Here is a 72,089-nt window from a genome sequence, read left to right on the forward strand (position 1 = left end):
ACTTTGGTTTTTTATGCCTGGTTTTGTAAGGAAGTAGTTTTTAAGTGAGGTGAAAGTTGGAGGTACGCAAGACAAATCAGACTCCTGAAAGGGGTACAGTCATCTAGAAAGGTTGAGAGCCACTGGTTTACATGATGTGTTAGTCCACACCAGTAGGGGTGTAAATTTCAGTCCACACCAGTGTGTCGGTCCTGTGTGAGTGCTTCTGACACCCACTTAGAGTTCCCTAGTGCTGGTTGATGTTGTCCTGTTTGAAACAGGACTACATTAATGCACCAGTTAGTGTGTGAACACGCTGCTGCGGACTAGAACTTACACCCCTCTAGTGTGGACTAATGCACTGTGTAGACAAGCCCTTAGACCAGACAACAGTTGGATACAAACAGCAGAGTATGAGGAAACAATGTGACGATACTGGTGAGAGACAGGGTCTCTGCACACCGGCAGCCTAACCACGGTCATTTTTTGTTGTTGTTATCCTGGCAATGGAGTTTTGAGGAGGGATTTGAAGATGGATAATGGGGTTGTTTTATGGATGGTCAGGGGAACACCTCCCAAACAGGAGGGGCAGCAGGGGAGAAAGCACAAGCACAAGGTGATGCTTTCCTCAAGCATCACCGTCTTGTGCTTTCTCCCCTGCTGCCCCTCCTGCTTGGGAGGGGCAGCAAGGCTCCTTCAACAAGGGGGCGATGGAGGCTGGTATCACAGGCCAGTTGGAAGCAGGAGTTGACATCTTGATATGAGACGGGAGATAGGGTACAAAATGACTGTGGAGGGCCTTGAAGGGAAGACAAGCAGCCTATGTTTGAGGTGACAGAGACAGGGGAGGACACAAGCTACAGTTTATTAAAGCTATAACGTGTCTCGACTGTGTTGGGATTTGGACACATGCTTGCAAACGCATGTCCAAACACATCGTTTCTCAAGCCTAGATGAGGCCAAGCTGACAAACGGCAGTGGGCAGGGAAGCGGAGGGCAGCAAGAAGAAGACCATGCAGTGACATAGGATGACAACATATTTAATTCAATGGGGCCAAATCATTGGAAACCGTGTGGGGGCCAACTCCTCCACTGGTGTAAATCAGCACAGCTCTATGAAACTCAGTGGAGCGATGGACGATCGAGAATCTGGCCCCTTTGTTTTTATTGTCATTTTAAAAACTCCATGTCAAACCAGGACTCTCCCCTGGTCCATGCTTCCTCCACCTTCGCTCCCCATCCCCATCTCGGTGAGTGGGGGAAGAAGCAACCATGAGCTGTGGTTTGGTTAGAGCTCATAAAATAAGCTGGATGGGGCTGGATCAGTGCTCAAATGGGAGACCTCTGGGTGCTGCATGAAATAGTGGCTGACTCTTCTCTTGGAGTGAGTGCATCACCAGTACAGCAGGAGGGGGCGCTGTGCTGCTGGAGCCACTGCCTTTTGGGTGAGACATAAAAACAGCAAGGTCTGGACCACTTATGCTCATTCAAAATCCCATGGCAGTGTTTGGATGAGTATCACTGTTTATTATGGGTAGGGGAGCAGTGCCTAGTGGACCCCCACCGAGGTTAGGCTGTCACAGTGGTAGGGGCTGAAGGTACACGTAGCGAGATCCTGTCCCTGCTGCAAAGACCTTCCAATCTAAATAGATTAAACAGGCAACCCCCCATTTTACACCCAGGGGGCTGCAGCACAGAGAGATCTGGGGCTATATTTTAAAATGGCCTCCGCTCCCACAGTCAGGGCCAGATTTATGCAAGAGCTCAGCACTCACTTCAGGGACCAAAAGTTTCAGAAGAGCTCAGCACCCTGCCAGCTGGGTGGGTTCTGCCCAAGGAAATCAGTGGTAGAACGAGGCTCTGGACTCCACCTACCTGAGAGCCAGGCCCAGCCCATAACGACAAGACCATCCTTCCATGCCATACTAGCCTGGTACTGGCAGAGACAGATTCTGAGACATAGTGACGGGGCCCAGCGGAAAGCACAGTTTCCTGGAGGAATCATTTCTTACCACCCTCTTGCAAGCATCCTGCTGTATTGGTCCAAAATCACCATGACACTATTGAAAACTATAGTCTGTCTCGGACCAACCATCCCTGTAGAACACAGCCATACAACACACGGGCCAATTGCACTTCTAGCTTAAAAAAAGACAGGCAACTCGTCCATTCACCTGGGACACTTTCCAAACAGCTGTCCAAGCAAGTGGTTAAAAATGTTTCCTTTTCAGTTCCAAAAGGACTGAATTCCACAATGTGCTCCTCATGCTACAAGTATGTCTCATTCTCCACAGAGGTAGCCACCACCACTACTAAGATCTCAGGATGCCTTCGAGAGATCAACTCCTAGATGAAGAGCAGCTGGCTTGGACTCAGCCCAGCAACACTGAAACGATGCTGGTTGGAAGGGGGAAACGCCTTGATGAATTACCCAGGACTCTGCCCCTTTTGTCCATGGAAGGTGCACAGCCCCCATTAATTAAAGTAGTGCGAAGCATCCAAGTCCTCTCCGACTCCGCACTAAGCTTGGATGACCAGGTAACGTTGGTATGTAACAAATGCCTTCTTTTACATCCAGCTTGCTAGGGAGCTCTGCCCCTTCCTCCTGGACAAGGACCTGGCCACAGTGATTCCAGAATTTGTCACTTCCAGGCTGGATCACTGGAACTCATCGCATCTGAAGCTGAACATGAAGATCAGGGCAGTCCTTAGGATTTATGTAGCCCTACGCAGTGTTATTAAACTGGTGCCTCTATGCCTCTATGCCAGCGCATTTGGCTCTGTGAATACTGGTACCCCTATACTGCTCCTCTACGGGTGCCCCTTTGCCAGCACAATTGGTGCCCCTTTGCTGGCATATTTGGCTCTGTGAATATGGCCCCACCTTCTGCCTAGTAAGGAGACTGCAGCATGTGCTGGATGTGCGGGAGCCAACCTGCTCTTATCTGCTATCCTGGTGATAGGTGTAGATGCTGTGCGCTTACCAACTCCTTCCTCTCCCTCCCAGCGCTTCTGGAGTGCCACAAACAGCTGATTTGCAGCGTTCAAGCTCCGGGAGGGAGGGAGGGGGAGGAGCAGGGATGGGGAGCGTTTTGGAGAGGAGACGGGGGTGGAGCTGGGGCAGGGAGAGTCGCATTGGGGGAAGGGGTGGAGTGGGGGCAGGACCTGAAGCAGGGCCAGGTTCGAGCAGCTCCTGGCAAGATGAGAAGTTGGCATCTATGGTCCCAGTGGTACCCCAAATTTCTGGGGGCCCTACACAGCTCTTTATGCAGGGGGAGGGATAGCTCAGTGGTTTGAGCATTGGCCTCCTAAACCCAGGGTTGTGAGTTCAATCCTTTAGGGGGCCATTTGGGGATCTGGGGCAAAAAGCAGTACTTGGTCCTGCTAGAGAAGGCAGGGGGCTGGACTTGATGACCTTTCAGGGTCCCTTCCAGTTCTATGAGATATATATATCTCCATGTATTATATGCCTAATGATGACCCCAAGGAAGATAATGCCAAATTGTGGCTAGGTATTTCCTCTATGATCTAAGCCACTGAGAGCATATTAGGCTCATGCTCAAATGCCTCCACTGGCCCCCAGTCAGCTTCCGATGCCAGGTTAAGGCCTTGTGTGCAAGCGTCAAAGCAATCAATGGATCTAGCCCCAACTACATTAAAGGCTGAGTTTCAGTCTATGATGTACTGTGATGGCTGTGCTCCTTAGATTGCCAAGCCTGGGATAGAGCATGTGAGATTTGGGAGCAAAATATTTCTTTCAAGAGGACACAGCTCTGGAATCAACCTCTAGAGGAGACTGGGGGAACCAGAGCCTGGCCATCTTTGGGGAATGCTGCAAACTCTCCCCTTTGGCAGAACTTTTCCACCATCACAAGAAAGGCAGTCACAACATCGAGATCCCCTCTTCTGCCTGTCCGCTTCATCCCCCCAGATGCAACCCCTACCTACTAAATCAACCACAAGCGCAGCTTGTACCCTCTTAAAAGGGAGAAGAGCCTGAGATTCCATGAAGTCCACTGGAGAATTTGCTGTTGCCAGTGTATCTTATGGAAGAGACAATGGTGATGGTAAGTCCCATAAATAGGTACTGAAGCACAAGGAGACTAGTTCTCTGGACTTCAATGAGATCGCTCACCTGCGTAAAGTCATGTCAAAATAATTTGGTGGATTGGGGCCTCGATGACAGTCGTTGCCCAGCACGACCGATCAGTGTGAGACATTTGCTGGGTCACTACAAGGAGGAAGCCAGTAAAACTGGTTGTGTAATGAGCCTGCTGTGGAGGCAAATGGCTCTGATTTGCACAAATCTGCCAGCACCCAACTGTGATAACTTCAAATGCCTCTAGGTTTGGACCAATGATCTAACCTGAAAACCATCCTGCTGAGGGCTCATTGGGCGGTGTGTGGGACAGGCATCAGTTCATACTACTCAAACATTTCAGGGACTACAGGAATTCTTTATTTTCTTCTGGAACCTTTAGTTTTTAACCATTTATTTAAAAAGCTGTGGCTGTGCATTTAGCACTGGTGAAAGATACCCAGCCAACAGCCCTGCTCTTCTCTGTAGCCACAGAACAGGGTAGAGCATGGTCAGTGGTCCTGCCAGCGTCTTACACACTTTGCCTCACCAATGTGCAGCTCTCTTTCCATGTAATTATTGTTATTATTATTCGTAGATTCATAGATTCTAGGACTAGAAGGGACCTGAAGAGGTCATCGAGTCCAGTCCCCTGCCCTCATGGCAGGTCCAAATACTATCTAGACCATCCCTGATAGACATTTATCTAACCTACTCTTAAATATCTCCAGAGATGGAGATTCCACAACCTCCCTAGGCAATTTATTCCAGTGTTTAACCACTTTGACAGTTAGGAACTTTTTCCTAATGTCCAACCTAAATCTCCCTTGCTGCAGTTTAAGCCATTGCTTCTTTTTCTATCCTTAGAGGCTAAGGCAAACAAGTTTTCTCCCTCCTCCTCGTGACACCCTTTTAGATACCTGAAAACTGCTATCATGTCCCCTCTCAGTCTTCTGTTTTCCAGACTAAAGAAACCCAATTCTTTCAGCCTTCCTTCATAGGTCATGTTCTCTGGACCTTTAATCATTCTTGTTATTCTTCTTTGGACCGTCTCCAATTTCTCCACATCTTTCTTGAAGTGTGGTGCCCAGAACTGGACACAATACTCCAGTTGAGGCCTAACCAACACAGAGTAGAGTGGAAGAATGACTTCTCATGTCTTGCTCACAACACACCTGTTAATCATCCCAGAATCATGTTTGCCTTTTTTGGAACAGCATCACACTGTTGACTCATATTTAGCTTGTGGTCCACTATGACTCCTAGATCTCTTTCTGCCGTACTCCTTCCTAGACAGTCTCTTCCCATTCTGTATGTGTGAAATTGATTGTTCCTTTCTAAGTGGAGCATTTTGCATTTGTCTTTATTAAACTTCATCCGGTTTACCTCAGACCATTTCTCCAATTTGTATAGATCATTTTGAATTATGACCCTATCCTCCAAAGCAGTTGCAATCCCTCCCAGTTTGGTATCGTCTGCAAACTTAATAAGAGTACTTTCTATGCCAACATCTAAGTCGTTGATGAAGATATTGAACAGAGCCGGTCCCAAAACAGATCCCTGCGGAACCCCACTTGTTATACCTTTCCAGCAGGATTGAGAACCATTTATAACTACTCTCTGAGTATGGTCATCCAGCCAGTTATGCACCCATCTTATAGTAGCCCCATCTAAGTTGTACTTGCCTAGTTTATTGATAAGAATATCATGTGAGACTGTTTGTATTATGGTAGGGCCCCAGTTGAGCTCGGGGCCCCATGCACTGGCTCCAGTACAAACACACGGTAAGAGACAGTCCCTGCCCCAAGAACTTACAATCTAAATAGACTGGACAGACACAGAGAAGGAGGGGATTCAGAGGGGAAGTGACTCATCTAGGTCCTACAGCAGATTGGCGTAGCAAGGGAGAGCAGCTCCCCCCGCATACATATATGGGCGGGGAGTGGGCAGAACCTTGAGCCCCCTTGCCCCAAGGGTCCAGCCAGGGCAGAGAGGGAAGAAATCTGCACTCCCTTCCCGCTCTCGCCTCCCACCTGGAAACCAGGGATGAGCTTTCAACTCCCTCTGTCCGTCCTCAGGGCCTGGGGAAACATGCCCTTACTCAGAGGTAGTAGTCACTTCAGGATCTAGACCTCAGTTCCTAAGTGATATTTAAGTGATATTGGTTCCTCAGTTCCTAAGTGATATTTAAGCACATTGGTTTTGTGCTTCGCCAGTCAGTCCATGGGATATAAGAACGAAGTGAAGAGAAGAGAGAGCCCAGCTGTGATAGTGTGAACCTTGTTTTATTGTGTAATTGTGGAAGTGCACTTGTGCATCAAAGTCGTGAAATGGGCTAGAAATGCAATAAAAACAAGATATTCAAAAGTTTAACGAACGGGGAACGGGGGCCCCAAGATGCTTCTCAACTGGGGTGCCATTTGGTCTAGGGCCGGCCCTGTAAATAACCTTCCACAGCAATGGTACAAAACACAGCCTAGGACCATTATTATTGTTTATCGGCAGTAGTGCCAGCCACATGCCAGGCACTTGCCACACACTAAGGCAAGTTCCAAGCACTAACAAATTGCAGTTACTTGCAGTCTCTCACCACAGTGAGAGTTCAGCATGTAGGACAATTGCTGCAATAGTTTTTCTTATAAGGGTTGCCCGTAGGGGCACCTTTGCACTTCCCTCATCACAGGGACTAGAGGCGATATCTGGCTCACCGTGTCTGTTCCCCTGCTATCACAAGAAACCCTGTGATATAATCCGTCTTCAAACGAGTTAGGGTGTTTGCGCCCACTACTCCCTGCTCTCTATACACCCTGCGCCATCTTATCTAGATAACAAACACCATCGACAACAACTCCTTCGACTGAAAACTCTTTGCGGGCAGGGCCTGTCTTTTTTGTTGTGTTTGTACAGCGCGTGGCACAATGGGGCCTTGGTCCCTGGCTGGCATTCCTAGACACACATCCATGACAAATAATAAATAACAAACAGTAATAATAATCACCCTCCCCAAACACACGAGAGATGACGCTGGAGCTTTATTTCTTCCTTTTAACACGGATTTAATTTTTTTCCCTGTGTGCTAAACGGCAATTGTAAAAATAGAGTTTAGAGTGAGAAGCATGGGAAAGTCCAAACTCCTCTCTTCATTCCCATTAACGGGCCAGCCGTTCCCACAAATGAGAGATTTTCCTCCTCTTTGCGCTGGACAGGAATCTTTCGATTCAGGGCAGCCATGAAGGAGCTGGGGTGTGTGGGGGTGAATGGAAAAAAATACACCACACTAGTAGCCACAAAATTCTTCTCTGCTCCAGCTTCTCCTTTGAACTGGTTATGCTGCCCCCCCCCTTTAATAAGGAACAAATTTCCAGCACTCTATGGGAAAGTTTTAATGCAACATATTTCTAACGGGTCATTGTCAGTTCACACAAGATTTTTTTCCTTTCCCCTTTCTGCAAGAATGGAAGCAGGATGGGCGACACAGGAATAACTGGCTCTTTGGAAAGGCTGGGAGGGGTTGACTGTTTCTGGCACTGCTGGTGTGGAAATGGCATGTTGGGAAGTCAGGGGTTCCAAAGGCTGGCAACAGATATCCTGCAAGCTGGGGGAAATGCTCAGCTCTGCCAATGGCACTTGTTCCTGGCTGGTAACAGCCACCCTTCTGACCACAGAAGGCATGACTTTGCCACTCGTCTGGTATGCAAACTGTCTAGGAGGAGCTTGTGCCACTGCTGTGTGCTTATCAGGGACTGCAGGTCTCAAACCCTGGTCCGGAGGGCTCTTAGATACCGGTAAGTGCTAATCAACACTAACAGAGGATGCCAGTCCTGGGATCTGATTGGCAGAACTCTGGGTGGTCCCAGTTGGTTCCCTGCTTCCAGTTGAAACAAGCAGAGGAACAGAAAGTTTATCAGTGCAACTGCATTTCCCCTGCACTACCTGCTCCTACTGTCTGACTCTGGTCTCCTGGTAAAATGACCCCTGCCGGCCTCCTCACACGAGACTTTTGGTCTGCCCTGTCTTGGACTCTGATCTCCTGGTATCTGACTTGGCCTGCCTCCTGGCTCCCAGCTTATGCTCTGACCACTAGGTCAGACTGCCCATGTACTGGTTGTGAGCGTGTGACTAGACCAAGAGCCTTGGGGCCTGATCTCCCTCTCACTTGGACTGGAGTAACTCCACAAAGGTCAGTGAAGCTCTACTGGGTTAAGATTCATGTAGGTGACAGCAGACTTGAGCCTCTAGACTTCAGGACTGCTCAGTACTAAATTCCCTCCCCAAAATATTTCTCTTCAAAGATTTGCAAGGGACAGTAGGGATCACGAGAGCAAGGGGTTGAGAACACTGAGGATAGGGCTACACTGCAGTCAGAGGTGTGACAGCAACACTGGTTGGCATACCTGCACTAGCTCTAGGTAGCATGTCTAAAAATAGCTGTGAAGACGCGGCAGCCTGGACCTTGGCATGGACTAGCAATGAGAGTAGGTAGCCAGGGTTCTGTACTGCCAGTGCTGCTGTGTCTTCTCTGCTTTTTCAGCCATGCTAGCTAGATTATGCCAGCCCATGCTGAAATCACAGCTCCATTTCCAATGTATACAGACCTTCAGACTCAGGCATAGTGCAGTCAAGAGCCCTGCTCATGAACCTGTGTCCAGATCTTCAAAAGCCCAGATAGTCCAACCCTAAGCCTCCTTTTCCCCATCTCTGTCAATGCATCCTTATTCTCACCTACTGCACTCCATCCTGGATCCTCACCAAATGATAATGATTCATCACATCCCAACCTGCTGCAAGCCCTGCTATACCAGTCTTGTCCCCCTCCCAGATTTGCAACACCCTGTGTTATTCCAGTCTTGGGCGTCCGTGGAAAGGAAAGCTACCATGTGAAGACTGGGCCCCAAGCCAGGTGTGTGTGCTTAACCCACTGTGATACCTGTCCTTTTTTGTTTTATTTTTTGTTTCCCTCTCCTGAAGTGGTTCTGGCCAGTAGCTGTGCTTCCACAGGTAATTAGCTGCTTTGCTATCATTAGTCGGAGCCCAGGCTATCAACATGGACTTTTTGCACTGGATTTTTCTTGAATGACAGTTGGAAGCTCCATGGAAGAGGGGGGAAAAAAACCCATCTGATGGAATGAGGCTCTTGAAAGGCAATATTAGGGGAAGGTAATTGACTTCATATGTCCTATAGGCCACTTTTAGATCTCAAAGCGAGGTCAAGGGTGCTTGAGGCAGAGACAAGAGGCTGTTGTTGCTAACGTTCATTTCCCAATGGGATGTCAACCGCCTGTTGCACAGCCAGGACTGATGAGTCTTGAAAACTGAGAGAGGTGACTCATTGACTTTGCTTTAGTATCCATTTTTTATTTAGCAGCATTGTGCAATGGTTTGAATGATCGACATGAATATGCCCTGCTTCCCAGGGGTAGCACACATCAACAGTGGGCAAGACAGGTAGAGACCAAGTCAATTTAAATGTCAGATGGCCTTTCTTTTCTGGCTGTTTCTTGTGTGATGTACATTCTGAGCTCTTGGCTGCTCTTCAGGGTTTCCATTTATCCTGTCAGGTGGGCCCAGGGGTGCCAAATTATCCATGCTTCTCGTCCCTGGGGGGCTCGACATTTTCTTAGTCATCTCCCCTTTTAATCATCGGGGTAGCTTTGGCCTCCCCTGCTGAGACGACTAGCAATGGAGCTAGCTAGCAGAGTTGGTCGGGAATTTGTCAACAGAATAGCCAATATCCTGGAGGTTGGTGTGCTCAGTAAGGGTGGAGGAGACCCACATTCAAGTCTCTTGTCTGCATCAGGCAGAGGAGGTACCTGAAGTGGTTCTTCCATGTCTCCCTCCCCCACCTGGGCTATTATGGATGTGTACTCACTCGCTCTCAGAAATATTGAAACGTCTAAGGTTCATCCCAATGCAGGATGGGACAGTTTTCATGGAACTGGCAAACCATCTCCTGCCCAGCTCTGTTAGTAGGGCCCAAATGCTTAGATGCCGATTATCAAATGCTCAGCACCCAATGTGTTCCCAATCCGCTGAGCTATTTTAGAGTTTGATGTTGCTGCCCCTGACTGTGGAATCTGTGTGAGTTTGGGAAATCGGGCCTGTCATTTTGATGGCTATATCCAAGCCAACCTTGTTTGAAAATCTGGCTCTGGGTGCCTGTTGTGTGTGATGTGGAAAACCAACAAATGCTTTTTCACAGGCAGTCCTCAGAGGGTCCTGGGCTTTGGTCACTGCTGTACCGAAGCTCAAATTCAGCTACCTGTGAGCTAGCAGTGAAAGCCTTTGTATTCCACTACAGTGTTTTTACCATCACTTTGGCAACTTCAGCTGGGAAGGAATGACTGATTTTTTTTTCTTGAGACTTTCTGGGCCAGTTCCTCAGCCAGCATAAGTCATGTAGCTCTGGGTTTGGTGGAGCATTGCCTATCCATGCCAGCTGAGGAGCCAATCCTCTGTCAGGAGCACACAGTGCTTCCTTGTTGATGCACCATTTCTCTTTTCATTCTAAGAACAATGAGGATTTACCTTGCAGGGTTAGGACTCAAAGAGGAGATTGTTAGGAGAATGTAACAAGGGTAAAAACAAACCCCTTGCTCTGTAAAGCAACTAGCACAATTTTAGGTGGTATCAACACTAACAATACATCATTAATAACTTAATCTCCAGGTTCCATACAGCCCATGCCTCCCTCTGAGCTCCCAGGAGCCCAGGGAATTAACATGTCACTGAAACTGACAGCCCTCTTTCTGCAATGGCTGGGTTATACCTGCTCCTCAGTTCAAAGGACATATTCCCAGTACCCACCCAACCCAACGGCCGTCTCTCCCCTCCCAAGAGCTCCGTCTTATTTGCTCATCTCTTGTTTTCCTGGTCAAACCAGAGCAATCTGACGCCTGGAAATAACTCTCTCACCTTGCTTACCACTATGTTGCAGTTGCACCCAGTGGCTCCAGGCCCAGTTGTGCTACTCGCTGCACAAAGCGAGAGTAAAAGATGGTCCCTGCCCACTCGAGTTTACCATCAATACAAAAAAAATTTCCCCCCCGTCCATTTCTTCAACCGATCAGTTCATCCTCATGGGCCAGACTTCAGCCGATGTGAAAGGGCAGTGAAATTGATGGCATTGCATGCATTTACACCAGCTGAGGATCTGGCCCCAGGAGCCAAATGTATTGTTATTTATAGTGCAGTAGCACCTGAAAGGCACCCACGTGCCAGGCATCTAGTGAGAGACAATCCACTCCCCAAACAGCTCAGTCTAAATATACAAAGGATGGGAGGAGAAACAGAGGCACGTAGGCTTGCCCAAGGCCTCATGGCAGGGCCAGGACTAGAACCCAGGTCTCCTAATGCCCAGGTCAGTCGATCACACGCCCACTGTCATTTAATCCTTTGTATAGCTCCAGTGAAGTCATCCCAGGCATGAATCAGTCTCCAAGTCTTTGGCTCCAGCCTGCATTCACCAGAGATGAAAATAACCCATGACGATGAGGTAAGTTTCCAGCCTTAGATTCTTACAGGGCCGAGCTGGGAAGACTTTGTCTCTGTGTGGCCAAGGAATGGCTGCAGCCTCCCACCAGGGAGCCGAAGTGGAAGCCAGAAAAAGGATTGCTCTTTGGCAGCGTCGGACAGGCTCCGAGTTACAGTAGCACAAGGTCAGGGGGCAGTTCCTCCAAGAGCAGCTGGGGCCGGGGGTGTCCCTTCCCTACTTTTCCCAAGAGAAAGAACTTCCCTCCTGACCCAGTGGAAGAGGCCAGAACTGGGGATTGTTAAAATATCTCCAGAAAACCCTTAAGGGAATCCTAATCAAAGGGAAAGCTTGACACAGCCTCTTAGTGGCGTGAATGCCATCTAAGCAAACCCAGCTTGACCTGAGTCGGTCAATGACACTGGTCTTTCTCAGAAACCCGCAGTCCTAAAAAAGAACGAGCAGCTCTTTCCCCACCCTTGCTGGCCACCCTGTCTCAATTGAACAGCGAGCCAGAAATGACAATCAATCTTTCCACCTTCCAAGAAAACAAGACAGAGCCACCTAGCCCAAAACAATGGAGAAGGATGTCTTCAGCCACAATAGCTGGCTGTGGTTAACCTCAGAGGCTGTGGTCAAACCCAAGGAAATTACAGAAAACCCTTAAACAAATATGTTTTCTCCCCCGGGTACCCATAAATAGAAGCTAGTGCTCCTGGGTGGGGGGGGGAAGGGGAAGGGTAGTTAGTGTTTGTTCTTCTGTGGTTCGGTGTAGGCTAAACTGGAGATTAAGCTACGAAATCAAATGCAGCCAGAAGCAATGGAATTTGGAGCATAGACCCACACGGGCTGGGTGCAGACTTCAGCCAGCACTATAGGGCCCTGATCCCAGATTGGGGCCTCTAGTTGCCACTGCAATACAAATGGTAAATAGTGGGAATACCGACAACCTGAAGAACTGAGGTGAGAGTTTAGAAGAAACTGGGGCAAGGCACATGCCCATTTTGCCTCATTTCCAACCCTCTCGGGTGTCACGGGTTTGACCAAGTGGCTCCAACGCCAGCGTATTTAGGTTGTATGCCACTTGGGACAAAGCTCAGCGCTCCACAGCTGATGTAGGTGGGGTGGGGGCCGTCCCTGCACGATAGGGCATGTTCCCATTAGGGCAGCCTAAGTTACAGGACTGTTGGCATTGTCAGCTACTGCTGCCATGAGCAGTTTGAATTCCCCCCATCCCCGACTTTTCCATGGCACGGTGGGGATATAGGCAGCTGGCTGGTCAGGGAGGAGGAGCTCAGCCGGCAGTGTGCCATGGATACTCATGGCCTGCCATCCTCAGGAATTAGCCTGGTTGGTCCCACTGCAGTTAACATGGAGCTTATGGGCCTCTTTTGGAATGTGGTGTGGGTGGAGTGATGGAAATGGAAGACGACCGTAGCAGCCTTCTGGGTGCTATACGGTGGCAGCACTGAGAAGTTGGGGGCCCTGGAGGAGGAGCCTGTCCCAGCCCGATGAGAAGTGACAAAGGCGCATTGTCCATGGCTTCAGTGGCAGGCATGGATTTCAGGGACATGGAGGAATCAATAGCAGGACTTAGTGAGAGCGTGCAGACGGAGGAGGGAACGGCAGCGAGAGATAGTGCAAAGTTTGATAGTCTGGGTACCTAGGCTGTGGTGTATGGAAAACTGTATTAAAATCGTAAGCTCTTTTTCTTAATGCACAGGTGTTTCTTGGTCCTGCTTGCAGGCTAGGGGGCTCTGCAGGGAAGCATGTGGTCAGAGTCAGTTCAGCAGCCAGGCAGCCTAGAATAAGATTGGGTGAGTTGTGCCTCATGGCCTTAGGCAGAAGCCTGCTTTGTCTCTCTCTGTTTTTGGGTTCTTGTATGTTAAGTTTCTGGATTTGAAGTAATAAAGTAGTGTTAGATTTCAACCTTCCAGAAGGATACAAAAATGTAATACTCTATTTTATCTCTCTCTGGGTGTGTGTGCGCCAGAAACATAACACAGCCGCCCATGACGTGCTGGCTTGGCATTTGCATAGCGGCTCATGGTAGCTGTCCTTCCATTTCACGCTGCAGGGGTCTGGTGGGGAATCACACAAGCCACTGACTCGAACCTTAGCCAGCTCTTGTTCAGTTCGGTAAGCCACTGTGGTGATCAGTGTGGTTTAACTATGGTCCTTTGGCTCTGTTTCTTTCCAGGCTTAGTCTCTGGGACTGATTGTCCTACTTATGGTGGGATGGGACAGGAGGTCCATTGCTGTAAGATGCTGAGTGGGCTTTTTTGGGCTTCCTTTCCACACCCCACCCCTTCCAGTTTCTTCATACAGGTCTGCGTGATCAAAGCCAAATACTAGCATCTACAATGGCTGCTAACAACTGAGAGTGCCTCAGGTGCAGTGAGTTAACCTATCAGATCAACAGGAAACTATCAAAAGGAGGTCTGAGAGCCAGCTGGGGGTCACACTAAGGCCTTGGAGACACACTAAGGTATGTGTTTTATTCTGATTCTTTTCCCTATGTTGGGGAGGAGCTGGATAAATTAGTGGCCTTTATTCTTTCCCTAGTGGATGGGAGCACCTATGTTATTAATTGACATGCTGGCCTGCCTTTGACATGGTGTGAACCTGGAGTAACTTGCTGATGTCCACAGTTGCACCGGTTTTATCAAGAAACTGGGATTAGGATCTGGTCGGTCGTTACTTGGATTGCTCAAATGCATCTTGAAGCTCAGCTAAATCCTGCTAAGAACCCAGCTCAGCTTAACCCTATATCTCACTTCTTACTCACCAAGCTGCTTGTCTCTGAATCATCCAGCATTTGGCCTGGGCTCAAACTAAAACCGTGGTGGGTACCCAAGGCCACGTTAGTCTGGGCAAAAGCCAAGGTTCAGCTTTCTGACTCGGCTCCTGCTAAGGTGCAGAGGAGTGTGCGAGGGAGAGGCCTGGGGACATAGGGAGATGAATCAAGCCTTGCAGCTCTGTCCCTTGCAAAGGTAACATCGGGAATGTCTGGCCAAGGCTGAAAGGCCCGAAAGGGCGGGATCCTCTTCCCCAACGGGAGGGCATGCAGCTTGTAAGATTCCAGCCATGCTGATGTGAGTCCCTGCAATGCACATCTCAAGGAATCGCATCGCTGCCCCTTTCCCAAACCCCGAGGCTGGCCTTGTGCACAGGAAGGAGTTGGGGGTAGAAACGCATTGTTTCATTGGTCCCCCAGAAACGCTGCTCAGCCCAGTGTTTGAAGAGGTGGTAATGGAAGGCAGCCTGCAACCCTATTCTTCCTCACCCTCCACCACCTCACACGGAAATCTCCTACCCCTCTGCCTAGCCCAGGAGATCCATCCACCCCCGAGACCCCCTGGAAGTAGGCAGGAGAGACCCCCAGCAGCCTGCTAGATCCAGCCACCTCAAGAGCTAAAGAGGACTTGCTCCCCAACTGATTGTCACCAGGGGATCCAACGCACTGCCCTGCCCACCCTACCTAGACACAATTCTACATCGCTGCTGCTGTGAGGAAGCCCTGGGAGTTGCTGGGGGATGTTGGAAGCACGCTGGGCTGAGATGGGAGGTAGATTCAGCGGGGGGTGGGGAAGATCATGCAATGGATGGATGAACATTGGAAGGCTGGATCTGTTTGGAGGGGGAGACTATCAGATGGAGAAAGTTGCACTGGGCCTCCTGTCCCTTAAAGGCATTGCCCATCCAATAACCCCATGGTCTGTGGATCAGGCCAGGCCGGTGTCATGCTGAGATACTGCCACAGTGGCCATGCTAGCTCCAAGCATCTTGGAGAAGGAGCGTGGCTCCTTCACAGATGTTAAGGAAAAGGTGGCACATGAGAGGTGAGGGGACTGCCTCACTGGTGATGGTAGTTGGACCCAAGGCCTACATAACTAGTGCCAGGACTCCAGGGTGTGGGAGCTCACCAGCCTTGGCAGGAAGTGTTCCTCCTCTCTGTTGAGAAGATAGCCAAGGGTTTAGCACCATGGGGACAGTTGCAGTGGGGCAGCTGACTGGAGAGGCAGAGGTGCCCCTGAGAAGAGAAACACTATTTGGTCTAGAGCTTACTTTGTTTTCCTCCTACATGAGGAGCTGCTTCTGTGTCTTCTGGATGTCTGGCTTGTGTGTGGCTACTCAAGGCAGCATTGGCAACCTCAGAGTGGCTTCATAGGTGCTAGGCACTCTGGTGCACTGGTCTAGTACTAGGAAGCAGGGCCGGCTCCAGGCCCCAGCGCGCCAAGCGCGTGCTTGGGGCGGCATGCTGCGGGGGGTGCTCTGCCGGTTGCCGGGAGGGCGGCAGGCGGCTCCAGTGGACCTCCCGCAGGCATGCCTGCGGGAAGTCCACCGGAGCCGCAGGACTGGCTGACTGTCCGCAGAAATGCTTGCGGCAGGTCCACCGGAGCCGCGGGACCAGCTGCCCATCCGCAGAAACGCCTGCGGGAGGTCCACCGGAGCCGCGGGACCGGCAAGCGGCAGAGTGCCACCCGCGGCATGCCGCCGTGCTTGGGGCGGCGAAATGGCTAGAGCTGGCCCTGCTAGGAAGACCTGAGTTCTATTTTGCTCTGCCCCAATCCTTGGGTACATCAATTCCCCTCCACGGGCCTCTTTTCTCTTCCCACTCTTGATTGTGAGCTCTCTGTCTGTACAGCGTCTAGCACAATATGGTCCTGATCCAAGCAGGAGCCTCTCAGTGCTTGGTGGTAATGAGACAGGTGTTTTGACTGAAGCAGGGAACAACACTGTAGCCTGGCTATATTTGGGTGAAACACTCTTCTCTGCAGAGTAAGTCCCTGCTGATGCTCGGGTCTTGTGCTTTGCCTCTGCGCAGAGGTGACTACTCTTTCCTGGCAGTGGCCATTTCAGTGATAACCACCGGTAGCAGAGTGGTGCATGCAACCATAAATGCCTGCAGGGCTCATAAACATGGGGGCCGTGGCAGGCAGAGGTGTTTATGGCTGCGGGAGATGTTTATTGCTCTGTTACATCCTCTGCTCTTTACAGCAATTATTAATAAACAATGAAAAAAAGAGAAGTTGTATTTGATACATTTCTTTCCTCTTGACTCCCGTGTGCTTAGTTAATATGCTGGCAATGGGAGGTCAAGGTGCAAGAAGGCTAGACAGACTGAGCCAGGGAGAGGCAGGTGTCCAGCAGATAGGTGTATGGTAGAGAAGCGGGGTCCAGTGCTTGGAGCACCAGTCTCTGGGAATCAGAGCTGGTTTCTGTGACTCCTAGCCCTGTTCTTTGGGAGCTACTGATTCTGCCACCATGAGTGTCCTTATCCAAGTCACTTTCCCTCTGCCTGCCTCCCCGAGGGCCGTGAGGTTAATTTGTTAAGATGCGTAAAAAGACTCTGAAATCCACGGTGCTCTGGAAGGGGAGCAGGATTGGAAACGGCAGGATTCCTGGGTGACTTTGGAAGGCATAAGGAGTGTCGATGGCTGAGTCTAAGCTGTGATTTACCCAAGAGGGTTGGAAAGGAATAATCTTGCCATACAGCAGTACAGCAATATTGGCCATGCAAGCGCATAATTTCCAAGGCCAGAAGGTGTCACTGTGATCGTCTATCCTGATCCTGCACAACAGAAGTCGGAGAACTCTAGGCACTAACTAGCACTTTCTGTTTGAAACACTCAAGTACTGGACCATACCAGACGCAGGAGGGTGACCGATGGCCCTCAGGTCTGAGCCCCTATAAACTGCAGTATTGTTAGTCGTCCTTCTGCATTCTTCAGTAACCGGTCCAGGCTTCCTGTTGACATAGTTAAGAGCTAATAAACAGAAAGCAGGAGCAAAGATGGCTTTGGAGCTTAAGGCGTTGGACTGGGAATGGGACCATCTGCGGTCAGTTCCTGGCTCTGTCACAGCCTGCCTGGGTGATCTTGGGCAAGTCACTTCATCTTTCTTGGCCTCAGTTTCCCCCATCTGCAAAATGGGGTTGACAGCCCTGCCCTTGCAAGTGTGTCAGGTGCTCAAATGTTAGAGTGATGGGGTGAGCACGCTGGCAGAGTTTATCAGAAAACAATTCAGCATTTACTTTAATATTGGACCTGAGAAATATGCTGGATTGTATGGGTGTGTGTGTATTTTGTAGCTTCTGTTGTCCCTTACGTAGAGGTAGGCTGTGAGAACCCCTCTCCCTCCTGCTTGGTTTGAACACGGGTCCCATGCAACATAAAGCAAAGGCTCGAATTCACAGTATCACCTGCCCTGCTCTTCCTGGTTGAGATTAACGCTGCTAATGTTCCTAGAAGGCGACCGTTGGCACATGCCCGTGCCCAGTGCAGGCAGGAGCTATACGAGATACCAACAGGCTTAATCAGCATGACATGTTCCCTGAAACCTGTAAACTATCATAGGGTCAAAAGTTGAAGGGTTTCCTTGTTTGCCACCTACGCTCCCCTGTGGTGGTTAAACACAGTGGCTGTTCCAAAGGCAGAAATGCTCCTTAGAGCTGTGCACCAGGAGAGACAGGCTCTTCTGGGCTTCCTGGCCAGAATCCGACACTGGCAACCTGCACGGCTTTCCGGTTTACCAGCTCTGAAAGAAGGGAAAGACAGGTGACGTAATGTCTTAAGCTGTCCTCGGTTTCACAACGAACAGGATGTGTTTCCCTCTGAGTGAGTTACCAGGCATGCAGAGGGGAGATGACATTGCTTTGAATAGGGCTCAGCCACATATTCTTACTGAGCCAAGAATTTGTGGCTCCCACAGCAGAATGTGAACAACTCCCATGGACTTTGGGAGAAGCAAGCTCCCAAAGCCGTAGGCTTCAGCTTAACTTTGCAGCTTGGATCACTGCTGTTAGGTCTTGAGGAGCTTTTTGTGCATCTCAGAATGGAGCTACTACTGGGCTTTCTCTGGGTGTTGATGCAGGCTAGCTCTTCTGTGCAACTCTGAGTCCTCTTGCAAAGAGGGTACACAAGTGTCACACTGCAGGGTGCAGTGGTGAGTGAAAGCACAAGCACTGTGTGGATAAGGGTGTAACTCACAACCCGCCTCTGTGCATGAGGTTACTACAGCATCTGATGCACCATCTCCTTGCCCCAGGTTGTCGCTTCCACCTGCACAATGTGGAGTTAGAACTCTCCTCTATTGGAATGATAATCAGGTGTATGTGACTCCATACAATCCAAGGCGGTGGAGAACTGGGCACCTGCTATGTGAGTGAGCAGGTTAAAACAGTCTCCTGCCCATGCAAAGAGAACTGGCTTCGTTTAACATAGGTTGCCAATTCAGTGCAGTGTCTGCAGCTCCTTCCTTCTCCATCCTGTGTGTCAGTATCCTGGGTTAGCTAGGTAGGGGTGTGCGTGTGTGTGCGTGTAAATATACATGCTTCTCTTACTCTGAAGATCAGTACTAATTTCCTTTGGTTTCTTGGTACCTCTAAGTTCTCTAACTTCTCAATCAGTGGTGCAATAAATCTGTTTGATAGCTTCCCTAATAGCTTAGGAGGCACATGTCAATCTAGTTGACTGATATTTACACTCTCCTTACCTGCTCTGTATCACTGGTTGTTGCATAACTTCTTCACTTACCAACTGTACAACCTTTTAGCCAGGGGGAAGAACATTTGTAAAAAGGAGCTCACGATGTCCCCTATTTTGGGACTGGCATTAATTTTATTCATTGGCTCCAACCTTAATGAGCCTATTTCTGTCCACCACTACTTTCCTTCCTGATAAATGTAGAAAGTCCCTTCTTATCCCACCTTGTTCCTTTGCTTTTTAACAGCAAGGTAGCATGAGTTAGCCTCTTCCCTTCAAGCTTTATGCTTTGTATTCTGGTTTCCTTTTCTGTTTACAAGGCAAAGAGGCTCTTTAGTGGAAGCTAGAGATCTTTGAGCAGTGTCAGAGGGAGCCAGCCTGTCTGCTTCACATTCGTTGCACTTTTCTCTTTCAGAGCAATTGGATGCTATTAAATCTTAGTGGTGATGTCTTTTAGGATTCACCAACCTCCTTCTACGGTGGTGGATTTTAATAGACTCATAGACTTTAAGGCCAGAGGGGTTCATCGTGATCATCTAGTCCGAGCTCCTGCACATCACAGGCCACAGAACCTCACCCACTCACTCCTGAAATAGACCCCGAACCTCTGGCTGAGTCACTGAAGTCCTGCTCTTATTGCATCAGGCTCAGTTGATATCTTGGTCCCTCAACATCTGTTCTCTAATACTCTTGTACGGCGCCCTCTGTGAGCTCTGCCTTTGCTGTGGCGGCTGCATGGTCTAGTGGATAACACATGGGACTGGGAGTTAGACTTGACTTCTGTTTGTGCCTTGGTCATTGACTTGCTGTTTGACTTTAGGCAAGTCACTTCACTCCGTTTCCCCTCCCCTTTGTCTGTCTTTTCCATTGAGACTGCAAGCTCTTTGGGGCAGTGAGGGGCCCTCCACTCAGTTGGTGCGCCTGTGCGCTCCTGTGATACAAATAATAATTTGCTGAATTCAAGTAGCTTATGGCCACTGGTTCCAAGTTTCTTTATTCTCTCAGTCTGAATCAGCACCTCTTTACTGCCAAGAATGAGATCTTGGGTGGTGCTCCTACCTCTGCATAATTTAGGAACTTTGAATGGTCTAATCTACCCCTCAGTGTGCCCATCCCCATGGTATCTAGGCAACTGAGCCAAAGTCCTTGCAAGTCATTGGGTGTCTTTCCTCTGATGTCAGTGGGCTTTGGATCAGGCCTGAGTGCAAACAGATGCAACAGCGTGAGGACAGTTGCAAGTTTGGCTGTCTCTTACACTGTAGCCTCTCTCTAGGGCAAGGACTGTAAATGGCCTTGGGGACATGAGAAGAGATGGCTGTTAGTGACCTGCCACCAGATCAGGAATGGACACGGAGGACATAGTGTGTGACCCCATCTGGGGAGGGTTGTATCTTCTGAGGGATCTCTCTCTCTTTCCTGCACTCTGACAACACATGCCTAACGTGTTACGCCAATAAAGTCTCGTAAATGGACTTTAACTATGCCCAACATTTGGGTGCACAGGTGAAATATAAATATTTGTTCTCCAAGAGGCGTGGGGCTAGTTAAAAATCCCACACAAATGCTGGGTTAGAAGAGCAATGAGATTGCTGAGATGAGTCTGGAGGGATTAACTAGGACTACTTCATTTAAGAGGGGACATAAGAGTTATGCGAATCAATGGGTATGTCCAGACTACCCGCCGTATTGGCGGGTAGCGATTGATTTCTCAGGGATCGATATATCGCGTCTCATCTAGACGCGATATATCGATCCCCAAACGCACTCTCGTCGACTCCGGAACTCCACCAGCGCGAACGGAGGTAGCGGAGTCGACCGGGGGAGCCACGGATGTCGATCCCGCGCCGTGAGGATGAGGTAAATCGATCTAAGATACTTCAACTTCAGCTACGCTATTCATGTAGCTGAAGTTTCGTATCTTAGATCGATCCCACCCTCAGTGTAGACCAGCCCAATGAGTGGTACAGAGTCAAGGTCCCATCTACCCTCTTTTCATTAAAACATTCAATGAAATTCAAAAAGCTACAAGCTGAACAGTACGAGAAGATGCTCTTCTATACAATGCAGAATTAACTTAGCCAACTTGCTGCTACTATATTATTCAGACCAAGAGTTTAGTAGGATGTCAGTAAATATTGGGAATTTATAGAAATAATATCTTCTGTTGAATGCTACTTGGGATAAAAATGTAGTAAGAGATATCAGCTCATGTGCTTCAGCACATAAGACAACCAGTAACCGCCTATGGTTAGAAAGAATTTTATGCAAAACATGCATATGGTGTAACTTTTCCTTTACAGGGTTTCTTGCACTTTCTTCTGAAGCAGCTGATATGGGCTTGGTCTGATCGAGTAGGGCAATTTATAATAGTCCCAGGAGTTTCCCTAGGAATATCTTGTTCTCTGTTAAACTGGTCTCTAGCGAATACCCTCCGGCACATATTTGTATGTGCATCTGTGTATATGAACTGCATTGACTGTTGAGAGAGAGAGCCACGTATCTTGGCTGGCTGGCTGTAGGCCTGTCAGTGAAGTGTCTATTTGTACCTCACAATGACTCATTACCAGATCTTCCCCCAGATCTTATCTCAGCCCACATAAACTGCCTCCAGAGGGAATCTTGCCAGCAGGAAAATGCTGGAAAGGATGCAATGGAGTGGGCAGGTTCTGCCAAATGACCTGGGAATGCCCCAAAGTTAAACAGGCTTGGAACTGAGTCTGCATCTGGACTAGGGGGAGAATAATGTGAACTGCACAGCATCCGCTTTGGTGGGGTACGATGAGCTGAACTTGACTTCCAGCTTCAGCTTTTGGTGCCAGCTGCCAGGACTGCCAGTGTAAACAAATAGCGCAGTTGCCTAGGGAGGTTGTGGAATCTCCATCTCTGGAGATATTTAAGAGTAGGTTAGATAAATGTCTATTAGGGATGGTCTAGACAGTATTTGGTCCTGCCATGAGGGCAGGGGACTGGACTCGATGACCTCTCGAGGTCCCTTCCAGTCCTGGAGTCTATGAGTCTATGAGATGCTGCTTTTCAATAGACACTGGTAGATTCCTGCTCTTAGTTACACCCATTGTGGCCTTGGCGGCATCGAGAGCAAGGCAGACTGGGATCCATGGCCAGCTGCTTTCAGTGGGAAGGAGGAACCCTTCAGGAAAGGATTCTTACTCTGTGGGCTTGGTTGCTTTTCCAGAAAGAAAAGTTCTTGTTCAAGGCCATCGCCTCCTCTGAGCAGCTTCTCCCTTCCTCGCAAATGCAAGGGCTGGGCACAAGCAGCCCTGTTGAAATACGGCCATCAGAAGGATGAGGTGGGGAAACCCTGGAAAAATTAAACCCGCTTGTGTAATAACCACCCCACCCTCCATGGGTCATCAGCATGCACCCGTACATTGGGGGTGACTGCCCTGGCTAAATAAAGTACAGGGCAGAGCTAGCTTGCACTGGGATAAACACTGCAGAACCCTATGCTTTCAGAGACCTTAGTTGTGCTTTCCATCCTGCTGCGAGGGTGTGGCGCAGGCAGGGACGTCCTTAGGTATATGCTGCTGTAGGGCACCCGAAAATTTGGGGCACCCCTGAGTCTTAGAGTCCACCTCCCCTTTTTTATCCTATCCCTGTTCTGACCCTTCCTGCAGACTCCCACAGCTCGCTGCTGCAGCCTGGTGAGCCCTTCTCCGGAGGGGATCTAGTAACTTAAACGTGAAAAAGCCTCCAACCTGCCAGACCTGTTAGCACAACACTGCAACTGTTAAAGAGCCATTCAAGGGGTAATGAAACCATTTAACAGGCATTTGCCAATCCTGAGGTATAAACTGTCACTTTCTGAATTTACTGACAAAAACAGTTGTGCATGACTGTAATATTTACTCAGAACAGGTTAGTCTACAGGACTTAAGTTTAAAATTTGCTTTAAAATATTTCATTAATGTGTTGCTGAAGATTATAAAATCACATCTCTGAAAAATCCTTGCACAGATTTTTAGATGCACAATCTGAGTATTCATCTTTTGCCTTAAAGGCTTGGATCTTCATACATAGTTTTTTAAATAAATCCTTCAAAAGGCCACCGTTCTCTAAAATACACATTTTAATTTTAATTACTATAGTACAAAAAACTTGTCTCCAAAGTCTTCCTGTCTTTCCTGTCCACCCCTTTCTCCCTTCACGCCCCCTCCGCCATTGCTTGTTGAAGAGAGCCCTTAAACACCCCTTTCCTCCCAGATAGCTGGACAAACGAGTTTCCCTTTCTTTACTTCTGACTATTTGATGAACTAGTTTTAAACGAACCTTCCAGCAAAATCAGCACCTTAGTAAGATATAAAATCCTCTGTTATGCCTAAAATCTTTGGAAACATATTTTTTAAAGTTGGTGAAATTTCATAAGCATGTGTGTTGTTATGGAGATCACACACAGTAAATTAGAAAACGGGAACACTAAAAGCAGTGAACATTGTTATGAACATTCTAAACCTTTGTGACTGATTAATTTAAAATAATGTCTTTGTTTCAGTGAGTTAAATGTGTAGTAATCTGGAATGATTACTTTATGAAGGCTTAAGAGTACATTTAAAATATAAAATCAGGTTAGAAATACTAATTAAGAAGATGTAAAACAAGGAAGAGCTGCATCATGTATTTTATAATATTTAATATTGTATTCAGCAGGACAGCTGACTTGCCTTTACTACCAAGTTTTTGCAAATAAATCTTTGACAAACTTCAGGGTATATCCAAAAACCTGTGACTGACATTTTTTATTCCCAAATTTTGTGCATTTAATTAGGTACGTTCTGCATGTCCAGTCTTCACCATCTGGCACACAATGAAAAACATGCTCCATTTTCTTTAGAAATTGCAGAAGAGTGGGTTTTTTCAAATGTCATTTACTTCATTTGGGTTCAGTGATATGGCCGGAAGGGAGTGAGCAGGCAGGGGAAAGGAAAAGAGGAGGGAGACAGTGGGGAGAGGGCAGAGCCTGGGCAGAGTGTAGGTGGGGCCTGGGGCAGAGCAGGATTGGAGTATGGGTGGGGCCTCAGGCAGAAGAGGAGGGCCGGGGAGCTGGCCTCCGCACGCGGCAGCCTCACCCGCTGTCAATGACAGCAGTTAAGAGCGGGTCGGCTCCCGCCCATCCAGCGCGCTGCAGTCTCCTTCGGCAGCAGCCGTATTCACAGGGCCGAAGGCGCCGGCTCCGCATATTCTGCGTGAGGGAGAGGGTAGGGGGGTCTCTGCGGGGAACTGTGACTCTTCACCACTGTGAAGTGGGCCGGTGGCTCTGTATCCTTTGCTGCCTCATCTCTCCCCCACCCCGGGCTGCGAGCCTGGGCTGCCGTTGGGCAAAGAGGCACCAGTTTGATAATACTGTGCAAGGCCCCATAAATCCTAAGGACGGCCCTGGGTGCAGGGCCTGCCATCTCCCTCAGATGGAGCCAAGCAGACCTCTTCTACCCAGCATGCTTTGTTAGCAGCCTGTTGTTGCCCTGGTTGGTGAACAAGAACGTCCAGGATCTCTCCGGTTGGCAGAGGCGCTGTGACAGGAGTGAAGTTGTTTCCCTGGACTGTCAGCACTTTGGGACGGGGACTGTCTGGTCAGTGTTTGTACAGCACCTAGCACAACGGAGCCCTGGTCCAGGACCGAGGTCCTAGGTGCAACAACGCAATGCAAATCATTATGCTGAGCTTTCTCTGTTAGAGCCCCGCACATTTGTTTAGGAGGGGAATGTGTGGGTGCGGAGGGGAGGAAGTAGGAGCTGGCGAGATGGGGAGGGAAATGCTGTGGAAGGAGTTGGGAAGATCTGACCTGCTGGCTAGCAATATGCTGTTACCTGAACAGAGTGGCAGCTGCAGACCCGAAGCACGCCCTGGGAAGGTAGCATCTGCCTGCCGTGGGGGATTGGAGAGCGTAAAGTCTTGCTGGGAGTGGGTATGGTACGTGCTGCAGGACCATCCCTCTTCTTCCAAAGGATTTCATTGTTCTGACCATCTCCTGAAATGCTCCCAAAGGGCTCCAGCTCCCGACAGGTTGTCAAAGTTGATTGCTGGAGCTCAAGGGTTAAAGTGCCTACTCCACAACATGGCCCCAACTAATGGGACAGTTACTCAAAGCCGTCTCCCCCTCACCCCTTTGAGTGGAATATTCACGACACAAATTCCAGCAGTATCCATTTCGGTGCAATAGCTTAAAACCCTTTTGTTGTTGTTGTTGCGGTTTCCTTGCCAATTGCCTGGGCTCCAGTATCGCCACCGTTCCCAGCCTCTGAACTTCCTGCACGCTACTGCAAGATTCACTGCACTTTCTTCTTGGCAGACCGAGCCGCCCAATGTACCGAGCGCTGATTTATGGGGCGAAGCCCTGGTTCTCCCCTCTGTGACTGGACAGTCAAGGAATTGAAGCGTGTGTGTGTGTGTGTGCATGCGCTTGCATTTGCACATGTCCAAAATATCTCTGTGGTGAACGCCTACATTCTTGAACTTCCCGATCTGAGATCAGATTGCTTCCAACAACCCCCAGGAACGTTAAGATAAGCCACAGGCAAGAACATGGTCCTCCGAGAACAAAAACGCTGGCTCCTGTCCAGTGGATTTCCCATTCTTTCCTGCGTGCGAGAAGGAGAACTAGGTGTAAGGCTGAGCCATGGCAAATCCTGCTGTAGAAGGGGTCTCTAGGGAGGATCGGGTGGGATGAGGGGGCAGGAAGAGTGTGGAAGCTTGGCTTATTTACCAAGCCCAGTACCAACCCTGAGAAATTGCTTAGGACCATAGGTATGTGGGAAGGGTGCTGCTAACCTCGCTGCTGCCTGGGTGCCTTGCAGTATCTGAGGTTGTTCATATTTCCTGTAGTTTCCCCCTCCCCCACACATGCCTCTTGCAGCTACCAGTGGGCACTCTGCTGCCAGTCAGAGCAGCCGGATCTCTGAGCATCTCCCTGGTGCCTGCAGTAGCTATATTGGTGAGTAGGAGCCGTTCTCTCAACATCCCTGGTCCCTCCAATGTCTGTCGGTCTCAAGAATCTTCCCTGCTGATGGTGCTTCAAGGAGCCTAAAGCACTGACCCCACTTCCCCTTGTCAGAGCATCCTTCTGTCGCTTGCACACCCTCAGCACCTGCTGCTGCTGTCTCGGCTTCCTGGGCTCTGCTTCATCTGCTCCCCACCCCAGATGTGGTACCCCTGGCTTCCCAGGCTGCTCAAGTCTCCGATGGCCCCTTGCAGCCAGTGGGCTCCTTCCCCCAGCACATTCTCTTGCTGGCTGCAGCAGATTCTTCCCTCCCAGCCACATGGCTGCACAGCTGGGCTGCTCGTGCCTTTTCGGCTGAGCTTTAGGCTAGCCGCTGGCTGCTGCTCCTGGCCTCTGCTCTGCTTGTCCTGCTGCTTGGTTCCCAGTCTGCTGCCTTCTCCTCTCTCTTCCCCCACCAGTTCACCCCACCCCTGCCAGCCACTTCCTTTGTGTTGGGTCTAAACTTTTGGTGAACTTTGGGGAGCCAAAACACACCCAGACTGGCCGTCTCTGCATAATCCTTTCTGAACCCTTTATCGAACAAAGCACTGACCTGCAAACTACTCATGACACCCCCTTTATTAAGTAGCCATTAGCCTTTATCTCTATGCATTTACTTGTTAAACTTGCTTTTCCTGTAAAATATTGATTGATTATGCATGACCATTATCTTTTGTTAATCACTTTGTTTACTTCTGTGTATAAATATTGATGCTCACCCCTAATAAAGGGGCCACACTTAATCTAAAGCTTTGAGAGCTAAGGATAGTGTGAGCCCGTTGATCAACGCATTGGTGTCTGGTCTCTGACAGAATTGTGTGCCCCATACCAACTCCGCACGAACTCGGGTGCTGGAGAGGTGAGTGAGGACTTGCTTTATTACCTAACAATTTGGGGGCTCGTCCGGGATTCCTTCTGGTGCGGTACCTCTGTCCAGTGGTCAGACCACTCATATATGAATTGGCAAGGCGCCACAGGAGATTTCTCCCAGCCAATTCAATATTGAGGGGTCGTGTATTGGACAGCAGGGTAAACGCCAGTTGGAGGGCTCCTGTCAGACACCATGGGTCAAGGGACTAGCGTGCCTCTTGAGAGTCCGTTGGGGATTGTAAATAAGTTATGGAACGAAGGGAAACTCCCAGTACAGACAGGAATGTCTAGGAAGAAGTTGTACACACTATGTGTAAGGAATTGGACTGGGTATACCGCGGTATTGGCCGACCCGGAGATGAGGTGGCCTTCGTATGGCTCTTTCGAACAGGCTGCCTTAAGAGGAGTAAAGAGCCAGATCGAAAAAGACCATCCGGGACAGTTATGTTACTGGTTTTGTTGGGACACAGCAGCAGAGCTGTGGAAATCTTTAAAAATTATGGCAGTCAGGTACTCTCCCGAGAGTGAACCCCCTCCAGGTTATTTCGATGAAGGGTGTAGACCACGGCGTGTTTTGACTCGTCAGCTGGTCCCCTCTGCACCTGCCCCTATTCCTCCGCAGGGGAACTCTCTCCTTGTAGCAGAGGGGAATCTGCAGGATACCAGATTGGAATTTCTGCAGAAGGATGAGGAGGAAATGGAGGGGCAAACCTCGGGAGGAGTAGTTACTAGGCTAATGTCCAAGCAGGTACGGCAGGGTGCATGCCCCCCCCCTGAGGATAGCCCAGAGGATGTCCCCGTCAAATCTCTTGCGAGTAATAAAAGTATAGTTAGAGAGATGCCTTTACAGGTGCACGATCAACCTTATATGGGCAATGATGGACGGTTACAACATGCTAATATTGTGGAATATAAAGGATGGCTAGAATGGGACCTGAAAGAGTGGGGACAGTTGTCAGGGTCTTTTGGGGAAAATCCCCGAAAGATCATAGAACTTCTAGAAAGATTGTTTTTAAGTTATAATCCTACTTATACGGATGTGGATCAGTTGTTAAGTAGAGTTTTGACCGGAGAGGAACGTAGTAGATTGTGGATGGCAGAAAGGACATGGGGAGATAGCAATGCAGTTAATCATACTTGGATGGATAGGCGGGATCTGGCCGCTGGCTGGAATCCCCTAGACTGGACTCAGCCAAGGCTGACTCAGCTGCGAACAGATCGAGAGCGATTGTTAGAGAGACTCAAGGAAATGGCTCGCCGCTCGCCTAATCAGGCTAAGTTCATGCAGATTCGGCAGGAATCTGATGAGCCGCCCAGAAAGTTCTGGTCGAGGCTATTGGAGGGGGCCCGAATGTTCACTCAGATGGATCCTGAGAGAGAAGCAGACCACCCTACTCTTATTTCATTTTTTGTGAATCAGTCGGTGCCCCCTGTAAGGGATTACTTCTTAAAGTTTCGCCCTGGTTGGGGAGGTGAGTCAGTCACTTCAGTGTTGGACGTAGCTGATTTTGCCTGGGAGAAAGAAAGGGAAAGTAGTAAAAAGAAAGAGAAAAAGGAAGAATATAAGCTGATGGCTTTAGCTTTTCACGGCGGTGTTCGAGGCAAAGGCCGTGGCCGTGGCAGGGGATTCCAGGGTGCTCGGGGAAGAGGGTCCTGGCGACCCCAGCCATCAGGAAATTGTTTTCAGTGCGGACAGCCCGGTCACTTTAAACGTGAATGCCCCTGGGGACGCCCAGAGGGTCTGGTTGCATCCGCAGATGCTTACACAAGTGAGGAATACACCCCTGCACCACCAGCTCAGCCCATTCCCCAGGCCTGGATCAACTACGGGAAACAGCAGCAGCCGCAGCACACTCAGCCTCCTCAATGACGGTACCCCGGGGGCGAAGGCAAACAATGTGATGGTCTTATTTCCTTAATGTCTTTAGCCGGCTCCTTTCTCACTTTCTCCCCTCCCAGCAAAGAGCCTCGTTTAACCCTTTCAGTCCAGGGACTGCCTGTCTCTTTCCTCATTGATACTGGGGCTACTTTCTCTCTTTTAAATCATGCCCCCTCTCCCTGGCTATCCTCTGAGGTTAAAACTGCGACTGGGGTGGAGGGCAACCCACAGTCTCTGGAACTCACTTTGCCTTTGAATGTTGTTTATGCTGATAAATGTTTTCCTCACCGTTTTCTTTTTCCCCAGCTTGTCCGATCCCTTTGATGGGCCGGGATTTACTCTGTAAGCTTGAGGCTACTTTAACCTGCACTCCTGAAGGGGTAGGATTATTGATGACAGTGTTAGGAGATTCGGCCCCTACTCAGGGTAATTGGGAAACACCCCCCTCTCTCTCCCCTGACCTCACTGACTTGCCTTCAACCCTCTGGGGAATTTCTGACACTGATGTTGGCCTGCTCCTTTCGGCAGAGCCCGTAAGGATTCAGGTGAAGCCTTCCTTAACCCCCCCGTCAGTCCCTCAATACCCCCTGTCGCTGGAAGCCCGGGAGGGCATCCGCCCCATTATCGAGGGATTCATTGCACAAAAGCTAGTCCGCCCTCAGCACACTCCCTGTAACACCCCTATACTGCCTGTCAAAAAGCCTCCTAAAAAGGACGGAGACCCTGTTCGTTGGCGCTTTGTACAGGATCTACGAGTTGTTAATCAGTATGTGGTCCCTCTTCATGCAGTAGTTCCTGACCCAGCTACTATCATCAGCCAAATCCCCTGGGATGCTGAGTGGTTCACTGTTATTGACTTAAAATCAGCTTTTTTCAGCATTCCTGTGCACCCAGACTCTCAGTATCTCTTTGGTTTCACCTGGGAGGGACAAAGTTATGTCTGGCAACGACTTCCTCAAGGCTACAGAGACAGCCCCACGATTTTCAGCCAGTGCCTCCGCCACGACTTGGAAGGTTTCACCAGTCCGCAGGGATCCACACTGGTCCTATACGTAGATGACATCCTATTAGGTAATCGCGAAGAAGCTGCCCTCCGCATCGATGGTAAGGCACTTTTATTATACCTACACACCAGAGGCCACAAGGTAGACCCTAAAAAGATTCAGTGGGTCTCACAGAAGGTCCGATATCTGGGCTTCATGTTAACCCCAGAGGGAAGACAGATGGACCCAGCCCGCATAAAGACTATTCAAAACTGCCCTCTACCGAACACCAAGAAACAACTTCGAGGTTTCTTAGGATTAATTGGCTTCTGTCGCCCCTGGTTGCCGTCCTGCGGGGAGTTAAGCAAACCGCTCCACCGACTCACTGCTAACCTTGCTCCTGACCCTTTGCAGTGGTCCCCGGACACTATTCAAGCCTTTCAGTTACTCAAGGACAGTGTGGCCTCCTCCATGTCTCTCCGCCCCCCCAATTACAGCAAACCCTTTCACCTTTTTGTCCACGAGAGGGGCGGAATTGCTAGTGGTGTCCTTACCCAGCTGAGCGGGCCCCACCATTTCCCGCTTGCTTTTTACTCTCAGCAAATCGACCCTGTCGCTCAGGGAACCCCATCCTGCACCCGGACTCTGGCAGCAGCTGCCCTGCTGATCACAAAGGCAAAGAGCCTAACCCTGGGTCATTTTACCACGGTTTGGACCTCTCATGCCTTGTCAGCCCTTCTGCGTAGGGGCACAACCCAAGTCTTTTCGGCCCATCGTCAGCAACAGCTAGAGGCCGAACTCTTAGAAGACACTAACCTAATTTTTGAAAGGTGTGGACCCCTTAATCCAGCTACCTTGCTTCCTGACCTGCCAGTCCTCCAGGATCAGCATGACTGTGTGGAAGTAGTTTCCAGCATCTTACAGATAAGGGACAACCTGTTTGACGTGCCACTGGACAATCCCGATTGCATCCTCTTCTCGGACGGAAGCTCCTTCTATGTTGATGGCAAGCGTTTCACAGGTTATGCTGTCACCTCTGAATGGGACATTCAAGAGGCCGCCTCACTGCCAGGCAACTGGGGAGCCCAAGCCGCTGAACTCTATGCCCTGGCCCGAGCTTGCCAGTTGGCCGCTGGTAAGACCGTTACCATTTTTACTGATAGCAAATATGCTTTTGGAGTTGTGCATTGTCATATCCACCTCTGGAAGTTTCGAGGTTTCCAGACAGCTGCCGGTAAACCCATTCAGCACCTCCCCCTCATCCACAAGCTTTTGGACGCCCTCCAAAAACCCTCTGTCCTGGCTGTAGTTCACTGCCGGGCCCATACTAAAGATAGTAGCCCCGTTACCCGTGGGAATGCCCTGGCTGACGCCTCCGCCAAGAAGGCTGCCACCTTACCTTTAGCCATGCCCACATTGGCTATTGCAACCTCCTCCTTTACTCCACCGCACCCCGTACCAGTACCCGCTGCTGAACTACAATCGTGGGAAAGCCTCGGGGCCACTCTGGTCAAAGGGACCTGGCTTATGCCAGATGGCCGAGCCTGCCTCCCTCGCTCCACATACCCCGTGGCAGTTCGCTGGCACCATGATAAAGGGGGTCACTACGGCACGCACGCCCTCGTGGACACTATCGCTCGCTTTTGGTATGCTCCAGGCATTCAACCCTATTGCCTATCAATAGTGAAAGCATGCAGCACATATCAGCGTAATGGACCTGCTCCGCCTCTTAACAAAATTAAGGGTGGAAGACCTCCGCCTGCTGCTCCATTTCAACATCTTCAAATTGACTTTGCAGATATGCCAAAGGCTTTTGGGAAAAAGCACCTCCTTGTTTTGGTTTGCCCTCTGACTTCCTGGGTCGAAGCTTTTCCTACTGCTAATTGTACTGCTGCCACAGTGGCGAAGATTCTCCTTAGAGACATTGTACCCCGTTTTGGCATCCCTCTTGTGCTCGACTCAGATCGCGGACCTCACTTTACTGGTCATGTCCTTGGCCGTTTAGAACAAGGACTGGGCATTTCACACTCCTTTCATACACCCTACCACCCCCAGTCTAGCAGGAAAGTTGAGCGTATGAATAGGGAACTTAAGTTTACATTGGCTAAATACTGTCAGGAAACAGGATTAAAGTGGCCTCAGGTACTTCCCTTGGTCCTGTTTCACCTTCGTACTCGCCCAACCCGCGCATTGGGATTATCCCCCTTTGAACTGCTCTATGGACACCCCCCTTTCAAAGGCGGGGCGCTACCACGTGCTGATGTTTCACTATTGGGAGGGGATCATATGACCGCGTGTCAGTTTCTCTCCCTACAGGCTCACCTTCGTACCCTTTGGAAAGCCTCGCAGTTTTCCCAGACCGTGCCGCTGGAGGAACAAATCCACCCGTTCCAACCAGGGGACTTCGTCTGGGCCAAAAAGTTCGTTCGTGACGACACCCTCCAGCCAAGGTTTACTGGACCCCACCAGGTTCTTTTGACAACCCAGACTGCAGTGTTCCTGGAAGGACGCAAATCTTGGATCCACCACTCCCACGTCAAGCCAGCCGTAGTGGACCACAGTGACGGACCAGCAGCTCTTGTCACCACTGAGGACACTGCCTTCGACCAGTGGACCAGCTTACCTCTCTCAGACATTAGACTTAAATTGACTCGAAAAAAATGAGAGGACCCTTTATTCTGACAACTGTATGTTTTTTTTTATGCTTTTTTAGTTTATTTTCTGCTTATGAAGATAATGCTTTTATTAGATATTCCCACGAGGTTAAAACTCGTATTTTAGGAAATAGAAGTGATTGCTGGGTATGTACTCAATTTCCAGTAAATGCAGCACAGGGACTCCCCTTCACACCCATTCCCCTAACCACTGCTAATATGACTTGGATGCCACCGACTAGAATAAAAGATCCAGTCCAACCCAATCTTACATGGGACAAAACAGGAGTGCCAATTAACAAATATCTCAGGGTAACCAATCAAACAGGATCACTGTGTTTTGTTAAAGAAAAAGGGTCAACTTTTGTGGGAACAAGTAAATGCAACATATATTTTAATGGCACCACCTTTAGTAAAAATCTTGGCTTCAAGCCTTGCGCATCCCACTTATCCCATATGTGGATCCCTCACCCCAATCCAACCTTTTCAACTTTTTCATGGAGGGGCAGGTTTTCAGAGTCAGTTTTTAAAAAGCCCTGCTCAGATCTCGAGGGTGTCCAACTAATTGTTAAAGGATACACAATTGCCTTCTACAACTGCTCAAGCAGTACTACACTGCCCTTTGAGGACAACACTACCAAATTGTGCCTCTGCAGTTCACACAACGACCCCTCTGCGTTACCAGGGGAACAGTGGTACAACGGGTGGTGGGTTACCTCCTACTTTGAGAAATGGAATACCCAAAACGCATTATATGGAACATACTGGGTGTGCGGGCCCAAGGCTTATTATTTTCTCCCCCCTGATTGGGCAGGGTCATGTTATTTGGCATGGCTAGCACCGCCTTCTCGCATCTCCCTCACTCCCCCTCATTTTCCCCACGTTCGTAACATCCGTGAAACTGACAGAGCTATTAATCTCCGTGATGGTTTGTCCTGGCAGCGGTGGGCTGGTCACACTAGCTTGAAGGGTGCTATCATCTGTCTACAGGGACTATTAGAATCTTTGACCAATGAAACTGCAACCCTATTTGAAAATCAGGCCGGGGAAATGTCCCAGCTGCGCCAGTTAGCTTTGCAAAACAGAATGGCTTTAGATATGATGTTAGCAGCCCAGGGAGGAACTTGCGCCCTCATAAATGAAGAATGCTGTGTTTTTGTAAATGACACCTACTCTGACACTTTTCAACGTACCAAACACCTAAGGGAAATGGCTAAAAACTACTCCTCTGGCCAGCCACCTTATGATTGGTGGGGAGCCTTATGGAATTGGCTGCCCGGACTTGGGTGGGTTAAAAACCTCTTGGTGGGTGTTGTTGGGGCCATAGTAGTCCTTATAATACTGTGTTGCTGTATTCAGTGTGTCACCTCCCTCATAAACTCATGTAAGTCAGTTTATTCTTTTCCCACTTCAGCTAAAAGCCTTACTCTCTTCGAATTGGCCCAGGCTGAAATTGCCAAGCGGCCCTTGAGATCTTGAAATAGGGTGTAGCTTTTTGATTAATAGTTATCTCAAAGCTACAAATGGAGGAATGTTGGGTCTAAACTTTTGGTGAACTTTGGGGAGCCAAAACACACCCAGACTGGCCGTCTCTGCATAATCCTTTCTGAACCCTTTATCGAACAAAGCACTGACCTGCAAACTACTCATGACACCCCCTTTATTAAGTAGCCATTAGCCTTTATCTCTATGCATTTACTTGTTAAACTTGCTTTTCCTGTAAAATATTGATTGATTATGCATGACCATTATCTTTTGTTAATCACTTTGTTTACTTCTGTGTATAAATATTGATGCTCACCCCTAATAAAGGGGCCACACTTAATCTAAAGCTTTGAGAGCTAAGGATAGTGTGAGCCCGTTGATCAACGCATTGGTGTCTGGTCTCTGACAGAATTGTGTGCCCCATACCAACTCCGCACGAACTCGGGTGCTGGAGAGGTGAGTGAGGACTTGCTTTATTACCTAACATTTGCATACCCCTAGTTGCTCTAGATCACACGCTGCTCCTTCCTGGCTAGGTGCTGAGCTGGCTCTCCAGTTGCAGTCACACCAAGGGGCTGGCTGGGGCCCTAGCACTAAGCCAGCAGGCCCACAACTACAGTCTATACTGAATCCACAGCCTCACGTTGTAAAGGGGTTAAACCCTCCCGAATGGTGTCTTGAGCCAACTTCCTCCTCCCAGACAGAGCTGGGAAAATCCATGGGACACGGCTTTAATGCTTTGGCTGATAACTCATCATGAGCCCGGATCAGGTTTGAACCCAGTCTGGCACTCCAAACAATCCTAGTCCTGATATTCTCTCAGTGGGTATTTGAATGTCATAAGCAGCCACAACCCTTAAATGCAGAGATCTCTAGTGGTTTCATCCCGTGGCAGCATGAACTTCCTTGACTCTTCTCTTCATGTGAGCATCTGAGCTGTCTGCAGAAACCCCATAACAAGCGTGCAGTTGTTGAAGTGCCTTACTAACCACTCAGGAATCCAGCGGCAGGAAAGACCTGTGCTTTCTAGGCAGGTTACCCAAATCTTAATCCTCTCCTTTCCTTTCATTCTAACCAACCTATTGCCACTTCCTCACTGAACAGCTCTGATCCTTTTGTTCACTCTCCAAGTGGCTTTCAGATCAGCTGTATGCGCCCGGGCTGCACCTCTTAAAAATCACAACCCTTTGCAGGAATTCCAGCTCTCTTGTGCGTCAGCTCTGGGCTCTTAACATTGGTTAGTTTTTAAATCTCTCTTGTCTGAGTCTGGATTTTTTTATATATATATCTATTTGGTTCAAAGCAACACTGGTAACTTTGTATTTTACAAAAAATTTCTTATTTTCAGAGGGTGAAACTTAACCCTATGTAAAATTGAGGCTTATAAGGGGCACAGATCTTGGGCTGGCCCCACTTCTGAAGGGGAAGTCTCCAAGTGTATGGGGGCTGTGGTGCAAAAGGCCCCTTTAAATATCATTATTAGCTCCCCTCATTTCTTTGTGTTAAGCTCTGATGTGTAGACATTTGCCTTCTCTCCAGCATTGCTTCATGTGTTTAGAATTTGAAGTGGTGGAGGCAGCGCTGAAGAACTAAACAGGTTGCCCCAACCACCTTCTACATACAGGAATTTTTAAAATCCAAAGCTTGGCAAGTTGATACTTAGTTCAGTTTTTCTTGATGCTTGACAGAATTCCATCCTCTCATGTCATAGCCATAGTCTAGCTCCCCCTGCTGGACACTCACCACAGTGCTGTGTTTGGGTCCCACCATGTTGAATCTGTGTGTTTGTAAGATTCTCTTGGCCTAAGCAAACTGGGCAGATGAGGTCTAGATGAAATTACTGTAAGGTGGGTGCACAACTGGTTGAAAGACTGTACTCAAAGTAGCAATGGCCTTTAAGAACAGGTTGGTCAAACTCCTGCCAGGGATGGCCTAAGTCAGGGGTAGGCAACCTATGGCATGAGTGCCGAAGGCGGAACACGAGCTGATTTTCAGTAGCACTCACACTGCCCAGGTCCTGGTGACTGGTCCCAGGGGCTCTGAATTTTAATTTAATGTTAAATGAAGCTTCTTAAACATTTTAAAAACCTTATTTACTTTACATACAACAATAGTTTAGTTATATATTATAGACGTATAGAAAGAGACCTTCTAAAAATGTTAAAATATATTACTAGCATGCGAAATCTTAAATTAGACTGAATAAATGAAGACTTGGCACACCACTTCTCAAAGGTTGCTGACCCCTGGCCTAAGTTTACTTGGTCTTACCTCAGTGCAAGGGGCTAGACTAGATGACTTCTCAAGGTCCCTTCTAGCCTGACACTTCTAGGATACTATGATAGGCTCTGGTTTGGCCTCTAGCACATTTCCTGGGCATAGACTGTTATCCCCTTCATAGAAGTGAGACTGTGTGGTCCCCCAGCCCTGCTACTGACACCCTTGTTGCTTCGACGCACCTTTTCCCAGATCTTCAGCCTTGCAGGCACTCTGGGTTTACATTTTGTCTCTTCAGGGAAATGAGGCAGTTGAAGCACACAACACACAGGTTCTGGCACAATTACTCTTTTCTTTAGCTAGCCCGTGGAAGACACAGATCTGTGGTTTAAAATAAATGAAACATCTGTGCACCACCCCCTTCCTTGGTCTCCTCACCACTCTTGAGCGTTCTATAGGATTTGGTCAGATTCTCCTAAGGAGTCCAGGTTGTTTCTCTTCCCCCTTCTTTGCTAGAGATGGCATCTCCTTTAGAACCTGGAGTCTCCTCTAACTCCTTCAGCCTGCTCTCTGCTTCTGGTCTCTCCTCTCTTGCTCTCAAAATGGCTGGTTAATCTCTCCCCCCTTTTTAAAAATAATCTCCAGTACCCTTTGTCAAGTGGCCCCTCCCCCCAAATGGTCTCATCTGGTGATCAAAATTCCCCCCATCAGGTGATCAGTTGCTTAGTTACTATACCACCTGGTTCTTCTGGACACTAGCCAACTCTGTCCAAGGGTGCTTCCATGTGAATAGAAGACCACCAAGGGTTAGTGACTTTCCATTGTTATCCCTGTGTCGCCAGCCTTTGGGATTGCACTCCAACATGAAGGGAAAAAGACAATAAGGAAGGATGACACGTCCCACATTGAAGTCTGCCATCTGACAGACATATAGAGACCCCAGTATCAAACAGAATTAATAAGCTGTGCAAAGACAGATTTCTCCAAATCATCACATGCCAGCCCTTGAAGTGTTCATTGGCCATGGAGATATTGATGTTGGCTAAACATATTGCAGATAGCTAGTTAAGTGATCTGAAGACATTCTTACATTCAGTTATAAAACATCTTTGAGAACATTAAGCTTACAAAGATAAAACTCAAAAGGAAGGAGCTGTCAATCAAGGGGTTGCATTTGTAAGCTTAACTCTGCCCCCTGTTGATTTATCATTACAGTACAGTCTCTAATTACATAAACATCATTATTTCCACCAGATATCTCTTATTCATTGTGCAGGTTCCAGCAGACCTGTGACTCCTTCTGGAACGGCTTCTATTTTGCAGTTGTAACAGTGTAAATCTAAAAGTTTCTTCAAACTTACAGTGGTGTAACTGAGGGTGATACTTGTCCCTCTGCACACAGGATGCATGGCTTGTAGTGAATGAAGCAACTGCCTGGAGTGAGAGGGTATCTTCCGGTATCATCTGTGACAGACCCAGACCAGTGGGCTACAGGAGTCTGGTAGAGGGCAAATATACTGGTCACTGGGTGAGTAGTTTTCTGTTCCCTGAGTGACCAGAGCAGGGGCTGCACTAGAGTAATCAGGAACCTGCTAGAACCAGTTAAGGCAGACAGGCTGATTAGATCACCTGCAGCTAATCAAAACAGGCTAATCAGGGCACCTGGGTTTAAAAAGGAGCTCACTTCAGTTTGTGGTGTGCGTGTGAGCAGCTGGGAGCAAGAGGCGCAAGGAGCTGAGAGTGAGAGGCTGTGCTGCTGGAGGACTGAGGAGTACAAGTGTTATCAGACACCAGGAGGAAGGTCCTGTGGTAAGGATAAAGAAGGTGTTTGGAGGAGGCCATGGGGAAGTAGCCCAGGGAGTTGTAGCTGTCATGCAGCTGTTACAGGAGGCACTATAGACAGCTGCAGTCCACAGGGCCCTGGGCTGGAACCCGGAGTAAAGGGTGGTCCCGGGTTCCCCCCAAACCTCCCAACTCCTGATCAGACACAGGAGGAGTTGACCCAGACTGTGGGTTCCACCAGAGAGGAAGATCTCTGAGGTGAGCAAATCTGCCAATAAGCGCAGGACCCACCAAGGTAGAGGAGGAACTTTGTCACTCATCATATCATGTGTGGAGCCCATGTGGGCTAGTTGATATGGCAATGGACTAGGAAGACCCAGATTCTATTCCTGCTTCTGCCATTGTCTTGCTTTGTCACCTTGGTCAAGTCACTTCACCTCTCTGTGCTGCTTTCTCCTCACATCCTCTGTCTTGTCTATAAGATCATCAAGGCCTGGACTACCTCTTGGTGTGGTCGTGAGTCAAGGAAAGGTTCTATTGAAAAAGACCTTGGTTTGGGCATCTAGGGACTATTGTAATACTACTGATGATGACATAACTAGGAGTAAGGGACTGAAAGGGAGCAAAGGGGAAAATCTTTGGTGAATATCAGCAAGCTGCTTCTGCCGGACTCTTTGACTGGGGATCCGTCTCCCCATGGGATGTGGTGGAAGCTCTGTTACTTGGGGTCATTTAAAACTGACAAGTGGGGATGGGCTTGATGTCCTTAACAGCACTCTTCCATCTCATTTCTGCGATCATAGAGGGGTCACGTCTGTGAGAACGGGGAGCAACCCCCTTTGGGCATGGCATACACACAGTACAGAAAAAGAAGTTAAGAACTGATCAGTGGGTTATGCCCCCATTGGCAGCTGTTTCCCCTTGTGTATTTACCTTAGGTTTTGTTGCTAAGGCCCAGTCTCACAACAGAGACGAGAGCCTGCCTGCTGTAATATCCAGGCTAACAAATGTCTGTTAAACTGACTCATCCAGTGAGCTTTCCATCGGGCGATGCTCTCCTGCCTTTCACGTAGTATACATGTACACACTTGTAGCTCTTGAGGTCTGGGAATCACCTTGGCAGAGGGAAATAAACTTCCATTTAGAGTGGAGTGGGGGAATATGTCATGCATCTTCTACAGGTTGACGCACCAGTCTACCCCAGCCAAGTCTGATGTTTTTTTCTTTCTTCAGTTGCACCACAGATAAGGTGAATAGCCTTTATTGTGTGGTCTGAGGAGTAGTGTAAAATTTCCCAGAATCTGTGAGTGACGCCTTCATGGCTCTTTCCTTTGCAGCTGTGGCTGCTGACAGCCATCTGAGTGAGAAGCATTTGAAGACAATTTCAGCCATGTAAGGACACTGGTTGTCTCCAAAAGTGGTCATTGTTCGGCAGGTTTTGGAGAAAATTGCCAGGTGAGGGGGAAGGGATTCAAAAGGTTTTGTAAAACTTTGATCAAAACTCTAGTTTTGAAAACTTTTAGAGTTTTCATTTGTTGCTGTCTTCTTCTCCCTAAAAGTGGAGAAAAAAACAAATGGAATCTTGGTTTCAAGTTTCACTGGAGGGAATGGAAAACTCTGTTAACAAAGGATCATAAGTTTATTTTTGAATGGAACATTTTTTCCAATGAAAACAACCATTCCTTTGGTTTAAAAGATTTTTACCAGCTTGAATTGTTGCTATTCTTGAGCCGATTACCATTGGAACCCATGGTGCTGCTGGGGGTAGATCCTAGATCCATCTCTTCCCAGATCACAGGTTCCCCAGTACATGAGTTACAGGGGAATCTTTATGGGCTGTGTAGGGCCCATGCAACACAGCTGAGCCCTTCCAATTCCACCCAGTAGAGGGAGATGGTATGGGCATGTGCATACACACACACACACTGGCCAGTTCATTAGAGTGTCAACACCCAGGACAGGGAGGAAACATTTATGGGGAGTGGCAAAGGTGATGTAACTAAAAATAATGGGATGAAAGTCGAGGTAAACTTAGTTTGCACATCGGATCCCTTGTGAGATCTTTCTTATCTACTGGTTCTCTGAGTCAGTTTCCCAACTTGGACTGGAACAAAACTCTTATTTCTGAAAAAGAAAAAAAAAAACCCAACCTTCCAGGTTTCAGAATCTGTTTGTTCTGTTGGGACAAACGTGAGACCACATGAATTTTTTCATGGAAAAAATGAGGCACTCTACCCCAGAATGGCTAGTAGCTCAGGGCTAGCCAGTTTGGGTGTCTAGCCAGACATTTCACCCTGGACCCGAGCAAGCTTCCTTGAGATTGGCATTTTCCAACAGATACTTCATTGAAAAATTTTCCAGCAGCTCTGCTCCTATGGCAGCTGGTAAGTCCAGCCACGTGAGTCATTTAACTGAACTGGACAAAGCACCCAGGGGAATCCTCTTGGCAGCCTGGTGTGGGGCTACACCTGAGGGGCTTACTCCATCTCAAGGGCTAGATTCTGTGCTGCCTCTCCTGAGAGGAGACAGCCCAGGAGTGGTTTTTTGGGGAGCAAACCTTCAGATTCATGGGTGCTGAGGAGCCTGAAATGGCCCCTGAGAGAAGGTGGGGTAGGCCTAGAGGGCTGCTTTAATCTACAACGGCCCCTAGGCCTCTAGTGCTGAGTGCGGCCCCAGGCTGTGGTTAGCGAGTGGGGTGAAGAAATGCATGGGATCACTTATGATCGCCATCCGCTTTTCCTGTGTTGGGAACACTCCCCTAATCAACCGCTGTCTGCGGTGCTGGAGCAGGGCCGAGCATCCAGCCCTGGTTCTTAATGCTGCAAGTTGTCCACCAGAATTCAGCCCGTCCTCCTCCTGAAACAGCATCAGAAAGGACTGTGAATACAGCAGACAAGTATGGGAGACCTCAGGTTAAGGGGATGGTAAAACTCATCCTTATTGTCTGTGGCATGAGGTTACGCTCCCTCTGCATCTATTGTATGGGCCAAGGTCCTCCTGGCTGTGACTCCATGGACTTCGGCATAGGTACAGATGGGTTGGACCCAAATTCATCCCATGCCATCAAACTGTCAAGGCACCCATTAGCATAGCATCAAGGCATCATATATACACATTCAAGACTTGTATTGTAAAAGACAGATTGCTCTCCCCAACACTTGCTTCATCCTCTGCTACTTGGGATTAATTTTTGTTCCCTCTTGCTCCTTATCTGGGCTCTGGGAAATGACATAGTCGCCGACTCCATGGGTGCTCAGCATCCACCGGTGGACCCCACTAATCAGCTCCTCCCCGCCCCCCAGTGCCTCCTGCTCGCCAAGGATCAGCTGTTCAATGGAGGGCAGCAGGAAACGTGGGGGGAGGGGGCAGAAAAAGGCCGAGCAAGGGCAGAGTGCACTCGGGGGAAGGGGCGTGGGGTGGAGCCATGAGGAAGGAGTGGAGTAGGTGCGGGATCTGCAGCAAACGGGGGTCGAGCACCCCCCAGGAAATCAGAAAGTCAGCACCTCTGGTAAATGACACTAGTTGTTCCTGGGTCTCTGTTGAGGATCTGTCCATGTAGGCACTGAGGCCTGATCCCACGGGCAGTGTTTCTATTGCTGGCAGTGGACTCTGGATTGGGCACCTGTATTGTATTCCTTGTGCAATACCTGAGATCTGGTCACTTCAGCATAACCATCTGTGTGAATAAGCCCTCAGTGTGAACAAGGGTTGAACAAGGAGAGAACAAGGAGAGATTTTCCTCCTCCTCACCATGCTTGAAAAGTTCCCCTTTTTGCTTCAATAGAGATGCAAATTTAGAAGGAGGATCAGAGTGACTCATACTAATCTTCCCCATGACTTGTGCCTGCTGGGAGTACGAACAGCTGGACTTCAGCTCTCCGTAGACTATATTAACAGTTGTAGGTCGATGGTGCATGCGTCTTTGGAAAGGTAGTTTCCTCTAGATTTTTAATAGGGTCTAACATTGTAACCTTGACCTTGCTATCACCCAACCTACCATTTTATTCTATTTCAATGGGGTAAAACTGGGAGGCCCCAATCTCTTGACAGAGGCTTTCTCCTCTTTTTCCCGTTAAAGAAATTATGCCACACAATATGAAACAAGTGGGATTTCTTTGCTCTGAAGTGCTGTATTTCCAGAACCTCCCCAGTCCCTCTGACATCTCTATTTAGCCACTTGTTCTTCTTTTAATGCCCCATTGTTTTAAAGAGTAGCACATGCTCCAGATCAGATGGCTTTCGTGCAAGATCCCCTAAGGAAAAATGACAGCCCTATGTGCAAATATTCTCTCTGGACCTCCACCAGCCCTGAGTGTTTGGGGCTAAAGCTGGTTTGAAAAATGGGTTTCCTTCCCACAATACATTTTTGAAAGTTAAAATTTTAGGGTTTTCATTAAAAAATAAAAAACCTGAACCAAACTTTTCAATGAAAACCCCAAATATGTATCAAAATCATAAGTTTCCGATGGAAATTTGATATAGATGAAAAAAGCCACTCTATACCTAAGAACTTCTAGAACTGTGAGTTGAGACCCCAAAGCGGGTCATGACCCCATTTTAATGGGGTCACCAGGGCTAGCTTAGATTTGCTGGGGCCAGGGGCCGAAGCCCTAGCTCCATTTTCCAAAGCCCAAGCCCCACTGCCCAGGCCCCAAGCCCCACTGCCCAAGGCTGGAACTGAAGCTAAAGCCTGAAGACTTCAGCCCTGGGCGGTGGAGTTCAGGTTATAGGCCTTGCCCCTGGGCTTCGGCTTTGGCCCACCTCCCAGGCAGTGGAGTGCAGGTGGGTTCAGGCTTCAGTCCCCTATCCTGGGGTCATGAAGTAGTTTTTGTTGTCAGAAGGGGGTTGCAGTGCAATGAAGTTTGAGAACCCCCTGTTCTAGAACAATCTTTTGACTGGCTGTATTTTGGGACCCTCCATAAAGCTGAGAATTAGACATGATCAGAGAATAGGTATCTCTCTCTCTCTCTCTTTTTTTTTTTGTTGCTAAACTGTCCTTAAAAAGTTTGACTCCTCAGCCAAAAGCTGAAATATTCAGATTAAAAATGTCACCACAGTGCCTTATGGGAGTAGTACTTTGAGTGAATTATGCTTCTATTCTTTTCTATGGGCAGGGCTCTGTGGCTGGGCATCTCCTGTGATGCACCACTTTCTTCCCTTGAGGGGAGGAGTGCACCATGGGAGTCTCTGACTGGGGTGCATCATGGGATGTCTGGTGTAAGAGCCTTGTGAGTATGTTTGTGGTGCTATATTATGGCAGTAATGAACTATAATGTTCAGAAAGGGACTTGCCCGAAGAGAACCAGACCTAGGTAAGTAAATATGAGTCATCCAATAGCACCAAAGATTACTGGAACCCATGGGGCTACTCTTGATACTGCGTGACATGACAGAGATGCAGGAGTGCTAAAGGTGAGAAGGTGTGGGCCTCAAGTGGAAGGACTTGGGAAAGGATCATGAATATAGCACAAAACTCTGGTTGAGAATCACTGTAATAGGACACGATAATTCTTTTCTATGTACGTTCTTGAATCACCCCAGTCACTGGTATCGGAGAGCCATAAGCTGCCAGAATGTACAGTTCTGTTGCAGGAACACCTAAAGTTGAGCTGCAAAAGGGGAAACTATGAGCTTGGACCTTTTTTCTCTTTATAATGTATGGCAAAGACATGAAATATGTACTTTTTGTGCTTCTTTTTAACACTGGAAATTAGTTCTTGTGTAAGATCTCTCAGGAAGGACTTCATGGAACTAGTGGATTTATGACATCCCAAGATCACCAGGAAGTCAGACCCTGATGAGTTGAGAAGGAAGATGAGTTTTATTCAGAATGCTTATAAAGCTCTTTGACTTTTATAAAAGCTTTGAATAAACAGCTTGACTTCTTTGGGAGCTGAGCCCATCTGAAACTCAGGTCGCTTATTTGTGTGCCTAACTTGGCTAACTTTATGCCAATGTTTTCAAAACTGGGGCGGAAGAATTTGCCCAAAGTCATATGAAGAATTGGAGCAGGCTGTGCCCTTGCTCTTGATTCCCCCCGCCCCCCGCCCCCAATTCCTGGCAACCCCACTACAGTCATACCCCACGGGCTGAAAACCATGTGCGCAATTTATCCTTTTTCAGATATTTGAGTAGCTAATGTTGCTAGGGTTAGTGTCATTGGAGACACTCCAACTCTGTAATGTATTCCGTCCTAGGAGGGATGAGTTTGCTTAGCCCTGGGCTTCGGTCATCTAGAGTTTCCCGAACTGAATGGAAGCTGCAGAACCCAACTTTCTTGGCGTGACAAGGTTTTGTTTGTGCTTCAAAGCTTCATCTCTACTTCTACGACTTATCGCAGTGCTTAGAGGCCGCAATCCTGGACCAAGTGGTGTATGAACAATTACCTTCTCCTTCAAATTCCTGCTATTACTCCCAGTGATGCAGTTGTAACATTGGCCACACTAATGTAGACTGGCCTGTTGGTATCCAGCCACAGTATCATTTTAACCCTGCTTGGAGACGTGGTGGTTATAACACTGGCAGCAGCATATGAATTGATAGCCTGATAATCATGGCATCATAAAAAGCTAGGGAGATCTAAGCTAGACCTCCTGTTGCTGCAAGTCTAGTATAGACAAATCCCCGTGACTTAGGGTCTGTTCACTCGGTACCTGGTTTGGGTAGCTGCTGAACTCATCAAGCTCTAATGCTGCTACTAATAAGAAGGTGTCAGGTGAATCTGGGAGAATTTGAAGCCAGTACAGGATGCAAAAGTGGTTTCACTCCATTTCGACTAAAAAATCAGGCAAAAGTTGTGGCTCCTGCTTTGAGAGTCTGAGTTCAAAGCAAAAATCAACAGCGTGCTGAGTTACGTGCAAACGGGAGATGCTCAGCACCTCAAAGCTGACTTCTGTAGGTTGTCCTGATACATGAGGCCTGAACAGAACTTCCCGTTTTGGCCCCACTCTTCCAGTCACGGGGGCATTTTGTGCTGCTGCTGAAAACCAAGTGGGGCTGTAACCAGTGCAAAGTATCTTAGATGGAGACAGCTCTACCAGCTTGAAGGGAATTTTGTTTTTCCAGCTCACAGGCCTGCCAAGCAGAAGGTAAACTCCTGAGAAGGACTGCAAGGGAGAGGAGGAATCTAACTAATCCCACCTGTTCCTGGGGATGCAGACATACTCTGCTAATTTCTGGCCATCTGTATTTGTACTTTGCACTCTGCCGTGGAGTCCCTCTCCAGAGGGTTTTTTTAAATTACTTTCCCAGCCTCCTCCTTGCACAGACAGCAGCTGATTAGCGGCTTCTCCTATTTAATTTTTGTATCTAGATGAAATATTCCTCTTGATGGTCCATTGATCAGACTAATTTTTCCTTCTGGGCTGTTAGTGCTCTCTGATGCATTTCCAAAGGAGAGGGGGAGGAATAAATAAAAAACAGACCTGGCACACAAATACATCCATGTTATGTCTTTAAAATCATTATTAAAACTTGGGATCCCTCTCCAGCAAGTGAGATTCTCACCCTTCACTTTCACGGACTTCAAGACCATTCATCTTTCTCTGCCATCTTCCCTGGCTTCCTGTGCATCTTTGAATCCAGCTCCAAAGTGTCCTCCTTGATTCCAAGACAGTGCGTCTGCTGAGGTCCCTGACTTCAAGGCAGGTGTGTGCGTTGCCTACCCATTCCACTCCTCTGATCTCCACTCTGACCTCACATCCACCTCCTCCCCACAATCGTGCAGGGGTCCTGTGGAGAAAACAGATCATGTAATTGAAGATGTGTGTGCAGAAGGGGGCAGAGTTAAGGCTGCCCAATTAACCTTAACTCTGTCCCCTTGTGTACCTCTATCATGCTAAGTTTGCCCAGACAGTCTTAATTCTTCCACTTCCTGACTTTTCAGTGCTTGACTTTGCAACTGTAATGTTCTCTTACTGCAGCTTTTATATGTAATTTTAATATATAATGTACATGTTTATAGAGAAACTCTGCACTTGTAATCCAATAAATAGTCACATTAGCTACCCCTCTCCCTTATTCCCTTTGTTTGCATCACAGAAGTGGGTCTTGAGGCGTCTGAAAGAGGAAATGGTAGGCAGCCTGTGGGTCAGTTCAAGGAGGCTGTTCCATTCAGAGGACTCAGCAGGGAGAGGGAAGATGATTGCAGCAGAAGCAGACAAGACTAGCATCACTGGCAGAGCAGAGAGGAATGGGTCAACATGGCAAGGGACAAAAGTAGATAAGGAGGGAGCGTCAGAGCTGGAAAGGGCCAATTTATTTAATGTCATTATACAGTGCCAGCGCCTCAGAAATGGCTAGATGTTTTTCTTTAAATAGAATACAAAAATTGCCATAGTTGATCAGCCTTGTGGTCCATCTACTCCAGGTCTCCAATCTCCAGGTGTGCATAATAGCGGACATAGGTGGGGAAGATGCAAGAAACACCATAAAAGCCTATTATGGAACAAACTGCCCATCACAGAATTTTTTAGACTTATGTTCTGGAACTTCTGTATCATTTACGGGGGAAAATTATCCTGTCCAATGTACCTGTGGATGTTCTTATTATCCATACAAATGTCCAGTTGTCTTGCGCTCTGAAATGCTGCCTTGTGGCAGTGAATTCCACAGGTTAACAATGTGCTGATTTTAAAAACTCTTTTTTATCAACTATAAACCTGTTGCCTTTCAATTTTTATTGAATATTCCTTTGTTTGTATATGGAGAGAGGAGTTAGCTACGAGCTCCCGGCTTAGCTTGTGTATAACATACATATACAAAATAATGAATCATAATTCCTTCTTCTCTAAACCGATTCAGTCATTTTATTCTCTTTAGTCCAACAACTTCTGTCACCTGACTCTGGACCTTCCCTATTGCTACTATATCCTTTTAAAGAAGAGGTGACTAGACTGAAGATAGTATTCTAGGTTAGGGTATGCCACTGATTACTACACTAGCATTATCGTATTCTCCCATTTTAATGCTTTGTTTATGACAGGTGGGTTTCCCTTATTCCAGCGCATCAAGCAGAGATTCCCATTGCGTTGTCTGCAGTGTTACCCAGGTCTTTCTTTTCACAGTTAACTTGGAACCCAGGTGTATGTGGACTTCAGGTGGTTCCTTTCTATGTGAGTTCTCCTGCAATTGCCAGCTACAAATTTTGTCTGCCATCGTGCTGCCCATGTACTTACTGTAGGTCGGTCCCTCCTGGAGTTTCTCACAATATCCCTTGCTCTCTTCCTTCAAGTCTGCAGCCACTCTAGCTGGACATTATTTTTTTCCAGAGTATCTTAAGAGAGTTGGACACACATTTCCCATTTACAATTCATGGGAAGTGAGTGTTCAAATTCTCTACAGGTTTTCCAAACCTTCGTGTTTGGGGTTTTTGTGTGTACGTTTTTGTCCTTGTTGGTACGGTGGAAACACTCGCTCAAAGAACCAGAATGGGCATTTTGCTCTGAAGATGCTGCCTGTCATGGTCCTTTTGATATCTCTGGTGTCCTGAGCCTGTCCGCCAGGAGACACTTTCACTCTAGAGGTGGCTGGTTCTGTTGCATCAGTGAAAGATGAAGTGGGGATCCATGTTACATAGCAAGCGGCCATGCATGGCACTGAGAGGAAAGCCCTGAGGATATAATAGGGATTCGGATGATGGGGGTTGATAGAAACTCAGGAAGGTTCTATGGAACTTAACTGTAAAAAACCCAAGAATTTAACAGCGCAAGATCCTTTCTATGGATACTTTAAACCAATTTGATGAGAAGATCCCTGGCATAAAACACTACATGAACATAGTTTCGGGATAGCTGAGTTCAGTTCCCAGCTCTGCCATGTCGGAACAGTGGGCAAATCAGTGGCTCTCTCTAGATTGTGGTCTACAACAGTGATTCTCTAGGTATGTCTACATAAAAGCCCTGCAGCATGGCTGTGGCTGGCTAGATCAGCTGACTCAAGCTCACGGGGCTTGGGCTGTGGGGCTAAAAATCACTGGACAGACATTCAGGCTCAAGCTGGAGCCCAAGCTCCGAGACCTTCCCTCAGTCTGAACATCTACACAACAGTTTTTCAGCCCCGTGATCCCAAGCCAACTGATCCAGGCCAGATTTTATCCCTGTGTAGACATACCTTCTGCCTCTGCTCTCCATCTGTAACATGGAGATAATACCACCTCCCAACCTTCCAGTCTTGGTGATTTAGACTGTGTGTGTTTTTGGGGCAGGGACTGTCTCTTATTGTAAGATCAGGGGTCCTGATTTTGGTTGGGGGAATTTAGGCAATGCCATAAGGCAGGCGCTGATAAAAATTCTATAGACAAGGTGTAATTCTCCATTAAATGCTGAAGGACTCTTCCATGTAGCGAATCTGATTGTATATGCTCAGCTGTTTTTGTTCTCAGAGTTGGCCATATGATAGTGCGTAACCACAGCAGCCATACTGTATGGATTCACAGTCAAGTACAATGGACCAATCCAAAGTAGAAAAGTCCAAATTTTTCTTTGTCCTCAACAAAAGAACAACCTCTGTTTTGGGAACCTCTGGGCACAAAGAGCAAACCAGACACTCAAGCAGGAATACAGGAAAGCAATCAAAATCTACTGGAAGAATTTCTCCTTTCTGGAAGAGCATAAACCAGTAACAGAGTGTAAACAGTGCTCCATGTGTAACTTGTAAAGCAGAACTAAAACATCAGTTCCCAGCAGGCCCTTGAGAGCAGCTGGCTACTGAGTTTTTTTTGTTTGTGTTGGTTTAATCTTTTGTGTCTCCAGTCCTGTTCTGACCCACAAACAGAAGTCTTAAAGCTTGGATGGACTTCCTAAGTGGTGGCTGAATAATGGAATAGAGCATTAATCTTATCCCGGCTGGCTTTGAATCTGGTTTGACAGGGGTCCCTTTTGAAAGCACGCTGGTAGCTTTAGCTGGTAGGGAACGGGACTTGGCAGACCTGAGTTCTGGACCTGGCTCCAGCACTGACCTGCTGTTTGACCTTGGGTAATTTGTGTCCTTGGGCAATTTAGTGGGTGTTGGTCCTGCTTTGAGCAGGGGGTTGGACTAGATGACCTCCTGAGGTCTCTTCCAACCCTAATCTTCTATGATTTCCTCTCCTACCATTTGTAAAAGCAGCAAAGAATCCTGTGGCACCTTATAGACTAACAGACTTTTTGGAGCATGAGCTTTCGTGGGTGAATACTCACTTCATCAGATGCATGCATCTGGCGAAGTGGGTATTCACCCACGAAAGCTCATGCTCCAAAATGTCTGTTAGTCTATAAGGTGCCACAGGATTCTTTGCTGCTTTTACAGATCCAGACTAACACGGCTACCCCTCTGATACTCTCCTACCATTTGACTGTCTTGTCTATTTTAGATGGTGAGTAAAGATGGCCAAAAAGGGTGGCTCTGTGTGTGTGTGTGTGTGTGTGTGTGTGTGTTTTCAATCAAAATTACTTTGGATCAATACGAACTTTCTGTGAATTTTTGTATTTTTCCCCAGTCTTTCATCAAAATGAAAAGAGCTTTGTTTTGATTCAGATTGAAAAATGTTGTTTCTCCCGATTCTCTTTTAGTAGTGGAAAAATAGGGGCATGGATCCACTCCCCTCCCCAAAACCTTGAACTTATTTCAGGTTGAATTGAATTTCAATTTTTTTGGTTTTGATGAAAATAAAAAGAAAATATTTCTCAATTTTTCACAGAAAATACTGAACCGTTTTCCAACCAGCCTCACCGTAGGGCTTGTTTACACCTCCAGTGCTGCTCATAGAATCATAGAATATCAGGGTTGGAAGGGACCTCAGGAGGTCATCTAGTCCAACCCCCTGTTCAAAGCAGGACCAATTCCCAACTAACTAAATCATCCCAGCCAGGGCTTTGTCAAGCTGACCTTAAAAACCTCTAAGGAAGGAGATTCCACCAACTCCCTAGGTAACCCATTCCAGTGCTTCACCACCCTCTGAGTGAAAAAGTTTTTCCTAATATCCAACCTAAACCTCCCTCACTGCAACTTGAGACCATTACTCCTTGTTCTGTCATCAGGTACCACTGAGAAGAGTCTAGAGCCATCCTCTTTGGAACTCCTTTTCAGGTAGTTGAAAGCAGCTATCAAATCCCCCCTCACTCTTCTCTTCTGCAGACTAAACAATTCCAGTTCCCTCAGCCTCTCCTCATAAGTCATGGGCTCCAGGCCCCTAATCATTTTTGTTGCCCTTTGCTGGACTCTTTCCAATTTTTCCACATCCTTCTTGTAGTGTGGGGCCCAAAACTGGACACAGTACTCCAGATGAGGCCTCACCAATGTTGAACAGAGGGGAATGATCACATCCCTCGATCTGCTGGCAATGCCCCAACTTATACCAGCCAAAAATGCCGTTAGCCTTCTTGGCAATAAGGGCACACTTTTGACTCATATCCAGCTTCTCGTCCACTGTAACCCCTAGGTCCTTTTCTGCAGAACTGCTGCTTAGCCATTCGGTCCCTAGTCTGTAACAGTGAATGGGATTCTTCTGTCCTAAGTACAGGACTCTGCATTTGTCCTTGTTGAATCTCATCAGGTTTCTTTTGGCCCAGTCCTCTAATTTGTCTAGGTCCCTCTGTATCCTATCCCTACCCTCCAGAGTATCTACCACTCCTCCAAGTTTAGTGTCCTCTGCAAACTTGCTGAGAGTGCAGTCCATGCCATCCTCCAGATCATTGATGAAGATATTGAACAAAACCGGCCCCAGGACCAACCCTTGGGGCACTCCGCTTGATACCGGCTGCCAACTAGACATGGAACCATTGATCACTACCCGTTGAACCCGATGATCTAGCCAGCTTTTTATCCATCTTATAGTCCATTCATCCAGCCCATACTTCTTTAACTTACTGGCAAGAATACTGTGGGAGACTGTATCAAAAGCTTTGCTAACGTCAAGGAATAACACGTCCACTGCTTTCCCCTCATCCACAGAGCCAGTTATCTCCTCATAGAAGGCAATTAGGTTAGTCAGTGAAGTTGCTACGCAGGCAGATACTCTACCTCCCTGAGAGTCGGGAGAAGCCGTCCTGTCTACATAGCACTGTCCACGCCGGGGGTTAGGTCGGTATAACAGGGATACCCCTGAGTGATGTAGTTATACCCACATAAGTCTGTAGTGTAGACCAAGGCACGTCTCTTTTAAAGTGTCTTACTCTTTGTGTACAATACCTGGCACAACAGGGTTCTGCACAGGAGCTGACTTTTATTTTTTCCAGGGGGTGCTCCACCCCTCTCTGCCCCAAGGCCCCGCCCCCTGTTCCACCCTTTCTCCACCTCGTCCTGCCCCCACTCTGTCCCTCCCTTGAAACTTGCTGCCTGCCCACCGCTCTCTGCTCTCCGCCCTTCCCTGAGGGCCTCCTGCCAGCTGCCAAACAGCTGATTGGTGGCCCTGCCGAGCAGCTGGGGCTGGTGAGTGCTGAGCATCCTCCCTTTTTTTCCGTGGATGCTTGAGCCCCAAAGTACCCCTGGAGTCAGTGCCTATGGGGCTGTGGTGCCAGTTGCTTCCTCTAGGTGTAACTGTAATGCAAGTGCGTAACATAAATCCAGAGCAACATTTTGGCTTTCCGCTGATGCCAAAGAACAACACTACGTTTTTATGGATGTCTCACCATGCAAATAAGGCTGAAAAAGAAAACAACTCCCTATTGTTTTGTGATTAAAATAAACCCTCTGTTGTTGTTGTTCTACTTTGAAGTTCTAAATGGAGCAAGTGACAAGGAAAATTCCCAACCCCCCCGGAAGATTTGGGTAATTAAGACTGTGACACCTTTTATTTCCTTTTACCAATCTCCCAGACAACAGCCATGTCAAGCGGTAAATATATTTATCCAGACAACAGCACTCATCCAAATGCACACAGCCCTGCCCCTGGAACAAGGGAATTTGTACCAATTTGTTAAGGAACTATTAGCATTGATCCTTTTCCTTGTCAAGCATTGTACTGTCAATGTTATGTTAACAGCTTTGGAAATCCCCTCTCTCCCCCGCCATAGGATCACTACCTGCCTAAGGCAAACCATAAACTTCAACGGATTTGTAAAGACTTTCTTGAGCTTTGTCTGCCCTTATCACAAGAGCCTTAATCATTTTGTTCCTGACAAGATTGCACACAGGATTAAATGTTGGGAGTCAGCCGGCTGGCCCCATTAGATGCTCAGAAAGGTCATTTACCTTGTGGGGTAGCGAAGGCAGCATTATGTGACAGATTGCAGCTGAAATCTAGAAGCGCACGTATTTTTCCCTGCCCTTAAACTGTCTGAGTGGCAGGAATGAGAGAAAAGGGTAGCTCGTCTGCTGTTGGGAAGATGTAGCCACTGAAATACACTCCAAGAGGGAGCTCTCTGAGCCAACATGCTTTGGCATTATTTCATTCATCGAGTAGTCTGGAACTGCGAACAAGGATGTGATAGGCTCTTACAGATAAGTAGTGAAACAATGAACCCTTCTCTGGACTCAGACCTTTGGGATTCTAGTATACACAGGGCAGCTGAGCATGGGTTGTGTGGTGTGTGATGAATTGCACGGTGGCTGTACTTTAGCAGTCTGCAGACAGTAATTCCACAAGCGCTTTACCCACACTCATTCAATCGTACCCCTAGAAGGTAGCGCTGATCTCCCATCTCCATTTTACTCTGTCAAACTACACTTGGAATTCAGGAGCCCTGGCTCTTGGGTTCCCCGCTCTGATCATGACACATTTCGACTGCAGGATTCCTACAGAGCGTTGTTGGGATCAAATCCAGAAGCCCAATGGGAGCTTTGCCTACGTAAGGGCCGACTAACATCCTTACTCTGATTTCAGCATTTTGGCCCCTTTCATTTGGGATGTGGATTTTGTAAAAACCATGCGAAGCATTTACCTTATCTGACATTTTGTTCTCATCCTAGCAAAGATGGGCCTGCCTATTTGAACTTGGAAATAAGCAAGATGTTTTCAACAGATCTCTTCTGCATCTAGCTTCTGTGTGCCCTAAGATGGAGGCAAGATATTCAGGACAGGGATTGTATCTTCATGAGTGCTCACACCATGCTGAGCCCAGTGAGGCTCCAATCTTGATTCAAAGCCTCTGGGCACTAGGGTGATATAAATATTAATAATAGAGGTCTCTGCATGGATGGTGGTGTAGAGATATTTATTTCTTCCTTTCTATTTTTGCAAGGCACTACTTCCCTGGCATGGATGCTACACATCTCCCTGTTGAGGCAATTCAGAAACATTTCCAGCAGCTAGAGTGATCATTGGGTAAAGTCCCACAGGGAGCTCTTCTTGATCCAGTGCTGTTCAGCATCTCTATCCATGAGCTGGAAGAAAATCTAAAGCCACTTTTGGTAAAATTTGCAGAGGACACATAAATTGGCAGAGTGGTAAATAACAGTGGGGGGAGAGATAGCTCATTGGTTTGAGCATTGGCCTGCTAAACTCAGGGTTGAGAGTTCAATCCTTAAGGGGGCTGCTTAGGGATCTGGGGCAAAAATTGGTCCTGCTAGCAAAGGCAGGGGGCTGGACTCAATGACCTTTCAAGGTCCCTTCCAGCTCTAGGAGGTTGGTATATCTCCAATTATTATTATACTTCCATGTCACTTGTACAGACTGATCCTGATGGCTTGGCCAGGTGGGCTCATTTGAACAATGTACACTTTAATACTGCCAAATCCAAGGTCCTACCTCTAAGAACAGAGAAGGTTGGTCATGCTTACAAAATGAGACAATATCCTGGAATGCAGTCAATGTGAAAAGGTGTTAGGGATAATAACAGATAACTTGCAACTGAACATACTCCCAGTGCCATGCCATTGCTAAGGGGGCAAACACGATCCTTGGATGCATACACTGGGGAAAATCAAATAGGAGCGGGAGGTGGTATTGCTTCCTGTACAGGACATTCATCAGACTTTATTAGAACACTCTGTTCATTTCTGATGTCCACATGTCCAAAAGGACATGGAAAAAATTGGAAATGATTCGGAAAAGAGCTGCTCTGGAAAACCTACTTTATAGAGAGAGGCTTAAGGTCAGTCTATTTAGTTTATTCAAGAAAAGATTAAGAGGTGATTTGATTGTGGTCTACAACAGTGATTCTCAACCAGGATACGTTTGCCCCTGGGGGTACACAGAGTGGCAGAGGTCTTCCAGGGGGTACATCAACTCATCTAGATATTTGCCAAGTTTTACAACAGGCTACATAAAAAGCACTAGCAAAGTCAGTACAAACTAAAATTTCATACAGACACTATATATTATACATTGAAATGTAAGAATATTTATATGCCAATTTATTTTATAATTCTATGGTAAAAATAGGAAAGTCTGCAATTTTTCAGTGATAGTGTTCTGTGACATGTTTGTATTGTTATGTCTGCTTTTGTAAGCAAGTAGATTTTAAGTGAGTTGAAACTTGGGCGTACACAAGACAAATCAGATTCCTGAAAGGGGTACAATAGTCTGGAAAGATTAAGAGCCACTGGTCTACAAGTACATATATGTGGAAAACACTTCTGATAGTAGAGGGTCCTTAATCTAGCAGAAGAAGGTACACCGCTTCCTCGATATAACGCCACCCAATATAACACGAATTTGGATATAACGCGGTAAAGCAGTGCTCCGGGGCGGGGAGGGGGCTGCACACTCTGGTGGATCAAGGCAAGTTCAATATAACATGGTTTCACCTATAATGCGGTAAGATTTTTTGGCTGTTAAGGACAGCGTTCCTAGCAAGTTCCAGTGGCTGGATGATGAAGCTAGACAAATTCAGAGTGGAAATAAGGTGCAGTATTTTTAACGATGAGGGTAACTGGAATGACTCTCCTAGGAAAAAAGGGATTCCCCTTCACTTTAAATCTATGCACTCAAGACTGGATGTCTTTCTAAAAGATATACTATAGCTTAAAGGGAAAGTAAAAGCTTAGTGCAGAAATGACTTGGGGCTTGTCTACACCAACATTTAGTTTGCAACAAGTTGGGGTATGAATCTGCCCGCACTAGGCTGCTGTGCACTGTCTGTGTGGACCCTGCTAATGCTCACTAACAATTCCCCAGTACACTTTAATCTAGTCCTGTTTCAAAGCAGGGTAGATCAAAGCACACTAGGGAACAGTTAGTGCATAGAAGCCAGGGTCCACATGGATAGTTAGGGTGGGACAGATTCACACCCCAGCTTGCTGCGAACTAAATGTTTTGTGTAGAAAAACCCTTAAAGAGGTTCTCTGGGCTGTGTTCAGGAGGTCAGATAAGATGACTGTAATAGTCCCCTCTGGCCTTAAAATCTATGAGTCTGTTTTCCTGAGACAGTCCTTTATTTATATACACCATGTCCTGGTCTTCTGGGAACTTCTCTCAGGGTACCTGAAATCTCCCTGTTTTCATCCATCTAAATGTTGTGTTGTTTTGGTCTTTTTTTTAAACGATTGTGGTAGAGAGGAGAATTTACTTTCTTTCCAGGAACTAACATCCACAAAGGAAGGAACAGTCAGTGCAATGAGCAGTGTGTGAAGTGAAGAGAAAAGTCAAGTGAGCACAGGAGACAGAGCTGAGTGTTAAGACTTGCTCAGTGTTTTCAGGTAAACTCTTTCAGACACTTAATTTACTGGAAAAAAAATCCTCTATTCCCAGAAATATGGTTGTGTAACTGTTGAGTCAGAAGCTGGCAGTCGTGACACCAGCACACACCTGTATTTATGAAAGTGTGAGTGGGTTTCTTTTTTGTATAAGTATCATCACAAGCATCCAGGAGTTTGGTTTTGAAAATACAGTCAACGTATTGTCGGGATAATATTGAGGCCAGATCCTTGGCTGCTGTATATCAGAATAGCTCCATTGACTCCAGTGAAGTTGTCAATTTACACCAGCTGGGAGTCTGGCCCATAGAGGTGGCTATTGCAAAGCTGAGCTCCCCGCATGCATGTGCTGCTGATTCATGGCAAGAAGAGCTTCTGTCTTTTTCCTAGTGTGCAGATGTCCACAGAGTATCAGAGGAGTATCAGAGTATCAGAGTAGTATCAGAGTATGAGAGGGGTAGTTGTGTTAGTCTAGATCTGTAAAAGGTGACAAAGAGTCCTGTGGAAACTTATAGACTAGCAAACGTATTGGAGCATAAGCTTTCATGGATGAATGCATGCATCTGATGAAGTGAGTATTCACCCACAAAAGCTTATGCTCCAATACGTCTGTTAGTCTATAAGGTGCCACAGGACTCTGTCACTTTTCACATTACAAAAGTCACCATTGTGGCTGCACTATTGACTACCCTTAGTTGGCTGTTTTAGAATGGCCATGGACAGGCTGAGGTCCTCCTATCTTTTGAGATACCCCCCTGGGTGGAAGGGAAGGACCCGAGATCCAACTCAGCAAAGGTACTGAGGTACTGCAGCCTGAGTCTCTGAAAAGAAATGCAGCATTTTGCAACTTCTTGTTCTCTGTGGATCCCTGTTCCATAGACACTTCTTAAAAGCTGATCAGGAAGGAGGTAGGGACCTGCTCTGGCACCACTGAAGTCATTGAGAGTTACACCTCTGCCCACTAAGCTCAGTGGGTGCTGGATCAAGCCCGGAAGTGCATACGTGCTGCAGTGATGGGTACAATAGAAAGGCCTCAAATAGATGAACAGGTATTTCCTGACAGTTAATGACCGACTCGGGAAGCTGAGGGCTCAAGGGCCCTTAACCCAGGAACTCATTAAATGCCAGACCCATTAACTGTCATTATTGCTCTTATAAACCGTGGAACTAGAGAAATGTTCAGAGAAATAAAGACCTTTTTAAAGAGCTGAGGAAGTTAAAGGTTGAACTGCACGTTGCTGTCTGTTTGCTTGTAATGACAAAGCTGGGGTCCGGTTGTGTCATTACCCCAGAGTCAATCTGGAGTAACTCCATTAAAGTCCACTTTGCACTGATGCTGATATAACTGAGATCAGAATCTGGTCCCAGGACCCTAACCAAAAAGAACCCAGAACTTCATTTCCAGCATTCCACAAGGGCTGCAGAGGTCCCTTAGTGTAATGTAGGTTGTTGATTATGAAACGTAAATGAGTTCCACAAAGGCGCACATTTATTTTAAATGAAATATTTTGTAATGCTGTCAGGAAAGGCACTTTAGCATATCCTCTTTGGTTTGCAAGGCTTATTTATTTACAGGAGAGAGGAAAAATTGCTTGATTTATTTTTTTCCCTTGCCACAGCATGCAGTATTTGAAAATTAATGGAGGAATAATTGTAGTTAGGACCTCAACAAATGGGCTCTAATTTTTCCTTTTTTCTTAATTTGCTTCCACTCCATTGTTAATCCGCTGACTTCAGATTTGGACTAGGGTCAGAGAGAAGAATCCAGGTCTATGTGTAGCAACTTTCTCAATAGCAGTCCAGATCCTCAGCTGCTATAAACTGTGTAGCTCTACTGACTTCAGTGGAGCTATGGGGATTGACACCTGCTGAGGATCTAGCCCTGTTGGTTCCAACGGAGCTACACTGATTTATATCAGCTAATATTACTGCATCAGTTTCTAAGAGACTCTGATCAGATTCTTTTCTTGGTTGCAGTAGTGTAAAGCCAAAACTCATCTGTTCAGTTTAAAGGTGTTTCACTGGTGTGAATCCAGATTAACACTAGTGATTTAAAGGAGGAGTTAATCTGGGGTTACTCTAAGGTAAATGAGAGCATGATAGTGGCCCATACATTTCATGGGTGTCTTTGCCTAATGCAGTCCACGGCGTAGCCCAGGACTGGGGCCCAACTCCCCTTTTCATTGACAGTGGAGTGGATCCAGAGTAACTTCACTATGTTCAGTGGAGAGATACCAAGGGAAAAACACGGAGTCTGGACTCAGGTGCTGAGCCTCAATGAGTGTGCAGCCATGAGACTCCTCTTAGGCCAGTGCCATCTTCTGAAGCAGCCCTGTAACTGTGGGCTAGCCAGGTAGACTCAGATTGGTCCAAAACCTCAGCTGCTGTAAATCGGTGTAACTCTTGGCAGCTGAGGATGTGGCCTGTTGTTCACATGTGGAATTTCGTTCAGCTGATGCCATGGGAGTGTTAACAGACTGAAGCCTGGAAATGCAGGGAGATGTTTTTTCCTGCAGTGCGATAGCTTGTGATGATCATTGGTTTTCCTCTGGCAGTGCCTAGGAGCCCCGTTTGTGTGCAGCGCTGCATGTACACATTGTTAGAGACAGCCCCTGCCTCAAAGAGCTCACCGCTTTTCAAAGGGGAAGCGATTCGCCCATGGTCACGCAGCAGGTTGGGGCCAGAGCTGAGAACAAAACCTTGGTTTCCTGGCTCCCACCGAAAGGGCCCTCTCCACTAGGCCTGATCGCCACGAAAAACAATGCTGCTCCAAACTGGTTCCCCATTCCTTTTCATGATATAAGTCCTCCTCCTCTGCACCAAGAAGACACTCTTTCCCCAGATCAATAATCATTGCTGTGGTCCAGCTCCGAGGCTGCCCTCTGTCTGCCAGTGACAGTGCCGCGGGTGGGAGACACTGGAATTTTAAGCCACTGGCTTGTCTGGTTACGAGAGAGGAGAGTCTATCTTTTGTGTCTGCCAGCTGATTGACCAGACACTCAAGTAGGCTCAACCAAATAGCTGTGGTTTTTCCTGCCCAGGGCAAGTTGGGGTCAGCAAAACAGGCTTCATCTTATTTTTCTTTCCCATGGAGCTTCTTAGATGTAAAATCAAGTTGTAAGTGCAGTTATACTCAGAGATGTGACTGCGAAAACAGCTTTCTCACCAGCGCTGCCCTTCCCTTTCTGTCCTCCAGTCGGGTCTAGTTACTGCCTTGACATGAACAAGATCTTGCTCCATTACTCCATGTGGCTGACATACATACAGAAGAATGAGCAGGGTTCTGTCCCATATCATATATCAGTTTCAAATGCTACCAAAAATGATTAGGGGTATGGAACAGTTTGTGTATAAGGAGAGATTTAAAAGACTGTGACTGTTCATCTTAGAATCATAGAATATCAGGGTTGGAGGAGACCTCAGGAAGTCATCTAGTCCAACCCCCTCTCAAAGCAGGTTTGACACTAACTAAATCATCCCAGCCAGGGCTTTGTCAAACTGGGCCTTAAAAACCTCTAAGGAAGGAGATTCCACCAGCTCCCTAGGTAACCCATTCCAGTGCTTCACCACCCTCCTAATGAAAAAGTTTTTCCTAATATCCAACCTGAACCTCCCCCACTGCAACTTGAGATCGTTGCTCCTTGTTCTATCATCTGCCACCACTGAGAACAAGCTAGAGCCATCCTCTTTGGAACCCCCTTTCAGGTAGTTGAAAGCAGCTATCAAATCCCCCTCATTCTTCTCTTCTGCAAACTAAATAATCTCAGTTCCCTCAGCCTCTCCTCATAAGTCATGTGTTCCAGCCCCCTAATCATTTATGTTGCCCTCCACTGGACTCTCTCCTATTTTTCCACATCCTTCTTGTAGTGTGGGGCCAAAACTGGACACAGTACTTCAGATGAGGCCTCACTAATGCTGAATAGAGGGGAATGATCATGTCTCTCAATCTGTTAGCAATGCCCCTACTTATACAGCCAAAAATGCCGTTAGCCTTCTTGGCAACAAGGGCACACTGTTGACTCATATTCAGCTTCTCGTCCACTGAAACCCCTAGGTCCTTTTCTGCAGAACTGCTGCCTAGCCACTCAGTCCCTAGTCTGTAATAGTGCATGGGATTCTTCCGTCCTAAGTACAGGACTCAGCACTTGTCCTTGTTGAACCTCATCAGATTTCTTTTGGCCCAGTCCTCTAATTTGTCTAGGTCCCTCTGTATCCTATCGCTATCCTCCAGCGTATCTACCACTCCTCTCATTTTAGTGTCATCTGCTAACTTGCTGAGGGTGCAATCCACACCATCCTTCAGATAATTAATGAAGATGTTGAACAAAACCGGCCCTTGGGGCACTCCGCTTGATACCGGCTGCCAACTAGACATGGAGCCGTTGATCACTACCTGTTGAGCCCAACAATCTAGCCAGCTTTCTGTCCACCTTATAGTCCATTCATCCAGCCTATACTTCTTCAACTTACTGGCAAGAAAAGAGATGGCCAAGAGGGGATATGATAGAGGTCTATAAAACCATGAATGGTGTGGACAAAGTGAATAAGGAAGTGTTATTTATTCCCTCACATAACAGAAAAACCTGGGGTCACCCAGTGCAATTAATAGGCAACAGGTTTAAAATAAACATGAGGAAGTACTTCACACATTGCCCAGCTGACCTTGTTGCCAGAGGATGTTGTGAAGGCCAAAAGTATCACAGAGTTCAAAAAAGAATCGGATAAGTTCATGGAGGGTACGTCCATCAATGGCTATTACCCAAGAGGGTCGGGGATGCAACCCCATGCTCTGAGTGAGCCTAGCCCAGGGCCGGCACAACCTAGTAGGTGACCTAGATGGTCGCCTAGGGCGCTAACATTTGAGGAGGTGGCGACCGCAGCAGCCGGACCTTCTGCTGCCTCTGTCAGGGGTGGCATTTCGGGGGCGGGACCTTCCGCCACCTAGGGCAGGAAAAAAGCTGGCAGCGCTCCTGCCCTAGCCTCTGACTGCCAGAAATTGGAAGTGGATGACAGGGGATGGGTCACTTGATTATTGCCCTGTTCTGTTCATTCCCTCTGATTCAGTTGGCATCATTCACAGTTGTAAAATAGGATACTGGGCTACATGGACCATTGGTCTGACCCAGAATGGCTGTTCTTATCTCCTTACGCCCTCACCATGTACTTAAAAGAGCTGGAAATCTTCTGTTCACCCTGCTTGCTTCCAATGTATCACCAGAAGATGGGTCATGAGTGCCCAAGTCATGCAGATGCTTCTGAAAATGTTGACCTTAGTGTTCTGGTGTCTGGCAGTGATGTCCAGATCGCAGCTACAAGAGGAGTAGGAAGCACGGTTTGGCATTTGGGCATCTTGGTGATAGCTTCTAATTCACTGGGCATGGCACTCGCCACTTGAATTTTTTAGCTTGTGTGTGTATTCCCCCCCCCCATCTCCAATGGAAGTGTCACTAGAGGAGGTTTTGGAATTAATTGATAAACTCAACATTAACAAGTCACCAGGACCAGATGGCATTCACCCAAGAGTTCTGAAATAACTCAAATATGAAGTTGTGGAACTATTAACTAAGGTTTGTAACCTGTCCTTTAAATCGGTTTCGGTACCCATTGACTGGAAGTTAGCTACTGTAATGCCAATATTTAAAAAGGGCTTTAGAGGTGATCCCGGCAATTACAGACCGGTAAGTCTAATGTCGGTACTGGGCAAATTAGTGGAAACAATAGTTAAGAATAAAATTGTCAGACACAGAAAAACAAACTGTTGAGCAATAGTCAGCGTGGTTTCTGTAAAGGGAAATCGTGTCTTACTAATCTATTAGAGTTCTTTGAAGGGATCAACAAACATGTGGACAAGGGGAATCCAGTGGACATAGTGTACTTAGATTTCCAGAAAGCCTTTGACAAGGTCCCTCATCAAAGGCTCTTATGTAAATTAAGCTGTCATTGGATAAAAGGGAAAGTCCTTTCATGGACTGAGATCTGGCTAAAAGACAGGGAACAAAGGGTAGGAATTAATGGTAAATTCTCAGAATGGAGAGGGGTAACTAGTGGTGTTCCCCAAGGGTCAGTCCTAGGACTAATCCTATTCAATTTATTCATAAATGATCTGGAGAAAGGGGTAAACAGTGAGGTGGCAAAGTTTGCAGATGATACTAAACTACTCAAGATAGTTAAGACCAAAGCAGATTGTGAAGAACTTCAAAAAGATCTCACAAAACTAAGTGACTAGGCAACAAAATGGCAAATGAAATTTCATGTGGATAAATGTAAAGTAATGCACATTGGAAAAAATAACCCCAACTATACATACAATATGATGGGGGCTAATTTAGCTACAACTAGTCAGGAAAAAGATCTTGGAGTCATCGTGGACAGTTCTCTGAAGATGTCCATGCAGTGCACAGAGGCGGTCAAAAAAGCAAACAAGATGTTAGGAATCATTAAAAAGGGGATAGAGAATAAGACTGAGAATATATTATTACCCTTATATAAATCCGTGTGTAGAGGGGTGCGGCCGGGGCTCAACTCTCCCTGAGGGCAGAGGGGAGCCACACCGGCTTGCCACACTTTGTCGGCCCGGGGTCCGCCCCTTGCTTCAGGGCTGTGTGGCGGCACGCAGTCACTTAGGGGCTCAGATGCTCTGCTGCAGGGCTGAGCAAACAGACACAGTTAATAGGTGGCTTAGATCCCTCGGTTGGACGGCTGAGCAAACAGACACAGTTAATAGGTGGCTCAGGCCCTCGGTTGCAGGGCTGAGCAAACAGACACAGTTAGTAGGTGGCTCAGGCTCTCTGCTGCAGGGCTGAGCAAACATACAACAGTCTAGAAGCCCAGGCCCTGGGGAGGGCGGCACAATAAGCAGTTCAGGTGCATAAAGCCCAGGCCCTGGCTCAGGGTGGGGCAGGAAGCGACTCAAGGCTCAGGCCCTTCAGGAGAGGCTGAGCACACAACCACCATGAATGGCCTCCTCAGGCCAGGGAAGGGGGAGTCTGCCACCCTTGGAGGGGTGGCAGGGGGAACGCAGGCCCCCCCACTCCACTGCGTTCCAGCCCGGGGCCCTAGCAGCGGTTAACACCGCTACCTGTCGGTGGGGGGATCCTGACCGAAACACACTGACATCGGCTCAGGTGAGTCTGCAGCCTGACTGGAGCCGGCTGCTCCCGGGCCACTTCCAACCTCCCCCTCACTGGCTACCTGCCATCCGCCGGCGTCGTCCGGTGGGTCCCAGACCATGGGTTCCTCCGGGTACCGGGCGTCGGGGGGTCCAGTCCACTCCTCTGGGTACTGGGCGTTGGGAAGTCCCGGCCCCTCCTCGGGGTACCGGGCATGGGGAAGCTCAGACAGATCCTCTAAAGGCCGGGCGTTGGGAAGCTCAGGCAGTTCCTCCGGGTACCGAGTGCGAGGCAGGTCAGGCCAGCGCTCCTCTGGGTACCGAGCGCAAGGTAGGCTGGGCCTGGCGGGAGCTCAGGCTCCAGCATCTGTCTTCTCCGGCAGCCTCCTCCTAACTGAGCGCTGGGGCCGGGCTTTTATACTTCCTGTCCCGCCCCTTGACTTCCGGGGGGCGGGGACAGGCGGCGTTGGCCCAGTACTTCCTGTCCCACCCCTTGACTTCCGGGGGGCGGGGACAGGCGGTGGTGGCTCCGCCCATTGCCGCGCCTGTTTTGGCTTGTTCCTCTCAGGCGCGGCGGGGAGTGAGGCCTCCTCGCTACACCATGGTACGCCCACATCTTGAATACTGCGTACAGATGTGGTCTCCTCACCCCAAAAAATTTATTCTAGCACTAGAAAAGGTTCAGAAAAGGTCAACTAAAATGATTAGGGGTTTGGAGAGGGTCCCATATGAGGAACGATTAAAGAGACTAGGCCTCTTCAGCTTGGAAAAGAGGAGACTAAGGGGGGATATGATAGAGGTATATAAAATCATGAGTGATGTGGAGAAAGTGAATAAGGAAAAGTTATTTACTTATTCCCATAATACAAGAACTACGAGTCACCAAATGAAATTAATAGGTAGCAAGTTTAAAACAAATAAAAGGAAGTTCTTCTTCACATAGCACACAGTCAACTTGTGGAACTCCTTACCCAAGGAGGTTGTGCCGGCTGGGACTATAACAATGTTTAAAAGGGAACTGGATAAATTCATGGTGGCTAAGTCCATAAATGGCTATTAGCCAGGAAGGGTAAAGAATGGTGTCCCTAGCCTCTGTTCATCAGAGGATGGAGACAGATGGCAGGAGAGAGATCACTTGATCATTACCTGTTAGCTTTACTCCCTCTGGGGCACCTGGCATTGGCCACTGTCGGTAGACAGATACTAGGCTAGATGGACCTTTGGTCTGACCCAGTACGGCCGTTCTTATGTTCTTATGTTCTTATGGAATACAGATAAACCCTAGCAAGGGCATGAGGTTTATAAACAGGAAGGAATTTTCCCTCCCTGAGCAGGGTTAGTGGGAGGTGCTGTGGCTCACATGAGAGAGGCCCAGGGGATCTGATGTGCCAAGCTGTGGTTACTGAGAAGTTGATTAGATGGGATGGTGGCAAACCACAAGATTAAAAGAAAAAACAATCACAAAAGGAAATGAAATGGAAAGATGTGGGAGGCTGCACTGCTTGGAAATGAGATTCAAGTGACGTTGTTTGTTTCTACCTTCCCTAAGCTCTGAGTGCAGTGCACACCAAATGATTAATCAGATCTCAAGAAGTGTTAGGAAATAGCAGGCTGCTCCCAAGATTACAGACCAGCCAATGAAAGAGGCCTTCATCCTGGGAAATGAGGAGCTGCACAGATCCTGGACTTATCTGACCCTCATTACCATCCATCAGAGCACCTCACAGTCACAAATGCATTGATCCCCACAACGCCCCCCATGGGGCAGGGAAGTGCAATTATCCTCCTTGTACAGGCTACGCAGTGAGAGACCAAGGGACTTTCCCAAGGTCACACGGGGGATCCATGGAGGAGTCAGGAACGGAACGCTGGTCTCTGAAGCCCTAGGGCAGTGCTGTAACCACTGGGCCAGTCTTCTCCATACTGTTTGTTCTGTGGTCCAAAATACATTTCACCCCATGGGTCACCCTCTGTCTCCACACCCTGCCAGAAGCTGAGACTGGTCAACAGGCGAGGAGGTCACTCGATAAATTGCTCTGCTCTGTTCACGCCCTCTGAAGCATCTGGCACAGGCCACAGTTGGAAGACAGGCTACTGTTGGCCATTGGTCTGACCCAGCACAGCTGTTCCTATGTGCTTAATGTAATCCCTGCTGATCTCCATCCATGGCAGTGTCATTTCACTAGGGATGGTTCTAGCCTCTTGGTTTTACAGTGTATCGACTCCTCTATTTAATGTCTGCAGTCCCTATTACAAGATGCTGTACCAGGCCAGACTGCTGTGTGTCAGGCTTCTGGGAGAGGTTGCCTTGTCCTCTTATCAAGCTGAGGAGGCTGGGGGTCAGGGGAAGAGACCCACTTGGTGTGAGTGAGACAGATGGTTTGTGTGTGAGCTTGCAAAAGAAAATGTCTGTCTGATTGTGCCCCTGTGCGAGCCTGTCTGGGGGTGTGAGAACAAGCACATATTGGCAGCGAGTGCGAGGTTCATATGCTGGCACTTCCCCTCGCTTCTTAAGAATTTTCACAGCATCCATGATGTTCAAACAGGCCACACTCCCCAAAATATCGACTCTTCTTTAGGGCTGCAATGCCTCTGAGCACTTGCAGGAGATTGTTCTGCTATCAGTTGCTGGAAATTAATTTTAAGCCGCTAGCAAAGTTTGGCGCAGTTGAAGTTCTGCGCTGCTCGGGATGCTTCTAGGACTGGAATAGCATCAAGGTGTCACAGGTCAAGACACAAGTCCTTGGCGAGAGCTGTGTCTCTGAGAATTGCACCATGCCTGCTCTGACTTGAGAGCTGTAAGCAGAGATTTGATAGGTTCCCAACACACTCAATTTAAGAAATCCACCAATCTTCCCCCTCCTCGCATGGAAGCGGTGTTATTTGACTTTGTTCAGATCAGGATTGGGCTGAAAATGACTTCATCAACCTACAGTGGGAGTAATTAACCACTGGAACAATGTACTAAAGGTCATGGTGGATTCTCCATTGGGGCAATTTTTAAACCATGATTGGATGTTTTCCTAAAAGCTCTGCTCTAGTGCAAACTGCATTATTTTGGGAAGTCCTGTGGCCTGTGTTATATGGGAGGTCAGACTAGATGATCACAATGGTTCCTTCTGGCCCTGGAGTCAATGAATCTATATTAATGATGAAATGCAGGAGGGAATTCGTAGTTCAGGCTGCACAGTGCCATTATGGGCCACTTTTTTGAATGACACCAAATCCTGCAATCTCAGCCTGGAGAAAGCTCCTATTGACTTCAGTGGGAGCCTTTTCTGAGCAAGGATTGCAGGACTGGTGGTGAAGCACAGGAATGGGTTCCCTAGGGAGGTGGTGGAATCTGCATCCTTAGAGGTTTTTAAGCTCAGGCTTGACAAAGCCCTGGCTGGGATGATTTAGTTGGGATTGGCCCTGCTTTGAGCAGGGGATTGGACTAGATGACCTCCGGAGGTCCCTTCCCACCCCAATCTTCTATGATGACTGGGGACACTGTGAAGCACTGTGATCAAGTGGATTAAGAACAGAACAAAAGGCCCTGCTCCAACTCCCATGGAAGCCAATGGAAGCCTGCCTTTTGACATCCATGAGAGTTGGAGCTGACCCCCAATAGTCAGCAGCTCCTGGGGCCTGATCATGCAACTCCTCCTGTGGGATGCTGAGGCCCCTTTACTCTAATTCACACGAATGGCCTTGGGTTTTCACAGGGTTGGACTCCACGGGTCTAGTTCCGGCTCACATGCCAACTCTCTCTGCGCCCCTGGGCAAGTCACTTCACCTCGCTTTGATTTGCTTGTAAAAGAGGGCTAATAAAACTGACTTACCTACCAGCAAGAGTTAATTGGAGTCTATTTTTTCCAGCCCTTTGAAGCCGCGCCACACCAGAGAAGCGGTGGGGTGTATTTACCGAGTGTGTGAGTTTTAAATACACGTCTAGTTTCAATTGCAAATTGTAGTTCGACTCCCCTTTGGCTAAATGGCACTAATTAGACATGTAAGGTAGGAAATAAATAGAGACAGCATTTCTCAGGCACATGTTGCCCTCACAGGCTGGAAACCATCTAATTTCAGGGTTCTCTGGTTCAGCAGCATCTGAAAAGGCATCAACTAACATGTAATGAGCTGAGAACACTTTAACTTTTTATTTTTTAAACGCTTCTTGAACTCCTGCTTCTGCACAGGGACAAGAAGGCAGGAAAAGGGTGGCAGATGGGAGTTAGGTTTATTTTTTTATGTTTGCATTAAATAATAGGTCACACTTTTTTTCTTTTGCAGCATTTTTCAGCCATAAATCTCAAAGCACTTTTCAGAGGTGGGTACAATGTTATCCCTATTTACAAACAGAAACTAAGGCAGACAGCGAGGTTATTACCCGAGTTTAGCTTAATTCTGACATGCCTGAGGTCAAGCAATTTAGGCCTTATCTATATGAGAAAGTTGTACCAGTTTAGCTTTTAGTTTTTTTAAACCAATTTAGTAAAACAGCTGCAAATCCCATTGTGGGCACTGTCTTCTTTTGGTATAGCTTAAGGCTGTTCCTAATTGATTCTGGCTTATTTCAATTCAGCTTGGCTTAAATTGAAATAAGAGCATACACACAGTCTTTTGCATTGTTTAACTAAATTGAGATAAAATCAGATCCAATCAGTGCGTCTCTGCATGTAGATAATCCCTTGGTAGCAGAATCAGGACTAGGACTCAGGAGTCTAGCTAGGGGCGGCTCTAGGTATTTTGCCGCCCAAGCATGGCAGGCAGGCTGCCTTTGGCGGCATGCCTGCGGGAGCTCCCTGGTCCTGCAAATTCGGCAGCAGCCTGCAGGAGGTCCGCCGAAGCTGCGGGACCAGCGGACCCTCCACAGGCATGACACCGAAGGCAGCCTGTCTGCCGCCCTTGCAGCGACCGGCAGAGCACCCCCCGTGGCTTGCTGCCCCAGGCACATGCTTGGTGTACTGGTGCCTGGAGCCGCCCTGCCTGTAGCCCAGTATCCTGCTCCCATCAGTAGACACACACTGGGCCTAATTTGCCATTGACTTCAGTGGAGTTACTCCTGATTTTCACTGCTTTGAGACTAGCATCAATCCACTTTGTACCCTATTCTGATCTCATTTACTCCACTATGAGTCTGGAGTTACTCCACTGAACTCAGTGGAGTATGCTAGATTTATAGAGGTGTAACAGACAGCAGAATCAGGCCATTGTTTCCATGGCACTTTGGGTCCCCAAGTTTAAAGTTGGGGCAGATGCTCTTGGATTTGGTGATATCTAATGGGAATTTTTCCACCCCTCATTCTAGCTAGTGAGGAGATAAACTCAATAATCTCAAAGTCTCAGTAAATTCCTGAGAAGTATCTGAAAGTTTGCATGTTTATAGGAGCAAATGCAGAGCTGGTCAAAATTGTTTGAACATCAGTGACATTTCAAAATTAGTAGAAAGTAGGAAAATATTAATGAATGTTTAACCAAAAAAAGAGTTCCCTTGTTTTTAGAGCAACTGTGAATTGGTTGATTTTTTATTTTAATTTAAAAAACTCCAAATTTTGAAAATTGTATTTCCCCACCTCCATTCTCTTGCTGTTTCTTTTCCTCCTCCTGCCCATAATCAAAGATGTTGGTGTCTGGGCTTGTGTCAAATAAGCTCAGAGTCTTATTTAGAGTACTGGAAGCTCTTGAATCTGCCAAACCAGGCTAGAAATACCATGACAGCAAATCTTTTCCTCAGATTTCTGCCTTAAATTCCCAACCTGCAATACTGAGAGAACAACCTTTCCCGTGGTAGCACTTCTGGAAGCTAGAGTGAGGGAAAAATGGATTTTTCAGCTTCTTTTTTAAGATGATAATAAAATGTGATAGTCTAAGAACTATCCCCCTCACCCCTCAAAACCATTCACTTATGACTTTAGCACTGTTCATAGAGTGAGATTATAGCTGTGACAGATTGTTAGGGGATACATATGTGTCAAATTGTGAATTCCATTTTGGTTTCTGAACACCATTTGTGATTGTAACCTTCCTTGTGGAGTAGAGCATCCATTTCCATAGCCGGGCTTCACACCTTGCACAAATACAGACAGATATCATCTTCCTTTCCAAATGCAAATGGATGGACATCATACCAAATGGACTAAAGGTAAAAAATCCACTGCTATCTACATATTACACAGACCACAGTGAGAGATTATGCCGTACTCTATCAAAGAAACTGAGGAACCACCTGATCAGCATCCTATACAGCAAACAGGAAAACATCGAAAAAGAGCTCTCCAACCTGGAGACGCTCATTAACAGCCAAACTTCCATACAAACGGACTTCACTAAAACAAGACAGGAGATCTACATTACTCACTTCACCTCTCTACAAAGGAAAAAGGACTGTAAGCTGTCTAAACTCCTACCTGCCACATGGGGCCACAACCGTGGTACCCCCAACCCAGCCAGAAATATCGTCAATCTATCCAACCACACACTCAGCCCAGAAGAAAAGTCTGTCCTATCTCGGGGACTCTCTTTCTGCCCTGCCACCCCCACTAACATGATACAGTTCTGTGGCGATCTGGAAGCCTACTTTCGCCATCTCCAACTCAAAGAATACTTTCAGGATAACACTGAACAGCCCACTGATACACAGTTACCCTCTCACCAACAGCACAAGAAGAAAAACTCCACATGGACTCCTCCTGAGGGTCGAAATGATAGTCTGGACCTATACATTGAATGCTTCCGCCGATGTACACAGGCAGAAATTGTGGAAAAACAACATCGCTTCCCTCATAACCTAAGTCGTGCAGAACGCAATGCCATCCACAGCCTCAGAAACCACCCTGACATTATAATCAAAGAGGCTGATAAAGGAAGTGCTGTTGTTATCATGAACAGGTCTGACTACCAAAAGGAGGCTGCCAGACAACTCTCCAATACCAAATTCTACAGGCCACTTCCCTCAGATCCCACTGAGGAATACACTAAGAAACTGCACCATCTACTCAGGACACTCCCTACACTAACACCGGAACAAATCAACATACCCTTAGAGCCCCGACCAGGGTTATTCTATCTACTACCCAAGATCCACAAACCCGGAAATCCTGGACGCCCCATCATCTCGGGCATTGGCACTCTCACTGAAGGACTGTCTGGATATGTGGACTCTCTACTCAGATCCTATGCCACCAGCACTCCCAGCTATCTCCATGACACCACTGATTTTCTGAGGAAACTACAATGCATTGGTGACCTTCCAGAAAACACCATCCTAACCACCATGGATGCAGAGGCTCTCTACACAAACATCCCACATACAGATGGAATACAAGCTTTCAGGAACAGTATCTCTGACAATGCTACAGCACAACTGGTTGCTGAGCTCTGTGCCTTTATCCTCACACACAACTATTTCAAATTTGATGATAATATATACCTCCAGATCAGTGGCACTGCTATGGGCACCTGCATGGCCCCACAATATGCCAACGTTTTTATGGTGGACCTGGAACAATGCTTCCTCAGCTCTTGTCCGCTCACGCCCCTTCTCTACCTATGCTACATTGATGACATCTTCATCATCTGGACCCATGGGAAGGAGACTCTGGAAAAATTCTACTACAATTTCAACAACTTCCACCTCACCATCAGCCTCAGCCTGGACCAATCTACATGGGAGGTCCACTTCCTAGACACCAAGATGCAAATAAGTGATGGTCACATTAACACCACCCTATACCGAAAACCTACCGACTGCTATGCCTACCTTCATGCCTCCAGCTTCCATCCCGAGCACACCACACGATCCATTGCCTACAGCCAAGCACTGAGGTACAACCGCATCTGCTCTAACCCCTCAGACAGAGACCAACACCTACAAAATCTCCATCAAGCATTCTCAAAACTACAATACCCGCACGAGGCAATAAGGAAACAGATCAACAGAGCCAGACGTAGTCAGAAGCCTCCTACTGCAAGACAAACCCAAGAAAGGAACCAACAGGACTCCACTGGCCATCACATATAGTCTCCAACTAAAAGCCCTCCAACGCATCATCAGGGATCTACAACGCATCCTGGACAACGATCCCACACTTTCACAGGCCTTGGGTGGCAGACCAGTCCTCGCCCACAGACAACCTGCCAACCTGAAGCATATTCTCACCAGTAGCTGCACACTGCACCATAGTAACTCTAACTCAGGAACCAATCCATGCAACAAACCTCGAAGTCAACTCTGCCAACATATCTACACCAGTGACACCATCACAGGACCTAACCAGAGCAGCCTCACCATCACCGGTTCATTCACCTGCACGTCCACCAGTGTAATATATGGTATCATATGCCAGCAATGCCCCTCAGCTATGTACATTGGCCAAAGTGGACAGTCTCTATGGAAAAGGATAAATGGACACAAATCAGATATTAGGAATGGCAATATACAAAAACCTATAGGAGAACACTTCAATCTCCCTGGCCACATAATAGCAGATCTTAAGGTGGCCATCCTGCAGCAAAAAAACTTCAGGACCAGACTTCAAAGAGAAACTGCTGAGCTTCAGTTCATCTGCAAATTTGACACCATCAGCTCAGGATTAAACAGAGACTGTGAATGACTTGCCAACTACAAAACCAGTTTCTCCTCCCTTGGTTTTCACACCTCAGCTGCTAGAAGAGGGCCTCATCCTCCCTGATTGAACTAACCGTGTTATCTCTAGCCTGCTTCTTGCTTGCATATATATACCTGCCCCTGGAAATTTCCACTACATGCATCCGATGAAGTGGGTATTCACCCATGAAAGCTCATGCTCCAAAACTTCTGTTAGTCTATAAGATGCCACGGGACTCTTTGTTGCTTTTACAGATCCAGACTAACATGACTACCCCTCTGATACTTGACACCTAGTAAACAGACTGTCTGAGAAGCTGTGATGGAAGAGACTGTCTAGGAAGAAGTATGGCAGAAAGGGATTTAGGGGTTATAGCGGACCACAAGCTAAATATGAGTCAACAGTGTGATGCTGTTGAAAAAAAAGAAAACGTGATTCTGGGATGCATTAACAGATGTGTTGTGAGCAAGACACAAGAAGTCATTCTTCTGCTCTATTCTGTGCTGGTTAGGTCTCAACTGGAGTATTGTTTCCAGTTCTGGGCACCGCATTTCAAGAAAGATGCGGAGAAATTGGAGAGGTCCAGAGAAGAGAAACAAGAATGATTAAAGGTCTTGAGAACATGACCTACGAAGGAAGGCTGAAAGAATTGGGTTTGTTTAGTTTGGAAAAGAGAAGACTGAGAGAGGACATGATAGCAGTTTTCAGGTATCTAAAAGGGTGTCATCAAGCAGAGGGAGAAAACTTGTTCACCTTAACCTCTATGGATAGAACAAGAAGCAATGGGCTTAAACTGCAGCAAGGGAGGTTTAGGTTGGACATTAGGAAAAAGTTCCTAACTGTCAAGGTGGTTAAACACTGGAATAAATTGCCTAGGGAGGTTGTGGAATCTCCATCTCTGGAGATATTTAAGAGTAGGTTAGATAAATATCTATCAGGGATGGTCTAGACAGTATTTGGTCCT

Source organism: Gopherus flavomarginatus, chromosome 3 (assembly GCF_025201925.1).
Source record: "Gopherus flavomarginatus isolate rGopFla2 chromosome 3, rGopFla2.mat.asm, whole genome shotgun sequence".
Lineage (NCBI taxonomy): Eukaryota > Metazoa > Chordata > Testudines > Testudinidae > Gopherus > Gopherus flavomarginatus.